Source organism: Emydura macquarii, unplaced genomic scaffold (assembly GCF_026122565.2).
Source record: "Emydura macquarii macquarii isolate MOO-44397 ecotype Brisbane River unplaced genomic scaffold, CSIRO-AGI_Emac_v2 contig_1027, whole genome shotgun sequence".
NCBI lineage: Eukaryota > Metazoa > Chordata > Testudines > Chelidae > Emydura > Emydura macquarii.
In genome coordinates, this window is record NW_027131164.1 from 20,664,991 (window position 1) to 20,737,079 (window position 72,089).

Below are 72,089 nucleotides of genomic sequence, written 5' to 3' on the forward strand. Positions count from 1 at the left end.
AAAATGGGCAATGCTTTAAAGCTACGATATTTATTACTTCTAGGAGAATTCAAAAGTACATCATTATGTACATGTATTTTTCTAGATAGCTATGTCTATTCCCTGGATGAATTCTAAGATGATTCAAGAACCTGAGTGTTCCATATAAACAAACACTAATCACCCAGCTTTATAGCAAATAAGATCAAATATACATCATGAATATGAAACAAAAATTATGGAATGAGGCATTTCAGTTCAAACTGATTCTTTATTCACATGTGAAAATATTATATTTTTGCAAGTGATGCTAATAAATAAAAATACCCCAAAAAACTTTTATTTAGTGTTAAGTGACTAGTTACAGCCATGAAGCATTTTACTCCCATTAAGTTCAAGCCAATAATCATGCAGATTGGCAAGGAAAAAGCAATATAAACAATATTTTATTCATTTTGTGCAATCTTAGTATACAGTCTTGATGCTATCATCTTCTAAACCAATTCACATAGATTGAAATGCAATTTCAAAACAAACATTAAGGGGTATATTCTATACCCATTCCACACATGGAGTAATGTATAGTATAAGACCATAAATGTATAATGTAGTTAAACATAAAAAACAAAAAAAATCATAACCTCTAGATAATTAACAAAAAGTCTATCAACATCACAAAAGAAAATGTCAAACCACTGTATTCTCAAAAGAGAAATGTTACCAAAGCATAACAATAAATTATATTAAATTTAATATTTGTCTTTATAATTAAACAATTATGTCTGAGGAAACCACTTTTTAAAAAAAATATTTTCATAGCTAAGAAAAAGTCAGACTTTACATATCTCAAGTTCCCATTTAGATACAGCTTTCTTTTATAATAAATTTCAGCTTTGAGACTATATCTTTTATTGGAAATTTAAAAAGAAAAAATGAAAATGATCTTTTCAGTTAAGCTATGCATCACAAATACGTCAACAAGATGAAATACAGGCACTTAACAGGATAATGTGCAAGGCATAACTTTTACTGATAACAGTATAAACGAAGCTTCCACAGGAGGAAAAGATGGCATCCTTGACCTTTCTCCCCCAGTAAAACATCGAGGGTTCTTAGTGGATTTGCTTCCATCCCTTTATGTTAGCACTAACTGCCAACATTCCACACTTTTGCTCCTGCTCTATAAATGCTTTCCATAAACTGTAGAACAGAACATCCTTTACACAAAAATAGCAAAGATTTTCTATTCTCGTGCCCAGGACAGAAGTATGTATAAGCCTGTTACTTGCCTAAGGTGAATTTGTATTTTTTCCTAACTGGGCCCAGTAATAATATACAGAATAACACAACTTCAGCCCTTTCTCTTCTACTAATAATTTTTGTTTTAATAAATTTACAAACCAAGAGACGCCGTTTTGCAGCAGCCAAGCACTGATGTTCCTTTATATAATTTTAAAACAGTGTCTCGTAACATACTATTTCTAAAAAAGATATGCTTTGTCAAACTGTTTTCCTACAGGCAGATCTATATAGTAGAGATTTAACTGATTTCAAAGGAATATCCATTTGGATACTGCAAACGATAACGACATACGTATGTGTATGTGTTGTGGGAGGAATGTGGCAGTGGAAGTAGGGGCAATAGGAGAGCTGTTTGAAGAAAATTGCATTCATCCTTTTTGGTTAGCAAAGTCTTCTTGTGAAAAATGTTTATGCAACAAGACATGCTTTGCATATTAACAGTACATTTTAATTTCTTATAAAGATTTTGATTTTGTCTGAAATGGGCATTAGCGCTTCCTTCTCAGGGTGGTTATATTGCTGTAGAATATATAATATAGAAAAAGTTACAAAATGACATATTTTATACTCTAATTTGTAACTATAATACCAGTTTAACATTCAGGAGAGAAAAATCCTAACATCTGTATTTGATGAAACATTATTTCTAAGTGTTAAAGTAGTATTTATGTAACAATCTATAAAACAAAATGGTAACTGATTTAAGATCTGATGTTGCACATTCTGCTCATTAGGTCATCGAAATAATGGTATGTAATAAAGAGGCACTTTTAGTGTTTTATATACATCTCACATCTCTAGTGTAAAGTTTCATGCTTTGCCCCTTTTCACTAAAAATAAAAGTATCAGAAGCTAATAAGATGGGGCCTAATAACAAAAAAAGCATTAAAACTTGTGTGTGCACACATGTACCTGCAATTGCTCAGTTATACTGAAAATGCCAAAGGCATCATCAGCTCATGGCTTATGAAAAATAAATGCAGGATCAAGATTAAACAATTCAAAGGAGAACAAGGACCAGCTTTTGTAAAAACAAGAACATTCATTACTCTGTGAGAAACAATATATCCCTCGATTGAATGATAAGGGTTTTGAAAACTGAATTCCCATTACATCCAACTGTAACATCTGCTTTCCTGATGTTTAATAATTATTTACATATTATTTTTATCATGACAAATCTGTTTTTTAAAACTGCCAACTTTTCGCTATGTTAAGGATCATTCAGCATAAACTTTGGAAGACCCATTTAATGTTCTCACATTTCATGTACTCTATGTAGCACATTGGAAAAATTTAGCAACATGTATGGACAAACCAGGGAAGCATGTGCTCACGCTAAAGATCTGGAAAACAGTGTACCAAGTGGAAGCATCATTGTGGCAAGCTGCAAATCAGCACTGTTATTTAAAGGGACAGCATCAAAAATAATACCTTGAGTGATCCTCAAGTATCAGAAAACCCAGGACCTCAGGCTAGTGGAAGTTCCTACATAAGGCAGGCAAAATGTACAACCTGTGTTTTACATTCACTAAGGAATTACTTCTTTTTTTTGGTAAAACCAACAATCCAACATACTGCAGTGTCTGAATATGAAATATAGGCACAACTAGGTTCTCCATTTTTTCAGTGTGGAAAACCTAACTATCTAACAATGTATTAAGAAAATTTACTATAATGTGAGCAAAAATCTCCAACTATTTCAATAAAACAAAGTACTGTATAAAGGTGCAATATTGAGCAGATTTAATTTTGGTTTAAATACACATGTAAATCATGGAACTTTTCTATTCTTATTTGTAAAGTATTTCACATTATCTATGTCATTCTAGTTCTTCCCAGTTATCAGTAAGGTTACCTTTGCTCTGTCGTCTAATACTAACCAGCTTTCCTGCTGATTTGATACTCCACCTGGAACTGTTTCCTGAGCTGGCCAGGTTTGTGTATTTCGTGGAGCCTTTGGTCTCATCTTCCCAGCCTGACCAGGATGAATAGTCACTTAAGGTATTTCCTGCATCACTGATGGGGTCTCCAGCAGTAATCTGTGGTGGTTCCCACCCTTCAATCTCATCTGGTTTCCTGCTTTGGATATTCTGTTTTATTGCCAAACTGTCCCAAAATCCAGATTTCTTTTCTGACTTCACATCTTCTTTTAATTTTAGATTAGTTCTAGAGAACAACAAAAATTTGTTATTTAGACATTTGATGTTTCTCGCAATTAAAAACATCAAACTCTCTTTAGAGGACCTATTTATTCAAGATAGCAAAAGAAACTTTCCTAAACTGGTTCTGCCAAAGCAGCTCACAAAAACAGAAGATTTGTCTAAGTGTAGGACTACTTTTTAAAGCTGAAAAGCTTTTAAAAAAATCTTCTCTTTGTTAAATACACAGCTATGACAAAATAAATACCTATATATGTAACAAATTCTCAAGCGCATGATTAAATTAAATTATTTATAATTGTTATATGGGATTTCATTCCTCTACTATATTTTCACCTCTCCAGCTACTGAAAAGGATATGTTGGTAACACCTTTTGCTTGAGAGTGTAGAAAATTCAAAACTATCCTTGCAAATTTTTTCTTTTGAACAAGAGAATATTTTTATCAATACACAAAAAAATCAAATGTCTATGTATTTTCAGAAGTATATAAAGTAGTCTGGGGATGATTTTCCCACGCTGAAGAAGAGATTAAGGACTGGCAAAATGCTTCAATAAGTTGTTCTGCACAAGTTGATCCCTCTGCCTGTTCTGAGCTTCTGGAAAGTGAACAGAGCACTGAATGTGCACAGGAGTCCACCAAAAGGAACAACTTGAAGGATCTGTGCCCTGGAAGATCATGAACAAAAAGTGCACATACACAATCACAAAAACTTTTCAGCTGACTGAGGAATACAATAAATCAGATATGGAAAAAGGAGGAAAGAGAAAAGATTTTTTCCTAGTTTCCAGAGAAATACTTTAACAAAGCAAACAAACAAAGCCATCAAGATGAGCATTTGAAATATTTTGTGCCACATTCCATTATTTTTATTCATGTGGAATAGTATTCCTTACTCAATGAATGAACACACTGAAATCAGTAGGAACACTTGTCAAGTAAGGTGCTACTCGACCTGATCAACTCTCTAGCCTTGTTAATGCCTGCCATAATTAAACCAGAGTTTGTATGTTTTGTTTTGTTTTAAAAGAGCTACCAAGTTTTGAGAAGTTAAATTTTGTTTTCAACCAAGTTCTAAACACTTTTTCAAGTGTTTTTATAATCAACAAATTTTGAGGAACACACTGCATCCTAAACAATAATTTGTTCCCGTTTCCTTTGAGCAGCTCAAAGAGAAACATTCAATTATCTATTTTGTTTGACTTAACACATGCATATGAAGTTGTGTAATTTCATTTCTCTAATTAAGTGAAGTGTGCAATGGTCATTCATAATACTAATGTAATCGTTACATTTCCAAGTTACAGTCTTGTCCTACAGAAAAAGCAACAAGGTAGTGTAGTTATTCTTTTATGTTAAAATTATGTTTGCACTTTATCCAGAGCAGAGCACGCAGACACATTCACTAAGGTTAAAGTGTCAGCCTATGATGGCAACCACTCCATGCCAACATATCCAGGCTTTACTTTGTCAGCTTCAGAAACAGCAGCTCCCCAGACTTCTGGTCCCAAGCAGTGATATAATTTAGAACCAGCTAAGTGGGTGGAGGCAAGACAAATTAGGTGTTAAAACCATCAGATTCAGTTAAATTGTATATTTTTAGTACTTGATTTTAGAACTATACTTAATAACTTTATAGCACACATTAAGACAATTAGGTAAATTCAACAAAAATCAGACCCCAATGGTAGAAGGAAATAAATTATAAAAATGTTTGTCATTTGCCAACCAGCTTTAATATTCAGTCACTATATTGCTAAATTTCATACATCATTGTCACCCTGCCAGGTTATGCCCAAAAGTATTTAATATGCACAGCAATACTTCTATAGTTACCGGCTTTTCTGGAAAGATTTGTATTATATTTTGACAGCTCACCTTATGAAATTTCTGCTAACTATATTTCTTTCAAAAGAAAGAGGGACTTTATAAAGGGTACTTGAAATAATAAATAATTTAGACTTTCAGCTGTTTACAGGTTAATAAACTTAATATCTGCAGTGTACAGCATTTAAAAATGCAAAATGTCAAGTGTTTATACAAGTTAGCTTGTATGTAATTAATAGTAAGACTCAAAAGACTGAGTACTACTGCTGCTGATATATACAGAACCTTGGATGTTCATTAAGTTATATAGTGAAGCAGATTCAATGATGTACAGTCAAATGTCCTTATTTCAGTTAAATAGACATTGAATGTTTCGGGGGGGGCAGGAGTCTGGTGGTTTAAAGAGGAAAACACTGTTTTAATATCAGTGTGCAACCTATGAAACAGGGAAATTGTTAACATCCCAATTAAACAGAAGTGACTGAATATCAATACCTTTTAAGTAATCTTTCCTTTGTTATTAAAACCAAAAATCTGTTTTGGCTATTTTAATCTAATTAGATTTTCCAGTGATTGATTTCCTCACTTTTCATGGCTTAGATCACCTGATTTTTTTTTTTAAATGGAAAATGAAACTAAGAGCTGTTTACAGCAAAATTAACCTTAAAGAATAGTTCTACTCTGAAAATTAAAATGACAATGTTTTTCCATGTTTACATAGTCTCAGTTTCCATATCATGTGTGCTTGCTTTACAAAGTCAGAAGATATTATGCAACTGGCAATTCTATAAACTCAACCTGAGAATCTGCACTTGAGCTGGGTTCTTTCCTTCTCACATTAGCGTTAATAAGAAAGGTTCTATAAGCAAACTGAGCTCTCGGTTACTGCGTAACTATTGTCTCAGGTGTAACTTGATTGGCCCTGTAACTGGAACTTAGTAAACAACTATACTAATGAAGCACAAGGTAGAGAGAAAGTTGGATTCTTTCTCAGCTGTGCTTGTTCTGGAGGGTTATTAAGAATAAACGTAGTCAAAACTTTTTGTTGTTGCTAAACTGAATCCGTAAATACAAGGAACAGATATGATGGATTAGAAAGTACCACTTTACAGTCCCTCTTCAGCGTGCAACCATACTTTAAGTGACTTATTTGAGAGATACATTTGTTTTTTTAAAGAAAAAGTAATACTGGCTTAAAGTTTCAAAATGCTGCTATTGGTTATCCTGCACTTCACTTGCACCCCGATCAGTTACTTAATTTTGATTTATACAGAAAAATCAGTCAAAAGCATTAAAAGAAGCTTTGGACTGAATTTTTCACTACAAAAATGAAATTTAGTTGAATCAGAGGAGGAAATAGAGTTCAATATACATTACACAGATAAGCTTTACCACAGTTTAAAGTGCCAAATTATACCTATTGGGGGGGGGGGGGGGAATTATTTTTAAAACTTTCAATCATTTTCTACGGTAGCTTCATTCCAACTAAAAGGCTGTTATTCCGACTAAATTTATCTGTGGTTGTCCTCCAGCATTTATAGGAGATTGCCCATCCTAGTAGAGCAGACCCTACATCAGGCCTGCAGATGGGAACCTGCATGGCACATAATAAATAAGCATAAACTTCTAGCAGAAGCCCACTCCAATTTGTTTAATATCGGTGCTGTAACTGGGGGAAAAAGAAAGTTAACTAGACCAAGCAATGCCACAAATTACGCACAGTAGGTTCTAATGTGTTATCAACAGAATAAAAAGTAGTGTCGTAAACTTCTGCCATCCATTTCTAGGGGGGCCATTGACTGTACTGCAATGGGGCCCGGAATTGCTGTTGATGGGCCTGCCTACAATATTTTAAGTTGAAAGTTTAAACAAGAGATCAAATCTGAAGAATGCAAATTTAATAGTTAAAAAAATATGAACCATTTAACTTGCTGAAACTTTCAACTTATTAATATTTTTTTCTAAATTGGTTCTTTTGGTCCCACCTTTAACTAACTCTAGTGATCTGCAGCCATTATCCTTAGCCTGCTAATTTTCCCCGTAATTTGTCACTGCAAGGTTTTACTTACCCTTTTGATTTTGGAGACTTACATTCTGCTAGCAACTGTTGTTCATCATCTTTATTGAACATAGAAGTCACTTCTTTCCAACCCCGGAAACTTGCGCTCTGAACCTACACAAAGTAGTAAAAATTCCAGTGAAAATGCATTACAAACTTATGTCCAGGGCTTGAAAAGCCCATTCCCCTCTGGCAAATATAAATAAATATTTTCCAGGCAGTTACCATCAGCTTAGGCAGAATCTCTTCCTACTCCTTCCCCCTCCCCTTCATCCTTCTCAGAGAAAGGCATTTCTTAAAGATGTATCTTGGCCAGATTCACTGGTCCATTAAGGCTCCGTTGCACTTTAAAGCCATCTGAGCTGACCAGTGAGAACAAGAGTAGTGGCTCCTCTGACATCTCCATGCCTTTTCTCTCTTTCTGGTACAATGGAGTACCTAGGGTGTCTCTATATCCTGGCAATCACAACTTTCAGACCAGTTTCTTGGGGCCTGAGGCTACTTAATGCCAGAGACGGAGCCCAATAGTTTCATGGCCTCGGACTAGAGGGCTGCAAAAATAGTTTAAAGTCACCTCGGTCGACCTTCCTCCATTCATGCTATGGTTTTCCACAGACACACCAAAGACTGGCTCTTAGCCCTCTGGGTGTGAAGATAATCTTCCAAACATGACACTGTGTAAAATGATGTCTTCCAGACAGACAGCTCCAGTACCTAAGCCATTGTTCAGAGCTTTCCTGAGCCAGAGTATAGTAAAAATTGACCAATCCTCTTAGTTTACACTGCTATTTTTTTAAAACCCTGTGGCCAGGAGTGAAAGTGACATTAATCAGTTTATTTTCATTCTGCTGTGACTGCTTGGGAAAGCCCTTAAACACCAGTGGAGGATGACACTGGATCTATTCACTGGGGAGGGCAGAAAAAGCAGAAGTCATGTAAGTGGCAAGGTAGAGGAGCAGAGAGAATCTTTGCTCAGAAGCCAGGAGACTCTGTGCTTATGGGTTTATGGAAAGAGAAAAAGAGAGAATCTTTTCCTCTTTCAGTAGCCAGAGGGGATTGAGAGGTGGCTTCAAATTTATTCCACACTTAACCAGTCAGACATAGATAAAAAAGACTCTAAACAGGATGTAGGAACACCACCCTAATAGGATTCCCAGCATACTCCTTTTTCTCAGAAGAATGGAAGGGATCGCTCATGGGTATGATCATTGGCACCCTAATTTTTCCATACTGGTCTTTGGGAATAGACTTAGTCCTTTGACTCCCAGGCACCCAGTACATCTTGCAGGTCTATGTGGGAGTGCACAAGGATGCATAGATGAATGTGAAGAGGTGGGTAAGAAAGACTGGAATTAGTGTGGGTGAAGGGGAAAAAAAACACAGGCGACAAAGTAGCGAATACAATGTCAGAAAAGAGAGAGAAAGAAATTCACTATAAACATTGCAGGAAGAGAAACACCATGATAAGCTACGATACAATAAAGACTAAACACAGTTCTAGTGCTTTATATTACAGGGGGTGGGACTTTTTGGCCTTTGTGAGGATGAGGCAGCACAGGTATCTTTCCTCCTGGCTTGTGGACTTAGTTCTCAAGCGTATGTGCCAGGTAAATGTTTCAAGTCCTGCCTAAACCTACAGATGGTAAATTCTAATCCATGAAAGATAAAACATCACGGATTCATACTAATTTACCCAAATTAATTACTAAATTTTGCAAATTATCAAGTAACTGAACAGACAGATAAAAACAAAGCATAGTGTGGTGCATTATTCTTCACTTATGATGACAATTTAGGGGTTTTTTTTATGATGCTTTATAATGTATTATAGATAAGGTCCTACTTGAATTGCAGGATGATTGTCAAAATTGTGGTTGAGTTGCAGAAAAGTAATAATGGAGATTATTATTTGTGGTAATAAAATCCAGTTACTTTTCCACAATTTTCCAATGTTGGCCACCCAGGGCTGAGAGTAGGGGCTCTCGCTGTTGGTCGCCCGGGACTGAGAACAATGTCCCAGGGCTGACAGCAGCCACCCCAGGTTGAGAGTGGGTCTCACTGTCAAAATTGCAGTGGAAGTCCAATATTGTGGAATCCGCAATTTCCATAATATTGCTAGATAAGTGGGGCCATGATTATAGTACCTTTTGTAAAAGTAGTGAAGTCTTATTAATTGGACTTCACAACATCACTCTTATTAATTGTTGCTAATAAATAAAGAGTAAACCATATTTGTGTGCAAATTATGGGGTCTGAACATTTATAAATTCTACCTAACTCCCTGAGCATGCATTTATAAAGAAAAATATCAGTATCTGCTCGTTTCTGAAAAAAAATAAATCCTTAATATACCACAACACCTTTCCATACTAAGTTTCTTCAAATGTTAAAATGAAATGCAAAAAGAGCCCCTATTAATGCAACGGTATTGATTTCTTGACTTTTGTAGGTATAAACCTTTAAAAGGTTTTTTAAAAAGAGAAAAAGAAAATGTGATGTAGCATACAGAGAAAGCATAGTGGACCCAACCCTGATCACATTTAAATCAACCAGAAGACTCTGACTTCATTAGGAGTAGAAGCAGCTCCCACACATTTTTCACTGTAACACTCAAGTAAGCACAGAATATAATAATGAATATTCTCACATAAATATAATCAGAAATTTGTTGAGACATATAGACGAATGTCTACAGACATACTAATCATGTACAGGGACATCACAATTTTATAAAATTAAAAGAACAAGTCAGCTAATACCAACTTTGTAATTCCACAATGTACTGTCCACACCTCAGGCAAATGTACGCTACACCAAAATGTTTTTATTCAATAAAAGAAAATTAGCAAACATTTATCATCTGTGAGCTGTGGCAAGCAAAAACAGAAACAATTAAACAGCAATTTCCCCAAGGAAAACTATCTTACACAAAATTCTTGGTTACAAAGTTAAAAATTCAATCTTCACAACGAAAGAAATACAATCCTTTTATACTATTCACTGCAGCAATGAAATAAGAATTATCTAATCTCCTAGTTTTAACCCGTAAAGGCCCAATTTAACAAGCACTTTTCAGTGTTGCAGGAGTTGACAGAACAGGTTCAACATGAGGATCTTGTTGATCTATTTTAGGTAATTGTAAAATTCCTACATTGGAAATGCCGCCTTCATCCTGAAGTCAAGGAGGTTAGCTCTTGAAGGAGGCTGGATATTCTGTAAAAAGTTATTTAAATAACCACATGACCTTATATATATAATTTATCTACCTTTCCCCATCCTCACGGTCAGCAGCCTCCCCTACCCCAGTGTGGGACAGTAAGAAGAGCAAGAGCCTTATGGGGTAGCCTATAAAAAAGTTCCTGTTCCCCCACAAGATATCCAGAATAGCAGCCAAGAAAGAAAACTGTAAGCGTGCTTTGCCACCACAAGCATGCCTACAGTTAAACAGGGGTTATAGCAAATATTGCATCTGCTGCTTAATTCCTTCAAATCCTGTTGTAATAAGTTAGATAGAATATATGAGCCCATGGTGTTAAACATAACCCAATCATTATCCAACATTAAACCGTGTTTAAAAAGATTTTCATTTTAACAACATTGTTTGTTCCCTTTTCCATTAGCTGTACAGATCCTTTAGAAGGAAAAACTCCCTTGTCTGACAGTCTCTTAGATGGTAATAACTATCCTTTTTGGGAAAATAAGTTATTTAAATTGAGATGGGCAAGACCTGTCGTTCTTGCTGCTACTGTTAAAGTCCGATCCTGTTTCCTAGAAGACAAAACAAAACACAAAAGGGGAGAGAAAAGAACAACAAAGATAGAAAATACAGCTTCTTTATCTGGTGTTGGTTCTCCCTTGCAACCTTACTGCTGGAAAAACCATGGACTTATCAGCCCCTCCAAGATCTGGAAAACTGGTACCAGCATTGGGCTGTTTAGGGCATTGCTTCTTTCTGTCTCTCTGGTCAGAGGTTCACATCACTATTGCAAAATATGCAGCTTTGGCCAGCTAAGCCAAACTCTTATTAGACAGAAAGAAAAAGGAGAGAAATAGGAAAGAGAAGAAAGAAATAAGGTAGGGCAGGAAAAGAACACATTTGGGAAGAGGGGAGGACAAAGTCTCATATCTCAGGTGGTGTTTGTCATTCAGTCCGCAACCAGGAGAGATGGCAATGTCATCTGGATCCCTCTCTCTGACCCAATCTGGTCAGGACTTTTCTCAGGATCAGGATTAAGGAGGTGTGGGGTCCCAGGAAATGGTGAATGTGGCAGCCATGATGGTGAAGATTGCTCCAGTACCCAATTTTTCTTCACAAATCTCTTTCTTTAAAGGACCCCAAAAGGGAGTGATGGGTGGAATAGCCCATCTCCTCATTATTTTGTCTACCAATTAGACCTAATTTCTGACGCATCAATTTTGATTAATTAATTTCTGGCCCTTTACATCTTCCATTTACCAGTCATAATTTTAACAGTCTTTGAGTTATATCAGTAGATCTTTTTGTTTTCACTAATTTCAGTCTGTCTGTCTTACTTTTGTTATTAACATTTGTTTTATAGGTTATTGTGACATTCCATACATTTTCATCACTTATTATAGTTGAGTTCACAATTAGGGTAAATTTGTAGGCTCAGTTATTACAACAGCTCTTTATCTTTTAGAATATGATCTAATTATAACTTATTTTTCCTTAGCCAAATGGCATGCAATCCAGCCTAAGTTCTAGGTGGCTTAAATAGGAAGTGTAGGAGTTAAAACAAGAATTTTGCAGACTTAGCTCCAAACTCACCTTTAATCAGCATTATTCCTTAATTCAGAATTGAGATGTGCAGCTGCACCTTCTGCATCTCTAACCTGCCTTGCACTGTTTTGAGAATTCCTTCAGAAATTCTCTAGCATGATAACCAAGAGAACAAAGAACACAATGTTCCCAAATTGTAATTTTCCTAATGAAACTCTGGTAATCTCTTCTGTGTGTTTTTTTTTTTTAATTTAAAATATTTAAATTAATTTCACTGAATTTGATACCAATTTAAAGGTGTACAATTGTAATAATTCACAGGTCTAGTACTCTAAACGTCAAGCAGATAAAATATAGAAGTCGCAGATAGAAGAAAGAATGAACAGCCATTCTTTAAAGTGTATCTATCACTGTGTAATTCAATAAGAACAGAACATCCTCTTCAGAGAGTTATTCCTTAAATACATAGCAATTTTACATGTTCACAAGAAAAAGATGCTCACAATGTTAGCCTGTGCTCTTGGTAGATACAGCTATGATAATAGTTTGTAGCAGAAGTCTTTCAAAAATTATTTACTATACTTCTTACTATCCCTTAATGGAAATTTCCAAAGTTTATTCAGAATTTCCAAATTAAAAACTCAGTTCAATCTACGGAAGGGTCTTAACACCCAAAATTGCATGAATATAACTTTTACTGAAAGATAAGCATGCTGTGCTTCATCTTACACTAGGACCTCTTTCTAGGTCCTCACATCCAGACTATGTCTAAATCTTACAGATAGAATGGAAAGAAACTCCATGCTTGAATAATAAAACCATAGCTGTAGGAATATACTACCAACCACCTGACCAGGATGGTCATAGTGACTGTGAAATGCTCTGGGAGATTTAGAGAGGCTATAAAAATAGAAAATTGAATAATAATGGGGGATTTCAGCTATCCCAAATTAACTGGATACATGTCACTTTAGGAAGGGATGCAGAAATGAAATTTCTAGACACCATTAATCACTGCTTCTTGGAACAATTAGTCCTGGAACTCAAAAAACATCATAATGGAAGCTCAAATTAAATGTATACCCCAAATTAAAAAAAAAGGTAAGAGGACCAAAAAAGTGTCACTATGGCTAAACAACAAAGTAAGAAAAGTAGTCAGAGGCAAAAAAGCATTCTTTAAAAATTGGAAGTTAAATTCTACTGAGGAAAATAGAAAGGAGCATAAACTCTGGCAAGTGAAATGTAAAAGCATAATTAGGAAGGCCAAAAAAGAATTTAAAGAGCAACAAGCAAAAGACTCAAAAACTAACAGCAAAATAATTTTAAGTACATCAGAAGCAGGAAGCCTGCCAAATAAATAGTGGAGTCACTGAATAACTGAGGTGCTAAAGGAGTTCTCAAGGAAGATAAGGCCATTGCAGAGAAGCTAAATGAATTCTTCATATCAGACTTCCCTGCAAAGGATCTGAGGGAGATTCCCACATTCGAGCCATATTTGTAGGTGACAGATCTGAGTATCTGTCCCACACTGAGGGATTAATAGAGTATGTTTTGGAACAAACTGATAAATTAAACAGTAATAAGTCACCAGAACTAGTTATCAATGGCTCCATGTCTAGCTGGCAGCCGGTCTCAAGTGGAGTGCCCCAGGGGTTGGTCCTGGGGCCAGTTTTGTTCAACATCTTCATTAATGATCTGGAGGATGGGGTAGATTGCACCCTCAGCAAGTTTGCAGATGACTAAGCTGGGGGGAGTGGTAGATACCATGGAATGTAGGGATAGGATACAGAGTGACCTAGACAAATTGGAGGATTAGGCCAAAAGAAATCTGATGAGGTTCAACAAGGAGAAATGCAGAGTCCTGCACCTAGAATGGAAGAATCCCATGCACTGCTACAGACTGGGGACCGACAAGCTAGGCAGCAGTTCTGCAGAAAAGGACCTGGGGGTTACAGTAGATAAGAAGCTGGATATGAGTCAGCTATGTGCCCTGGTTGCCAAGAAGGCTAATAGCATATTAGGCTGTATTAGTAGGAGCATTGCCAGTAGATCGAGGAAAGTGATTATTCCCCTCTATTTGGCATTGGTGAGGCCGCATTTGGAGTATTGTGTCCAGTTTTGGCCCTCCCCACTTCGAAAATGATGTGGACAAGTTGGAGAGAGTCCAGCAGAAGGCAAGAAAAATGATTAGGGGGCTGGAGACAAGACTTATGAGGAGAGTCTGAGGGAACTAGGTTTGTTTAGTCTGCAAAAGAGAAGAATGAGAGGGGATTTGATAGCAGCCTTTAACTACCCGAAAAGGGGTTCCAGGGAGGATGGAGCTAAGCTGTTCTCAGTGGTAGCAGATGACAGAACAAGGAGCAATGGTCTCAGGTTGCAGTGGGGGAGATCTAGGTTGGGTATTAGGAAAACATTTTTCACTAGGAGGGTGGTAAAGCACTGGAATGGGTTACCTAGGGAGGTGGTGGAATTTCCATTTTTAGAGGTTTTTTAAGCTGCGGATTGACAAAGCCCTGGATGGGATGATTTAGCTGAGGTTAGTCCTGCTTTGAGCAGAGTGTTGGACTAGATGACCTCCTGAGGTCCCTTCCAACTCTAATCTTCTATGATTCTATGTGTGAATATGGAGTACCCCTCGATGGGGGAGTGAAAGGTGGTAATGGCAGCTAAATGTACCCTAACTGAGCTATTATGTAGTCTGTTCTGTTTGAGCTGGAGGATATACTCCAGACTGAGAGGTAATGGGGCATGGGCTTGTATACACTTTGGAGTGCACCAGTGTTGGAATCTGTCCCATTTATGAGTGTACGTGCATCTCGTGGTGTCACGCCTACTATGTAGTAAGAAATGTTTTACTTGGTCAGAGCAATGTACTTCTGAACCCCTGAATCAAGAAGGAGACATGCCTTCAGGTGGAGTGTCTATGGGTTGGGGTGATGGACACAGCCATTGTCCTTCGATAGAAGGCAGATTGTCAGAGGAAGGCTGATGGGTAGCACAGTGACATTCGGAGCAGGTAGGTGTACCATACTTGTCAAAGCCAGGTTGGTGCTATCAGTATGATGTGGGATTGATCCTCTTGAATCTTGCATAAGACTTGGAAGAGGAAGGGAAAGGGAGGGGGGGGAGAGGGGAGAAATGCATAGAACAGGATTCCGTTCCAGGTTCTGAGGAAGGCCTCTCCCTCACTGATCCCTGTCTCAGTCCTGCTATGGAGCAAAACTAGGAGCAGCAGGTATTCCACTACATGGCAAAGAGGTCTACTGTAGGATGTCCCCACTGACGTTTTATGGGTTGCAGTACGTTGAAATGCAGTTCACATTCGTGTTCTCATGAGAAGGATTTGCTTAAAGTGTCCACTGTGATGTTCTGGTGCCCAGGGAGGCATGCTGCCAAGATGGAAATGTTGTTTCGGATACAGAAGTTCCACAGTTTGACTACTTCTGAACACAGAGAGTGGGCTCTCGCTGTCCCTGTCTGTTGATATAATACATGCATGCGAGTTTGTCTGTCATCACTCTTACTATGTGATGTTTGAGGATTGATAAGGAGTGTCGACAAGCATTGTGAACTGCTCTTAGTTCTAGCAGATTGATGTGGAGAGTGGACTCAGTGGGTATCCACCTGCCTTGTATCTCGTGTTCTCGCAAATGTGCTCCCCAGCCTATGAGGGAGGCATCAGTGGTTAGGATCATGGTAGATGAGGTTTGGGTGAAAGTGACCCCCGCACAGACGTTGTTGGTGTTTGTCCACCAGAGCAGAGAGTCTTTGACCTCTCTGGGCATGCACAAGGGTTTGTGAACACTGTGTTTGTGTGGTAGGTACACAATGTGGAGCCACCCTTGAAGACATTGCATGTGTAGTTTGGCATGTCTGACAATGAAAGGGGCTGCTGCCATGTTCTCCAAGAGTTGGAAGCAAGTTTGTGCTGAGATTCGGGAGCATGTCCTTGAGCTTGAGATGAGGTCCGTTACTGCTGTGAACCTATGAGGTGGCAGGAATGCTCTTGTATGCTTGTATGGAGTCTAGATGAGCACCAATGAATTCCAGTGTTTGTACTGGCCTCAAAGTAGATTTCTCTATATTTATAAGGAGACTTAAGTTGGTGAAGATGGTCATGATTGCATACAGTGCTTGATGCATGTTGTGTTTGGTCGGGACTTTGAGGAGGAAATCATCCAAATATGGGAAGATCATGATTCCTCTCTTCTGAAGGTGAGCTGCAACGGCCACGAGCACCTTGGAGAAGACCCGTGGTGCTGTCGAGAGGCCAAAGGGGAGTACTTTGTATTGAAGGTGGTTGTTGCCCATGGTGAATCGTAGAAAATGTCTGTGCGCAGACATATGACATCGTGATATAAAAATAGGCATCTTGTAGGTAGAGGGCTGAGAAACAATTCCCCGATTCCAGTGCTGGTATGATAGTGGAGAGGGTGACCATCTTAAATCTTTGTAGTTTGACAGATTTGTTCAGGTTGCACAGATCTAGGATGGGGCACGATCCGCCGGATTTCTTTTGAACTAGGGATTCTATTCTCGCTGTTTCCTGTCCTCTGTGTCTTACAGGGACTGGTTCTATGGCTCCCAATTGCAGAAGATGATTTACTTCCGCTCTGAGGATAGTCTTGTGAGAGGGGTCTCTGAAGACAGACAGGAAGGGGGGTGGCATAGCAAGGAAGGGGATGGACTAGCCTTCCTTGACAATTTCCATGACCAATTTGTCTGAAGTGTTGAGCATCCAAGATGTTAAGAATGGAGCTAGTCAGTTGCCAAACTGATGATCTCTTTGTGATATTGTAGGGGCGGTTGATGAAACAGAGGTGGTGTTCTCAGGCCCTCGACCACACCTTCAAAATTGTTGTTTGTTGGAAGTTCTGAGTGATGTAGGATCCTTGTGTGGTGGGCTGCCTGCAGTTGTGGTTGTTAGGTGGATGTCGACAATGGTTTTGGTTATCACTATTCCGTTAGGTGTAGTAGGGCTGAGGTTAAGGTCGGGGGCGGGGGGTGGAGTTGGAATTTCCCTGATTGCCTCTTGGGCTGGGGGATGTAAATGCCCAAGAATCTTAGGGTTGCCCTAGAATCTTTTAACAAATTGCGCAAGTTGTCAGTGCACGCTGAGTAGAGCTTTTGGCCATCAAATGGTAGGTCTTCCACTGTAATTTGGACTTCTTTGGGAAAACCTGAAAGGTGCAACCGGGGTGCATGTCACCTCACCACTGTGGTAGCGATGGAGCGGGCTGTAGTGTCTGCTGAATCTAAAGAGTTTTGGAGAGCATGTGAGCTATAAGATGACCTTTTGCTATCAGAGGTAGGAACTGCTGCTTTTTAGCCTCCGAGAGGTATTGGCAGAGTTCCTCTAGTTTAGAATAGTTCTTAAAGTTATATTTGGCCATGAGGGCTTGAGGTTTTAAACTGGAGAGAGGCAGATGAATAAGACTTCCTGCTGAACAGGTCCAGGCATTTGCATCACAATCAGGATGTGAAGATCGGGATTTATAGAACTTGTTCTTTTCCTGTATAGCATTCACTACCAGAGAGTTGGGGGCAGGATGAGAAAATAAGAACTCAGCTTTCTTACCTGGCATACAGAATTTCTCATCTGCAAATTTGCAGGTATGCGGCATAGAAGATGGAGTTTGCCAAAGGATGTTAGCTGGCTGAGGTAATGTGCCATTGATTGGTAGTGCTATTTTTGTTGAAGATGCAGGATATTGGTGAGTACGTCCTGTTGGTCTCTAACTTCCTTGAGCTGAATATTTAGATCATCTACTATTCTGCGGAAGAGTTCCTGGAAGCGATGGAAGTCATCGGCAGTGGTAGGGGATGGAGGCATAATGACCTCATCCACTGAGGATGATGAGAAGCGCAGGGTTGGTGTTTACTCTGCCTGTTCTTGCTCATGTCCCTCCTCATACTCAGGCTCTTGTTGTATCTGAGAGAGGTGTTCTTCTGGGGGTCTTGAGATATTAGAGGATGGAATAGATGCAGGGCATCAGGTGGATTGACATGCTGGTGGGTTTCCCAACTGGCCCAAGGGTCCCAGTTGGATGGTAATGGGATGTGGCTGCATCCAAAAGGGGACCTGCCAGGATTGGGTACCCTGAGGTGTTACAGGATAGGGTTGCAGAGTGAAGGGTAATTGGCTTGAGGGTGAGGGAGCAATAGACCAGGTGTACTCGTCCTCCTCTTCCGCTAGATCACTTGGGAAAGAAGTCATGACTCAATGGTGAGTGTGGAGCTTGAGCTGGGTCAGGCCTGAGATGTGGGGACTCAGGAGTGTCTGAAATCATTAGGTCAGAGGTATCAAAACTCTTGAGGTGCCAATGGTGCCATTGTGTGCTTTTCATGGTAGGCAGTTGGTGGCGCTATGGAAGAGGATGAGGCCAGCTTGGGCAGAGCTAGGGACCTGGTCGGAGCTGAAGTTTTCTTTGGTGCCAATTTCTGTACCGTTGGATGTCTCAGCACCATGAAAGGCTTCAGTAATGTTGCTAAATTTGAAAACTAGCTTCAGTCACTGCACACCGAAGATGGTGCCTATAGTTGTTCATGTGCCCTGGAGTGGTCCCTTGAGTTTGAGGTTTTGGGGCTCGATCTTCTTGAGGTTTGCACCCCACTGTTGAGGGGGCTATGAGTGGTGAAAGTGAATGGTGAAAGGGTGGACAGAAAATCATGTGGCCACCCAACAAATGTCTTGCCATGGGACATCGGCAAGAAGGGCAGACGTGGCAACTTGAGCCCGCATGGAATGGGCAGTGATGCAAGGTGATGGAGAGACTCAGGAAAGGGAGTAACACTCTGCGATGCATTGGGAGATCCATTTGGAGAGGAAAGTGCGTGGCCGCAGCAGCATTCCATAATGGAGGCAGAGTTTGGGCAAGGCTTGGAAAGCACAGGTGCTTTGTAGATAGAAGGCCAGCACGTGGCAGACATCGAGGGAATGTAGCATGTGCTCTTTGGGGAAGGCGTGCAGTTTAGGGTAAAAAGTTAGGAGATTAATGGATTGGTTGAGGTGGAACTGAGAGACACATTAAGGAGGAATTTTGGATGGAGTCGTAAGGAGACCTTGTTCTTGTGAAAGACCGTAAAAAGTGGGTCAGCCATCATGGCCACCCATTCGCTAACCTATCAAGCACAGGAGATGGCCACCAAGATCATCTTCATGGAGAGGTGAGGAGGGAGCAAGTGGCCAGGGGGTTCAAAGTGCAGCTTGGTGTGGGTCGAGAGGAGGAGGTTAAGGTCCCAAGGAGGGGTGGGTTTCTGGACCAATCGGAAGGTGCTGAGGAGACCATGGAGGAAAGGAGTCATGTTTGGGTGGCTTAAGGCAGAGAAGCCTTCAGCTGATGGGACGAAGGCACTGAGTACCGCTAGATGGACTCGGATGGAGGAGTGTCCCGACAGTCGAAGGTGAAGAAGTTAGTTGAAGATGAAAACTGAGTCCAGGGGATGGGGTGATGGGATGCCCACACAATGAAGCATCTCCACTTGGCTTGGTAGCATGCCCTAGTGGACAGCATCTGCTATGTGAGACAACGTCACACACTAGTGTGGAGCACACATTGTCTGTGTGCGAGCCCCATCCAAATACCAAGTCGTGTGGTGAAGCAGTTCTGGGTTGGGGGTGTCGGACATGACTGTGTGCCTGTGTGAGGAGATTTGGGAGAGGGGAGGCAGATTGGAGGGCAAGTGGAGAGGTGAAAGATGTCAGTGAACCAGTACTGGCAAGACCAAAAGGGAACAATGAGGATGAAGACTGCCCATTCCCACCACATTTTGTGGAAGATCTGTGGGAGGAGCGGTATATGGGTGGGAAGGCTTATTGGAGTCTGGGTGACCAGGGGAGAAGAAGTGCATCGCCCTGAGAGCCTTGCACAAGAGCGCCCCTGAAACAGAAGAGGGGAAGCTTGTGGTTGATCACAGTGGCAAAGAGGTCCCAGCATGGCATGCCCCACTGACAGAAGATGGAGTGGAGAGTGGGGTCGTGGAGCTTACACTCATGATTGTTGTGAAAGGAGCAACTAAGAGTATCTTCAAGGGTGTTGTTGGTGCCTGAAAGATGGGCTGCGTGAAGTGTGATCCTGGGCCTAAGGCACCAGTTCCAGAGGTGAATGGCTTCCATGCAAAGAGCTGGAGACCAGGTTCCGCCCTGTTTGTTTACATAGACAATGGCCATCATGTTGCTGGAGAGGAGTTGTACATGATGGGAGTGGATGGCTGACAAGCAAAGCAGACGGCTCACATTTTTAGGATGTTGATGTGCATCGTGGCTTCTCTGGAGGACCAGAGTTCCCCATTCCATAAGCAAAGTGTCTGTGGTGAGAGCGGTGCAGGGCATAGGAGGTTTGAAGGGGGTGATGGCCACGACCTTGGATGGGTTGCATTACCATGAGAGGGAAGTGAAGACTGGGGGGGGGGAGGGGGAAGAGGACCCATTTGTTGAGGTGATCCACTTGCAGGTCATAGATAGTCCAAAGCCACAATTGAAGGCATCTCATGTATAGGCAAGCATACATGGGTGATGGAAGTGCAGGATGCCATATGGCTGAGGAGGGAGAGGAACTGGCTGAGGCGTGTGGAGGGACAACAGCGGAGTTATGTAATGAGGAAAATGAGGGCAGCGAAGCAGTCCACTAATAGAAAGGCTCGTCCTGCAAGCCAATCTAATTGAGCTCCTATGAAAATAAGCTCACGGATAGGCATGAGGGTCGACTTGTCCTTGTTGATGCAGATCCCTAAGTCAGCGAGGAGGTCTTACAAAGCACAGGTAGTGAAGAGGAGACATTCTTGGATGACACAACCAGGAGCCAGTCATCTAGGGTATGGGAACAATGAGTGGCCAAGGCAGTCTCATATAGGTCACAATGACCGCAAAGTGAATAGTGAAAATGTCCCCACTACAAAGCAAAGGAATTTCTGATTGGCGGGATGTATGCCCACATGAAAATATGCATCCTTCACATCGAGAGCCACGAACCAGGCTCCAGAGGGAAGGCAGGGGATAATGTGGGGGAGGGAGACCATGCAGAAGTGGAACTTGCGGATAAAACAGTTCAGAGCCCAGAGGTCTAAAATGGGGCAAAGACCACCCCTTTCTTCAATATGAGGAGAAAGGGGGAGTAGAATCCATGGCCATGGTAGTAGCGTGGGACATGTTTTATTGTGCCCTTTTGTAGGAGGGTGTGCACTTCCTCTCCAAGGATAGTGTTTAGATGGATCCCAAGGGCCCCCATGGGGAGGGTGACGAGGAGGGAAGGAGAGGAACTCTAAGAGGTACTCCTGGTGTATGATGTCCAACATCCAACGATCAGTGGTAATCTTGCTCCAATTGCCAGCAAACTGAGCAAGACAGCCTCCAAAAATACCTGGAGAACCTGCAGAAGTGGAGGAAGGATCGCAGGTCTCAAAGGAGGAGTCAAAATGGATGTTTGGAAGGGCTTTGAGGGAACAAGGAGGTGGTAGAGATGGTAACGGTGGGGCATCAAGGTCATTGATATCATTGGCGGAGACAGGACTGATCCTGCTGGCGTGGAGGGTAAGGTTGACAGGCAGGGCAGGTAGCGTTGCAGGGGCGGAAGAAAGCCCAGTGCTGGTGGTGAGTTGGGGCCGGAGTGCAAAGACCTAGGGGCCACAGTGTGGCACAAGCGTCCTTGAGCAAATGAAGACATTCGTTGGTCTTGTCACTGCAAAGCTTCTGGTTATCAAATGGGAGATCCTCAAGAGTAGCCTGGACCTCCTTTGGGAAACCTGAAGTCTGAATCCAGGAGTCCCTATGCAGCACTACTCCCGAGGCCAAGGAGTATCTGTTGCATCCACTGTGGCTTGGAGAGTCACCTTGGCTACCAATTTGCCCTCCTCCATCAGGGACTTAAGCTTGGCCTGCCTATTCTCCAGAAGGCAGCCCTGAAATTCCACTAGTTTATTGAACCACAGGAAGTCGTATTTTGCCAGTATAGCTGGTAACTGGCAATGTGGAACTACAGCCCTATTGAGGTAAAGACTTTGCCCCAATGAGGTCAAGTTTCTTGGACACTCGATCCTGAGGGGTGGTCTTGAAGTGCTGCTGTCGGATGTGCTCAGTTCCTGTTTGAATCGCTAAAGAATTGGGTGGTGGATGCATAAACAGGAAGTATATATCTTTGGAAGGGACAAAATAGTGCTGTTCCACTGCTTAGGTTAGGCACACATTATGCTGGGGCATACCAGAGAGCCTGAAACAGTTGAAGGAGTGCACTATAGATGGGAAGAGCAATGCATGAGGACCTAGCCAGCTGGCAAATATCCAGGAACGCGTCCTGGGGATCCTTCACATCTTCAATCGGGAGATTGAGGGACCCCGCCATCAACAGAGTAGGTCCTCATATTGAGCATGGTCATCCGGAGACAAAAGAAAAGGCCGGATGAGCACCTCATCCAAGAATTAAGAGGCTACCATCAGGATCGCTGGTGGCGAAGGTGTGGTGGTGTTACGGGGTTCCTCATGGACAGAGGGAGGAGCAGTTTAGACGAGCAAAGGCCTACAATGAGATAGTGGTGGTGCCCCGAGGCCACGATAGGAGTCCCAAGGATGCCAGTAGGACCAAGCATACGGATCCACTGGTACTGGTGGCCCTCGAGGGTACCGGAACCAAGCCTTAGCGGAAGTTCCATACGCCAGTGCATAGGGCAGGCGTTGCAGCTCTGGACTATAAGAACATGTCGGTGAAAAGGCAGGGTCCTGCTCCAAGGACCACTCAGAATAGAAAAGTTGGTCCAGGAAGGTGGTGTCATCGGAACAGCTGGAGCTGGCAGTACAGAGTAGCTCTGTGATGATGTCCCAGCCTGCTGGACTGATGATGCAAAGAGGAGCAGAGTAGGATGATGGGCTCATCCACTGGTGATGGAGGCTGCATGGTCCCTGGAGATCTGGGATACAGTGGAGAACCAGCATATGGTAGAAGCCAGGGGCGTAAGAGGCAACAAACGTCTGGGTGTGCATGGAATCGGACATGAGATGCCAGATGGTCCTAGTGGTGTGGACAGAGCTGGGGATGAAGGCCCTGTAACTGAGGCTGAAGATGACGCCGACTGGTCTCGACAACGTTTCAGCCATCTGAGTCTTCTTGGACGGTGAAGCAACCAAATCATCGCATGACTTCTCACCCGACCTGGCTCAGGGAGGCAACGCTGCATTCAGGGGCAGTCTATCTCGGTGAGCTGCCATTGTGCCCATGAGTGTATTTCTTATGAGCAGGGTGGGGCTTCATCAGTGACTCTGATACTGCTGGTGATGCCAAAGCCAGTGATGCTGCTCTGGAAGACACAGAAGCACTCACAGATGGTGAGGCTGGAGGCTCCAGTGAATCCACCGGTGACACAGTCAAGTGCGCACACGGGCAAATCACCTCCTCTATGAGGTGCTTTCAGAGCCAAAGCTCTCTGGCCTCACGGGTCTGCAGCGGAAAACAGCAGCAGATGGTGCAGTGGGCAATGATGTGGACTTCACCCAGACAATAAAGGCAATGTTGGTGCTCATGGCTCACAAAGAAGGATCATGGGCACGAAGCACAGCTTTTAAAGCTGGCTTGCTGGGGCATAGTTCCCCTCAGTGAATGGGACACCCAACATGGGGTGAAGTAGCAAAAAAAAACCTAACTAACTACTATACTAATAAACTTTGAAAAACTACATACAACAATACAGGAAGAAATTACGCAGTATGAATGAGGAGAAAGGGTTTCCGACTCTGCCATGTTGTAGTAAGAGGGAACCGGAGGAGTGTCAACCCACATAGTCTCATAAGACCTCGGACGCACCACATGGCCGATGCATGATGCACACACGGGTTGACGGACACTACTAGGAACAATTCCAGCTCCCAGCACACAGCGCATATGCACGTCCCATGTTGGGAATTCACCTAGGGACTAGCACTTGAAGAACACCTGCATTTTAATTATAGATAATAGTTCTTAAAACTACAAATACGTGTTACAGGGTGTTTTCTCATTGTGTGAATTAAATAAAACCAGTTGTTTTAAAAAGAAAACTTTGTAAACATCTACCACGTAGAACCATAACATCCCTTCATATGGGTCAACAGCAGGATTTGAACCTTCAGATCAGAAATCTACCATTTGACCTACAAGAGTAATTACTAGTCTCTACTTAGTTCAGCCACTGGTACATGATTTTACACACACTTTCCCAGTGTATATGCCTATTTTCTAGACAGTAGTAGTATACTGAAGATCTGAAACTGTTGATTCAGTATCAGGCTCTAGGAGAAGAGTGTGGTTTAACAGTAGAATCAAGATAACATTTATTCAACTGGGGCTCAAAAGCTAGGATTTGAGTCTATCACATTAAAGTCCTGGGTTTTATACCTGCAGTAAACTTGTGTAACCACTCTAAGTTTTTGTAGAATAGGTAGGCAGTTCACCTTCTTGACTGGTGAGGTGCACAGGAATAAAAGCTAGAGCTGGTCAAAAAAAACCTGATGAAACATTTTTCCAATCAAAACCAAAATATTTTGTGGAAACATATTAGTTTCAACTCAAATTTTGTTGTGAAGTTCTCTCAGGTCCAGGAAGGAATGTCTGGTCAGAGACAAATAGACTCTTTCAGAATAGCCAAGGCTCATCTGTCTGATTCAGAGCAGGGACTTGAACTTGTATCTCCCACATCCCAGGTGAGTGCCCTAACTACTGGGGGCTATTGGTTATTGTGCAGTGTGTTGCTCTCATGATTTTCCACAAAAAAATTCCAAATATCTTATTCCTCCAATGAGGAATGAAAACAAATTTCAAAAATCAACATTTTTTGTGAAACAGAAATGTTGTTTTCTGGTCAGCCCCTAATATATACCCCAATAGTACAGATGAGATTTAAACTCATTAGCTCCTCTTTCATAGCTCAGAGAACTTTTCCCCAAACTACTGGGATATTTAGAAGGGGAGTTTCACTGTCTCCCTGACATCCCTACGTGTCTCATGTTATGCTGTTACTGATCAAATTCTGCCAAGCTTTTTTATTTATTTATTACACAATTTTGATGGATAATATCCATGTTTATTTTGTAAGCTTTTTATTCTATTTTTATCTATTTAAATTTTCACAGTGGAGGAAATTATTGGAGCGGTCAGACAATAATGATGTAATGACTGTAGATGATGAGATTCAAAAAGTTAACAATTTTATAAAGCTTTAAAAACACAAACTCTCCATATCACATATCAGAAAATATAAAGTAAATATCCTTAAATCAAATTCTAGTAAGTTCTAAAACAGCATTTTTCTTACTTTGCCTATCTATACATTTCAATCATCATTACTGGAAATATTTTTAGTGGATTTGTGTGTATACAGTGAAATCAATGTTTACTGACATTTACTGATAAAAACCTAATCCTTCCAAGCCTGCTGTTAGGCCTGGTCTACACTGGCAACGGAGGTCGACGTAACATCACTTATGTCGATCTCTGAAAGCCTGCGTCTACACTGGCATGGCAGTCCTGTCGATTTGACACACAGTAAATGTCGACATAATAAAACCACCTCTGCAAGTGGCGTAGCACCTAATTCAATTTTATTGGTTCGATTTTGCGTCATTGTAGACAGAGCGTAACGTAATTTGACATTCACGGCCTTCGGGAGGTATCCCACAATGCCCCATTGTGACTGCTCTGGACATTCGTGCTCTGCTGTTATGTGGTCACGCTCACCGGAAATGGCCCCTCCCCTCATGCCCTGGGAAAATTTCAATTTTCATTTCCTGCCCAGCCAGCGTGGAGAGAGCTTGTAGCTGAACTCATGGCTACCACAAGGCCTAAATGCGCTCCAGCATGGAATCGACCAGAGGTCTTAGATCTCATCCATCTTTGGGGCAAGGAGTCCGTTATGGTTCAGCTCAGAGCCAGCAAAAGAAATTTGGACATTTACGGGAAAGATATCCCAAGGCATGTTGGAGAAGGGGCACAACAGGGACATGCAGCAGTGCTGCATGAAGATCAAGGAGCTACGGCAGGCATATAAAAAGGCCAGGGAAGCTACCAGCCATTCTGGCTCCTCGCCCAAAAAATGCCACTTCTACGAGGAGCTGCATGCCATTCTTGGTGGGGACCCCACCCCGGTGCCCCCACGCAGCATCAATACCTCCGCTCCATCCCCTTTCCAGGGACAATGATGAGGACTCCATGGACAAGGAGGAGGAGGAGAAGAGCAGGTTGCAAGAGAGCGGGGTGTCCCTTCTCCCAGACAGTCAGGACCTATTCCTGACCCCAGAGCAGTCCAGCAGCACGCAGGACAGCACTAACGATCCTGGGGAAGGCACATGTGGTGAGGTTTTTTTTTCTTCTTAGTAGTTATGTTCTTTTTTAAGGGCGGGGGGAGGGGAACAGGATTTCAGGGGTTTAGCATACTGTCTTGGAGGGCTACTCCTGGAACAGATTATTTATGTGCAGAGATATGCTCCGAGAATCACCAGTTGATATCTCAAGGAAACTTTCATATAGGTAATCTGTTATCCTTTGCAAAAGGTTTCTGGGCAGGGCAGTCTTGTTCCTGCCTCCCCGGTAGGATACTTTGCCATGCCACGCTGCAATCAAGGGAGCTGGAATCATGGCGGAACACAGCGCAGCAGCATAAGGGCCAGGCTGGTACCCCACTGCGTGCAGCAAATCTTCCCGTTCCTCATGCGTTACCCTGAGGAGACTGATATTGCTCATGGTCACCTAGGAAAGACAGTGCATGTTTATTCCCCATTGTATTGTCCCAATAAAGTCACTTTAATTATTTGGCTATGGTTACAGAGGACGATATTAACCACCCCCGCACTGTCCCCAGATACCCTGTGGCCACCTTGTGACAAAATGGTCATCTTAATTAAAACGGGGCACCCAGGCACCCCTCTCATACAGGGCATTTGAAACGAGCTTTTTTAATCCTCTCTAAAGCAGATTAAAGTGCCCCTAGCTTACCATCTCTGCAACGGCACAGTAAGTCGACCCTTCTGGAATGTGCGGAATGGAATGAGGGTCTGTCTTACCCTTGTGCACAGCAAGAGGAGTTTTTTATACATTGTTGCATTTCTTTCATTTCCCTGGGTATGCTAACAATGGCAACGTTGTGCATTTCTTTTCGTTCTGTAAACACCTCGGCTTTAGCCCAGCCTGCTCGAACTGCTGCGGAAAGACTATCACAGATTAGGAAGAGGAAAAAAAAAACAAAACCAAGAGACGACACGTTTGACGAGCTCATGAACGCCGCCGCAGAAACAGAGCTCCGAGCATGGCGGATGACTTTGTCCCAGAACACGGACATGGACAAGGACAGTCGAAGAGCGATGCAGGAGTATAATTGCAGTACCACACATGAGATGCTGCGAATCATGCGCGACCAAGCAGACATGCTCCGGCGGCTTGCGGAACTTCAGGAGGAGCAGCAGCCGGACAAAGTCCCGCTGCAGCCGCTCCATAATGCTCCTCAGTCTATGGCTTTGCTGCCCTCCCCCACCCCCAAGCGGTCTTGGAGGAGAATGACCAGACTGCAGTATGTGGTGCACTCCACCCCGATGGAGGCGAGCAGAAAGCAGCGGCGGTCCCGCTAACAGCTGGCCTGCAAGCAACCACACTACCATTTGAGACTGTGAATGAACACTCGTCCCCCACCCCCACCAACTTGAATGTTCATAAATAAAAGTTTCCATCGTTTCAACACGTTTCTTTATTAAATCATATTTTGCTTGGGAGGGATTTGGAGGTTACTGACGTCCATGGAAGGGGGGATTTTAAGCAAAGGCACATAAAACAGAAATCAGTCCTGCATCTCATTGCAGAACCTGGTTTTCAATACTTCCCTAATGCAAAGTGCTACGCGGTTAGCTCTCAGCATATTGCTGGCATCTGGCTCATAACTGGCAGCCAGTATTTCTGCCTCCACAGCCCAACCCTGGGGAAACCTTTCCCCTTTCGCGTCACACACATTATGAAGAACACAGCATGCAGATATCACTGAGGGGATGTTTTTTTCACTCATGTCCAGCCTAGTGAGGAGACTTCTCCAACGCACATTCAACAACTGCTTAGCCTGTTATTAAAATGCTCTTTGTCACTGTCAAGGTGCCCTGTGTACGTCTTCATTAGCCAAGGGAGCAAGCTCCCACTGTAGATTTACCAACTCTGAACTGATTCCCAACTGAGCAGTAACAGTCGGGGGTTGCCAGCTTCCACAGAGCCACTTCTCCACCGTCAGAGCTTGTCCAAGTGAGTATTCACAAGCTTCAAGGACCAGCTCTGAGCAAAGTTCAAGGAAAGTGGCCTTTCACATATGAAAGTTTTGCAGCCAGTGGTCATCATCCCACAGCTGCATAATGATGCGGTCCTACCAGTCTGTGCTTGTTTCCTGGGACCAGAACCGGTGCTTCATGGACTGCAGATGATGCGTTATGGCCTGCAGCAATCAGGAATTGTTCCGCTCGCTGGCTTGTAGCAGGGCAGGCTCGGTGGCATAGCGGTTGCCTGTGCTTCGGGTTCTCACTCTTCTTTGAAAACACCCCATGATAAGCCGAGATGTATTTGTGACGCTCACAATAATAGTGCAGAGTTGAGCTGGCTTCATGTCTCCGCAGCAATGGCGAGCGCACGGCATAAACAAACGGTGCGAAAATCAGTTTCATGTTTGTTTGGGGCAAGAAGGGAGGGGGAGAGGAACGTTGCATTATGGGACGATGAATCTTGTCCCAACAGCCACCACGGCTAGTTGCACTGTGGGATAACTACCCACAATGCACTGCTTTGGCTGCTGAAACAATTGTGGCGAGTGTGGATGCACGAGCCCGGCACAAGGAGCTTGGTGTGGACATGATCCAGTGACTTCTAAAAATTGGCAGGTGAAAATCGACTTTCAGTAAGTCGACTTCACTCTGCAGTGTAGACATACCCTTAAATATGATAGATTTGACTTGGTGCATTTCTTTTCAGTTATGGAAAGAAATGAAAAATCATGACCCAGACTACTTATATATAACTGATATTACACTAATCAGAGCATGAAGAGCAACACATGAAGCAAAGCACAAATCTGAGAGTTTTTAGATGTCCAAAGGATGTCTGAAAAGAGGTAAGACATCTAGTGAAAAACCTAAAAAGGTCATTTTGAAAATCTTACACTTTCCTCTATAGAAACCTAATTTTCAAACTACCATGAAAAAAAGTCATAGTAGTCTAAGTTTACTTTGTTAATTTTTTGTCATTGTAATGATATTTTTACAAGATACAGCTTCAGTTAAGAATGAGTCAGAATTTTTCAGTTTAACTATGAAGTCATGACCAGCAATTTCATAGTTAGTTTGCAAGTCTCCATTGTCAATGTAAAGGTCAGGAGCAGTACTCCGATCTCTAGAAGGATCTTTTCCGTAAAATATTTAGAGAGAAAAATCCACTGTAAGAGTAACTGGATGTTTTCTAGATTCCCAACCTCTTTGACTATTGTTGTTTCACATCTCTGATGAACAGGAAGAACAATCCAGTTTCCACAGCTTATTGATATCATTCGCCCAAACTCGGTTACATATTCAAACATCGACCTTTAAATTGAAGGGGATGTAATTAACAAATCTAAAATTCAACTAAATCTCTTGTCTGAAAAGAAAACAGAATACTATTAACAAAGACTAGTACTGTGATATTAGCCTTTTAGAAAGGTAACTTTAAAGCGGACCCATGAGGGACAAGAATCCATCTTACAGACTGCAGTCAAGCGTTCTCATAGGGTACGTCTTTACTGATGGCGGCAAATTCATCGCTGTCAGATCAATCTATCTGGATCAACTGAGCGATCAGTGAAGACCTGCTCAATCGATCCAGAAGTCGAGCGTTAAAACCACCCCTTCAAGTGGCGCAGCACAGTGAAGACGCCACGTAGAAGAGGAGTTATGAAGTCAATGGGAGTTATGCAAGCTACTCTGCGTAGCTTGTGTAACTCCCGTCGACTGCTGCTGAATTTGAAGGTATGTGTAAACCAGGCCCTAGTGTCTCTATGAAACTAAGCAGAAACTAATGGAGGACTTCCCTTTGAAGTCTAATACTGCACCAGTGGGACTTGACGTATGTGAGGGTCTAACCTATGTTGGCTGGACTAAGCAAGGCTGGTTGGAAGCAAGGAGTGTTCCCTTCAGAGAAAATCCAGCCACAAGAACAGCAAGACCTCCCTTTCTTACCGTGTCTTCCATTTTAGGTAATTAAAGAACAGGCCTACTGTACTGCACTCTTCCACAAAGTCTCCTTCAGGTATCGTTCAAGATCAGTAGGACTAATGATAGTTGATTGACTTTTAATCATCTGGGAAACCATCTTCTCTTTACTCTTAACAGATTTCTATGGATCGGAAGCTCTCAAAGGAAATGTCTCCACTTCAGCTGGCCACTCTGTGCTCTTTTCCTTACATCCTCCTAAGCATAGTACAACCTCCTCATCCAGAAGGACCCTATTCTGTTCTCCTTTAAGTCCCTTTAAAAGATCTCCTGCCATGTTGACTTTAATGGTTCAAGTTGACTTCTATATAAATTGCATATAAATTGCCTACTTTTATTCCTCTTCCTCAGACCTCTCTGTCCATTTGTTTCTGTCTACTGTTTGCTCTTATGAATTCCTCACATCTGGGACTGTCCCTCATGCATTTAGAAAGTCCCTAACACTTAGTAATCGCTAACAGAAAGGAATAACTCTGCACAACAATACTAATATTTACTCAATGTATTTTGACAATACATATTATATTAGATTTCTATATAAGGCAGGCACCTTTGTTATCCAATAAGCAAGAAATTAAACATAATAACATCCTTCTGAGAAGGAATAAGTCATCACTGAAGAGTCCCTTTTAAGTTAATTTTACTGCCAAAGGTACTTTATTCATCATTAAAAGTGTGCCAGAGGACCAGAATGTACATAAAGAACTGGAAGCTATAAGAATAAGAGTCACAGTAAAAAGGAAACAAACCAGGAATTCTGCCAGAGGTTAAGTATTGAAAAGGCAATTGAAAAACGGATTTCTAGAAATCCAACACATAGAATACATGAACCTCCACTAAAAAATATAAAATGAAAGACTATTTGTAAATGGAACTGAAGGTAGGATGGCAGTTAACATATACAGAACACCTTATCTTGAGAAAGCACAACATTCAGTAAGAGTTAGACAATGAAGTTAGACACCTGGAGAAAAGGTGGTAGAGTTGTGCAGCAGATAGAGACAACTAAGGTGTCAGAGTAAAATATGTCGGGGTTGTTGAGTTTACTACAAAACAAATTAATTCCTTTTTAAAGTAAACACTAGTTGTAAATTTCCCTGCATTCCACTCAGGCATTTTCCTCTTCCTCCTGATTCCAGAATCTCACTGCATCACAGTGTTTTTAAAAGTATACATTACCCAAATAATGAACTGAAATGATTCCACAGACACTAACAGCTGAAGAAAACGGCAGTAAAGGGAAAAGGCAGGGTTGCCAAAAGGTTTCCCTAATGTACGTGTTTTAATAAAAGTTTTTACAGTAATGACAGCTCACTTGTTTAGCTGGAGAAATTCTTTCCTTGACACCAAAACAAGGGTTACAAGACTTTACAAGTGATTAAGAAACAGTCTATAAGAAGTCCCAAAATAGAATGAAAGAATTGTTAAAGAATTATTTTTCATTGTTTTGAATTTCTAACATCTGTCCTGAAATCCATTGAAACATATCTTTTGATACAAGGAGTCAATTCTTTCTAGTGCCATATTTTACATGAAGCAAAACAAAAAACACGAAAATTATAGTACACTTTGAACTTATAATTTCAGTAAAAATCATCATATAACAAAGATGAGGCAAAGAAAAGTGACTTTCATACAGTATTAATGGAAAGTATCCTTCTACACTAATTAAACTATAGTTTAATCACTTTGCTCAATTCATTTGGAATTTCAAAACAAGTTCTTACTTGCAATAATTAAGCTGAACCTCTGATCCTTTAACCTTCAATTCACGCATTTTAAAGAGCATATATTCTGGGGGAGGCGGGCGGGGAGTGTAAAGACAAACATTTTATGGGCTGCAGAAATTGTTTTAATTTGCTTTTGAATGAGATGGAAAACTGAATCCCTAACCACATGTAGTTAGGTGGCCAGTCAAATTTGGAAAACTAACTATACTACAGTTAAGATACATTCATTTTACTTCTAATCTTTTTTTATAGCTTGTTATACATACTCTTTGAAAATTTTCTTGGACCTCTACTTCAGTTATCCCTATAGTTCCTTGCTTTATTTTTTTATTTAATTATTTTAATAGTACTCCAACTTTGGAGAAAAATTAGTAAAGACTGAATAGATGTTTAAAAAGGAAAAGAAAAGAAAAATATTTTAAAAGTATTAGTATACTAATACAAATACATTAAAAATGTTGGCAAAGCCATAGATAGTAAAAACTCAATTCAGGGTGCAGAAAAGATATAAGAATTTGCTTAACATAAATTAACTGAAAAATACATGACATGAAACAAGTTTCATTACATAAGGAACAAATATTTACCTTTGTTGCAAGTTGTGACACTGAAGATGTAACTTCATCATGAAGAAACTGGTCCTTATTCTTAAAAAAAAAAAAAAAAAAAAAGATACTATAGTTAGTTACAGATGGAATGTAAGTACTACTTGTTTCAGAATATTCATACTGCCTTTATTTTACTCAATGGTAAATCATGCAACTCAGTATTTTATAAAGCCTAATAATCTAATGAAAAACAACAGATGTAAACAAAACTTCATTCAGATCAATATTGGTCAAGTTGGGTGAAAAGTTATAAATAGCCAAACCAAAATAGCCAAAATATAAAATTAAAGAACTAAATCTTCTACTGGGGATTATCTTTACCTCAACATTATATTAATGTTGTTTTGATCTATATGTGAAGTCTCATTTTGATGACATGTTTTATATACTACTATCTCATGTATAGAGCTATTTTTCCTTGGATGTAATCTTACTAGTTCTCACAAGTTAAGCAGATTCAAAGCCTGCTCATTATATAGACTGAGAATTCCAAGGAAAATCAAGGTGCTGCAGAAAGTGGTAGAGGCGATTTGATAAGTTGCACATTTCTCTCTAACTCAAAACTAAAACTATTATCCTAGTGGGGCACTAGTATACCATACTGCCACAGGTGCGGTCTTCAAAATGAGACAAAGTAAGATCCTGGCCACTTGGGGTAAGGAAGACATGCATAGAATCTCTAATTAACATTCTGACCAAATACTATTCTGTTTGCCTAAATTACCCACTGTGGGCTATAGTCTCCTACTTCAGGTCCTGTCCCTAAAGGTAGTATAGTGTTTCTGGAACCATTACACTGGCTGTTATAACCCAGAGAAAGCTGCATTTTGGAGGTAAGTATAGTGATCTCCAAATTAGCATGCCTACTGGTTAGAGTACAGGACAATATGAGGTCCTCCTGGGACCAGAAAGAATTAGAAAATTACTTCCTAAGGTTTTTGCAAGTCATTTAACTCTGTATTTTGGTTAGCTATCTTTAAAATGGGAGAATACTACTACAAGTGGGAGGTGAAAGGATTAAAGAGTTACGATTTGTACAGTACTTTAATGATAAAAAAGTGTTATACAAATTCTAAGTATTATTAAATGGTTAATTATTTCTTTTAAAAAATGTTAGGCTTGGAAAAGGAGCTATATTTAAAATAAAATTCCCCCATTTTCACCTCATTCCTTTGTCAGCTCTAAATAGTTGGCCCAGCTTACGAGGCCTTACACTCTACTTGATGGCACTTCTCTGTTTTGACATTTCAGAATGTTGCATCCAATCAATTCAAAATTTCAGGGAATGTCAATGAGGAGAAACTCAAGGGATTAATTCAATAAGCACAAACTTTTTTGTACAAAGATTATACTGTTGACCTACTTTTCTTTCCTCAGTTTCTCTTGTGGTTAAGTAATAAACTAGTCTCTTTTGATCATTCACTTTAATAATACAGTCTAAGATGAGAAACCTGGTTAAACACAAAGAACATATCAAAAGGAGGGTGCACAGGACAAGATACATAAATGGAAAATTACTGATTATTTCCAATCAGTGTGTCAGCCTCATACCAAATACATTCTGGATGTTGAAATCAAAAGCATGCAAAAGTAAACAATTTATAGCAGAAAGAAATCATCTGTAAAACAGATTTGGGCAATGATTTTTACTATAAATACTTTAAATGTAAATTATTGCTCTCCTGTTTACCTCTCTTTATTACCCCCACACCCTCCAAATTATCAAGGATTTAGGGTATTGTAATTTTAAAATGTCTAGATTGTGGTGATTGCAAGTCTAGGCTAGGTTGAGAATTTGAGATATTTAGTTTCTCAGGGAAAATAGCAAGGGATATTTATGGAGACAATCTAGTGCAATTCCCAGCCTTCCTCCATGCCTGAAAACATGCTCTGAAAAGGGGATCTGAAAATCACTTGGGAAATGACAAGCCTGAAAATTAGCCTCTACAGTTGGAAAGATTCCTGAGTCACGGATTACAAATCAAACAGTAGAACAACTATATAGGCTGATCAGAGACAGTCAGCACAGATTTAGAAGAGGCAGTCATGCCACCTGATTAACTTCTTCAAAGAGGTGACAATGAGAGCTGACAGTTGTGAAGCAGTAGATAGTTTACTGGATTTCAAGAAGGCTTTGGTACAGTATCAAATAAGACACACAGAGCCAAGTAAATTATTAAGGCAAAATTTCTTCTTGGCAATTCTTAATCCACACTTCAAGACAGAAGACAGTAGTAAATGTGTATCGATTCAGGTACGAAGGAAACAAGAGTGAGTGGAGTGGCATTAGCATTATGCACCATTTTGTTGGTTGTGCATAAATACATCTGCAAAAGAGACTATGCAGGAAGGGATACATATTTACAGTCATGAAACGAAGAGGTCAAGTCAACATTAGAAGACGAGTGATCCTGTTTAAATGAACACAGAAATAATAAAAGCTTTAGTGAAGTATTTAATTTGGTATTATGACAACTTCCTTGAAAACTAAAATTGGGTTGGACACGAGCATTGTCACATGGCTGAGCATGCAGAAGTTAGAAAAATTAAATTTGCATACTTCAGAAGAAAAAATTAAGAAGGATTGTATGTATCAGTATTACCTGGCAATAATTCTTTTACCTGTAAGACATAAGGCTACCTGTTCAAGTGCTACATAATTATTTGGATGTATATCCAATTATGACTATCAAGGCGGCTGCACTGTAAGGTGCCAGCCTTCAGAGGAGTCATAAATCAAAGACCGTTCTGCTAGTCTCCAGTGGATGGGAACTAGAACAGGTGATCGAATTATAAGATTATTTATTTAAACCAGACATTTGGTTCCCACTTGTCAGGATTTTAGACTTAATTTTGTGAGATTAATTTGGCTGTTTTGAGAGGAAAGTAGCTAAAATCTATTTGGACAGACTATACAACTTGAGACTTACCTATGACAAGCTATTTAATATTTTTCACCAGTGATAATTTCAGAGGAAGAGCCTGCATTAGGGTGCAACCACTGTTTTCTTATACCAAAAAAATATTTTTCCACTCCTGTAGCTATTTATCATCAAACCTAGAACCTATCTACACTACCAATATATATTATCTTTAAACATGATTGCAAATAAAACTTGCTTTTTCTGCTCACAAAGGAAAGAAAAATATGTTTGGGAAATGTGTTTTTTCCCAAATTAATATCTAGATTAAAAAAAAATTTCTGTCCATGCATACCATAAAACCAACTACTGTAAAGCAATGGGGTCATAAGGATGTTTTAAAACCATGCTTAAATGTGGTTATTTATGGCGTGAAGATTGGCCTATTGAAAGTCATCACAGTTTAGGTCTCTACCAGCCTGAAAAGCAGTAACCAAAGTCTTACCTTGATCTAGTTATAAAAACCTTGCCTACATATGGAATTTTTGCCTCCCCCACCGAGCCCTCCAAAAGAGTGCGTCAGCAGCGATGGGCAATTTTTGCAGATGTTCCCTGCTGCAGATAAGGCTTGAGTAGAAGAGTTCTAACATAGTTGTTTGTTGCCACTTCTGATCACATTCACATTGTCGTAGGTTACATTGTGTTTGCATATTATTTTTACCTTATGTAAATCCCTCAATCCCTGGAAAAATCATGGAGCAGGTCCTTAAGGAATCCATTTTAAGGCACTTGGAAGAGAGGAAGGTAATCAGAAACAGTCAACACGGATTCACCAAGGGAAAGTCATGCCTGACCAACCTGATTGCTTTCTATGATGAGGTGACTGGCTCTTCGGATGTGGGGAAAGCAGTGGACGTGATATACCTTGACTTTAGCAAAGCTTTTGATACGGTCTCTCACAGTATTCTTATCAGCAAGTTAAAGAAGTATGGGTTGGATGAATGGACTATAAAATGGATAGGGAACTGGCTAGAGCATAGGGCTCAACGAGTAGTGATCAATGGCTCCATGTCTAGCTGGCAGCCGGTCACAAGTGGAGTGCCCCAGGGGTCGGTGCTTGGGCCGGTTTTGTTCAACATCTTCATCAATGATCTGGAGGATGGGGTAGATTGCACCCTCAGCAAGTTTGCGGATGACACTAAGCTAGGGGGAGTGGTAGATACCCTAGCCTAGAAGATAGGGATAGGATACAGAAGGACCTAAATAAACTGGAGGATTAGGCCAAAAGAAATCTGATGAGGTTCAACAAGGACAAGTGCAGAGTCCCGCACTTAGGACGGAAGAATCCCATGCACAGCTACAGACTGGGGATCGACGAGCTGGGCAGCAGTTCTGCAGAAAAGGACTTGGGGGTAACAGTGGATAAGAAGCTGGATCTGAGTCAGCAGTGTGCCCTGGTTGTCAAGAAGGCTAATGGCATATTGGGCTGCATTAGTAGGAGCATTGCCAGCAGATCACGGGAAGTGATCATTCCCCTCTATTTGGCATTGGTGAGGCCGCATTTGGAGTATTGTGTCCAGTTTTGGGCCCCCCCACTACAAAAAGGATGTGGAGAAGTTAGAGAGAGTCCAGCGGAGGGCAACAAAAATGATTTGGGGCTGGAGCACAAGACTTATGAGGAGAGGCTGAAGGAACTAGGCTTGTTCAGTCTACAGAAGAGAAGAATGAGGGGGGATTTGATAGCAGCCTTTAACTACCTGAAAGGGGGTTCCAGAGAGGATGGAGGTAGGCTGTTCTCAGTGGTGGCAGATGACAGAACAAGGAGCAATGGTCTCAAGTTGCGGGGGGGAGGTCTAGGTTTGGACATTAGGAAAAAGTTTTTCACTAGGAGGGTGGTGAAGCACTGGAATGGGTTACCTAGGGAGGTGGTGGAATCTCCATCTTTAGAGGTTTTTAAGCTGTGGCTTGACAAAACCCTCGCTGGGATTATTTAGCTGAGGTTAGGTCTAGTCAGTTGGACTAGATGACTTCCTGAGGTCCCTTCCAACTCTATGATTTTATGTTTCTTCAAGTAACTGATCTTTGAAACGGAGGCAGTATTGTTTGCTTGAAGTTAGAAAAGAGGACTGAGACGAAGGATAGTAGAGCTCACTTCCTGACTCTTCCACTTGTTTACTGTAAGATCTTGGGCAAGACACTCAGCATCTCTGCATTTCAGTTTTCTACACCTATAAAATGGAATTAATACTTGTCTACCTTTTTGAAGTGCTTCAAGATTGTTGGATGAAAGACAATAAATATGTGAAAGTATTATTAAACCAAAAGTTTAAATAATAATTTTCTGCATTTTCAATTTTCTACTCTCCACCTCCAACACTCACGCAGCACACAAGTGTGCATATACACAGGACAACACAGCACAGGACAACACAGCTACAAACATCTTCCAATCCCCAGACAGTCATGTTACAGGAATTGTTTCATTGCTGACAATAAGATTGATGCTTCATCTTTAAAAATCACTTTATAACGTTACTGGGAAAAAAAACAGCAAAGGACTGTTGCAGGGGAAAAGGTCATGGAGCAGAGGCTCACAAACTCTTTCATATTTTAACAGAGTGTGTTTCATGGACAACCACCTCTTCCATTCCAGATTGCATGAACCACCTCCTTTCCCATTCAGAATTCTATGCCTTTACTATTGTTACCACAGGTAAGAATATTAACTGTAATAAGTAGTTAATGTATTTTAAGCTTTTCGAATGCTGTTTAGCAGATGCAAATAAGAGGGAGGACCAGCACCTTGTGACCAGAAAGTGCTTCACAGACCACAATTTGAGAGCCACTGACTTGGCATATACAAGTATAATTCTTTAAGGGTATCTCTTCTGCATTTTCCTACTTGGTTACTGAATCCGTTGGTTCACTCTCTCTTAACAAAAGCATCTAGAAGTCTCGAATTCATTGCAACTATTTGCTTAAATGCCCTTATTTGGCCGCTACTTCCATAGATTTATACTTTATGTAAAATTTGTGAAAGTTCTACCTGAATGCTAAAATTGCTTGTAATTTCAACTGACAGATTTTTTTCGACCAACATGAGGAGTTTCTTTTTATTAAACATTTTAAGTCTTCCGTTATTTTGTGTACCTCTACATTGAGCCACTTCAACTTTCTCCAGTGGAGTTAGGTTCAAAAGATCATCTTATTTAGAACTTTCTCATTATAGAATGTTTTTATAAAGGAACACCACTGAAGCGTACAAACCTAAAAGTATCACTGGTCAGAAAAGGAATTTCCATGCTGAAGGAAATTCTGACATTTTGAATCAGGATGAAAAGTCAAAAATCTCAAAATATTTTTGCAGAATGGAAATTCTGAAACAGTTGGATTTTAACAAAACAACATTTTCTGAGGGAAAACTGTTCTGTCAAAATTCTTTAGCCATGCTCTACCTAAAAGGTGACAACATCTCACCCACACAGAAAATGCATATTTGTTACATGCCTCCTGATCCAGAAAATAAGCCCTCCAAAACTGAGAATGCAGTCATATTATTTTGAAAGAAGAGAATATCTGAAGCATACATTTATAAGCATTTCCAATTAAACACTACATCTGAAAAATCAAAAGCTCTCTCCCATCAGTTATGGCAACAAATGCCAGTTTAGCATCTGAAAAGAAGTTTTCAAATGTTGAGGCTGAACACCCTATTTCAGAGCTTTAGCATTTACTTTATTATCAAATTCACTGTTTTGTTTGGTATATTGCTTTTATGTTAACACCAGTTGTGGTGTTAACATAGGTTTATCTGTTCTGCACTTCTATACTTGGCCTAATATTGTAGTCATTTCTCAGGCAAAACTCCCACTGAAATCTTTGGAAGTTTTATCTCAGTAAGGACCACAAGATTGGACACTCGTTTTATCTGCTGCAGAATTTATTCACTTGTTTTGTTCAGTTAGACTCCATAAAGCAAACTGTAACTTAATGTGCAATTACTGGCAAAAGGCTGCTACCCTATTACTAACTTCATTTTTTATTTTAAACCAAACTTCATCTTCTACTGAATACTCAATTAATTAAAAGTTGGATGGAAAAGCTTAAATAGAAACGGGGTATTTTAAATTTACTTCCTCTAAGTTATTATTTATATGTATTATAATAGCACCAAGAGGCCCCAAACAAGATGAGGGCTACACTGTGCTAGGCACTGTACAAACATGTAGGAAGTAGTGATGTAAATATCGGTTACAAAATGTAACAGTTTAAACTATTGAAATTATATCGATTAACCGTTTAACTGATATAATTTTGTCCCCCCCCCCATGCCCTGCCCCCTCCCCTCAGCCCCCAGGTAGCGCCCCCAGCCGGGACTCCCATCTCGGGTCCGGGGTCTCCAGTGTTCTGCAGCAGGGCACTCCCAGCACCTGCACCAGGACCTCAGCCTCCACAGGCAGCAGAAGCGTGGCCACCTCTGCCGTGGCCCAATGCCATCATCATGGAGATAAAGAGCCCACACCGCCGATTAACCCCTGCGTTTCTGGTTAACCGATAAATATTAGTCTTTCACTTGAATCCTCCTGAGAGATCTTGATGAAGTGGAGGTTCACTGCAAATGTTTCTAGGGATGGCAGCCTTATTTCTTTCTCTGTGGCAGGGCGCTTTCCCACGCCAGTTTGTGATAATTTTAGCAGGCACCATTGCAGTAAACAGGTTAGCAGCATACAGGCCCATGCAACTTCAGAACACCAGCAGCAGCTGTGCCCACTCTGCCTTTGTTACCCTCAAGAGTGAGATATCAGCTAAAACCTACACCACTACCTGTGGAAAATTATGCTAGTATTCAGTGCCAGTGTCCTATACAAATAAGTAATTCCTCCTTTTTTTTACCCCACCCCAGCAGATTATATTCACCATGGTTTGAGGGCACAAGCACTCCAATGCAGAAGTGTCAATAAGCATGTCTTGTTTAACACTTTAAGGGAGCAAGACAAGAGGGGTGGTGGGAGTTCTGAATCTTAATTTTCACTTTCCATTCCTATTATACAGACAATGGTATCTCTGTGTGTTTTATCGTAGCTCTGGCTGTTGGGGCCTTGAGAGGTACCTCCTCTACACCAGCGGAATGACTGTCCCAGATAAGGGGGATGTGGGACGACACGTTCTGTGAGAGTCTACAAGCCGTGCTACACTAGACTTTGAACAGAGGGTCTGGAGTGTGAATATTGCACACTGCATGGAGAAGGAAAGAGAGAAGATAAAAACAGGAGAAAGATGCAGGAGGGAAGAGAAGGAGAAGTACCAGGACATAAAGCTTCTCCAATAGCAAACTCAGATGCTGCAGACTCTTGTGAACCTCCAGGTTCAACAATCCTGGGCTTCACTCCCATTGCAGTCTGTGGAGAACTACAGCATCACGTCTTCCCACACACCCCCTCAGCATTCCACATGGCCTTTGTGCCTGCACACCTACCTTTTACCACTCCATGGCAGGGGAAAACATGGACAACCATAGATACACATATACTGACTTACGAGAACCACGGTTGATGTATCTGTACCTACAGTAGACATCAGTGTTCCTTCTTTTGGTTTATAAAAGTTCAATTTTTTAAAGTTAAAATGTGTTTACTTTTAAGTTTTTCAGATTTTTTGAGCTGTTTTTGTAAGCGAATAAAACTTTTTTGGAAAGTTATTTATCTTTATTAGTTTACATCACATGGTGTATAATGCATGCTTGCACTGAAAGTTGTGGTCTTGAACATTCACAACCCATAGGATCAGTGCCAAACAGGGCAATCATCATAAATGTAGAGCAAGCACCCCAACATTAATAGGTGCACTGTCAGTGATATATGCAAAGATGTGCAGCTAGCACCTCACAATTTCTAACAGGCCCCCAAACTGCATTGCCAGGTTGAGCACAGTACACGGCAACATATTAATGTGGCTCACTGTTAAAGTGCTCCTTCAAAGCCAAACTTAGCAGCATAGCTCTGAGTTCTTTTAATAACCCTTGTGTCTGGCTGTTCAAACGCAGCCGACAGCCACTCCACCTCTGTCCTCGACCCCTGCAGCAATGTTTCTCCCTTTGCTTTATAACTAATATGCAAGACACAACAGGCTGCTATAATCATTGGAATATTTTTTGCACTGAGACCCAATCTGGTGAGTAAACACCACCAGTGTCCTTTCAATCTACCAAAAGCACATTCAATTGTCATTCTGCACCCGCTGAGTGCTGTTGAGGTGACTGGTGTACCTCTTCATGAGCCAGGAAAGTTAGGGGTAGGCTGGATCCTCCTGGTCCACTATTGGCATTCCAATATTGCCAGTGGTAATCCACAGGTTGGGAAAGAAGGGCCCTGCTTGTAGCTTTCTGAATAGTCCTGTGTTCTTAAGGATGTGAGCATCATGTACCATACCTCACTAGCCAACACTAATGTCAGTGAAGTATGCCCAGGATCCAACAGCACTTGCATAACTTTGGAAAAGTAGCCCTTCCTGTTGATGTACTTTGTGACAAGGTGCTTTGGGGCCAAAAAAGGGATGTGCATGCCATCTACTGCTCTTCCACAGTTCAGGAACCCCACAGCTGCAAAGCCATCTATTATGTCCTGCACATTGCAGAGAGTCACAGTCTTGCACAGCAGGAGACGATTAATGGCCATGCACACTTGCATGACAACAGCCCCCAGGGTGGATTTTGATTGTCCACAGACCAGTTGCAATCTGGTATTGCAAGTTTCCATAATGTGACCACCACTCACTTCTCTACTGTCAGTACAGTTCTCAGTTTGATGTCCCTGCACTGGATGGCTGGGGCAAGCTCAGCACACCGATCCAGGAATGTGGCCTTGAGTATTCAAAAGTTCTGAAGCCACTGCTCGTCATCCCAAACCTAAACTCTGATGTGATCCCACCAGTCAGTGCTCGTTTTTCAGGCCCCGAAGCAGCACTCCGCCATGTGCAGCTGCTGCGTGAATGCCAACAACAACCTTGAACTGGTTCTTGCTATGTCCCACAGCAAAACAAATGCCAGGAAATCATGATGTTCCCTGCAGTTCTTGTTGAAGCTCTGCAAATACCAGAGAATCATGTATCCTGTGCTTACAATGCTCATGACAGTAGTGCAGAGCTGTGCAGTTTCCATGTTTCTGTCAGAAATGGCGGACAGTGACAAGCACCGCACAATTTTGTAGGAATTTGAAAATGGACACAAAAATTATGGGACTGATGATATTATGGGATGAAGAACACTGCACTATGGGAAGTTGACCCCTTAATCCCAGTCACCCCTGCGCAACTCAGTTCTGTCCCACCATGCATTCCCAAAACTACCCAAAAGACATTACATTGAATGGTGGCAGGTTGCACACTGGGACCTACCCATGGTGCACCACACTGTGCATCGACACAAGGACTCCCGGTAAATACACGCAGTGCCAATGCAAAGAGCCAAGTATGCATGCATGCAAGCAATATAACAACTTTGGCAGCTGTATGCTGACGTAACTGGTGTCAGCAAAACTTTGTAGCATAGATACGGCCTCAATCTTAGCAGCTGTGATTTGTATGGATTAGACGACAGCAATGTAGGCATTAGGGAGGCCAGAGAGAGGGTGGTTACAGTAATCAGGATGGGCGATAAGGGCCTGCGCAAGAGTTGCAGTTGTCTGGACAGAAAGAAAAAGGCAGAGTTTAGAGATGTTATAGAGTAAGAAACAACAAGATTTGGACCACAGATGGGCTGTGCAGTGTAAAGAAATACAACAGGTAACAGTAAGGAAGGTGATGCTGCCTACTGTGGGAGAAAGCAGGAAATGGAGGTTTGGGGGAGAAAAAGTTCTTTGGCAATGATTCCAGAGAGAAAGAATAATAAGCATGACTGGACAGAAGTACACTGATCTACCTCTCTTCTCCTGACCTATAAATCATCCATATAAAGATGGTAACAGAAACCACGTGAGCAAATAAAGTCACCCAGAAAGAAGGTGTAAAAGGAAGGGAGAAAAGGACAAAGCTCAGTTGAACCTTTATGGAGAGTGGGAGAAAGGAGGACTCACTTAAATAATTACTCAAGGAGGGATCAGAGAAGTAGGAGGAAAACCATGTAGGGCAGTCATGAAAGCCAAGGAAAGACAGTGTTTCAAGAAGATATGAATGACTGACAAAGTCGAAAGCAGTAAAGTTCAAGAATGATAAGGATAGAATAAAACCCAAGGATTTTGGCCAAGAAAAGGTTACTGAAAGCCTTGACGAGAAGTTTTATTGAAGTGAAGCGTGAAGCTAGAATGGAGAAGACCCAGGATGGAATTGCGAAGACAGGAATGAGGCAATGTTGTAAGCAACATATTTGAGAAGTTGGAAAGTGAAGGGGATAAGTTAATTGGAAGAACATGTACTGCTTTCACTTTTTAACAAAAAAAATTTGATTTAATTATAAATAACATTGAAATACTAATACTTAGTCCATTCCTGACTTTTAGTAGAGTATCTCATATCTCGATAGGAAGAACCAGGAACGTAATTAAAGTAGAAATATGTGTGGCTTAAAGCCCAAATCAGATTGTGCCTTTAGCAGAATCTCTTTTCTGAAGAGAAAAGACCAAGCCCTCATTTTCCAATTCAGTCAATTTAACTGAACTGTTCAAGGAGTTTTACTGTTTCTTGATCCTTAATGTCAAATACTGATGTCACTGCCCTTATTTGATTTATTTCATTAATATACCTCTGAAAGCTTTACTGATTTCCCATCCACTCCTTCAGGGCCTGTCTGAGTTTTATTCATTTAACATAAAAGCTTGTGTCAAAACTGTACCAAAGACTTTTAAATACATTAATTAAAAAGATAACTACAACTATGTACAGCCCAGCTTTGAAATGTTCAGTGAACAGGTCCAAACTGTAATTAACATGAAACATGTCTCTGCATTTCTTTCTGTTTGAATATGATAGAAATTAAGGTCAAAAGAGTACAGGTCAAGGAAGAGGCACTCCAGCATTTTAGATTGGTTTTATTTTCTTCCTTTAATTTAAGAATGAAAATTTAATCTAATTCTCTCTCCCCCATAATCAGCTATCTTACTAAAACAGTCAACAACATCTCATGAATTCAAATTGCATATCATACTGACACATCACTGACATCTTAAAAGTTCCATCTGATGTATATTATACTTTTTAAAATATTAAACATACATAAAAACTTTAGTCAATGAGCACTTACTCAATATGAATGCAAAAATATTAAGTCCTACAAGAGAAGAAAATAAACATCTTTTCAAGCACAAACAATTGACTACAGCTTGATACACAATAAGTATCTTACAAAATAAATTTATATTTGTCATGCAAAGTTGAAAAGCTCTTTGAAAACACAGTAGAACAAGTAAGGTAAGGAGATTACATCAGAGTTTTACTAAATACTTGTGCTCCTTAGTTTTATTAAATTCTACTTGTGCATTAATTCTTAATTTAGCTAACAAAGTACATTTTGTGGGCAAAAGGGTTTATATATATATTTAAAGGCATTTTTGTGATGTAAGGAAGAATTGTCCAGTAAAAAGTAGAGGAAGTCAAATGTATTGTCTGACTAATCTTTCAGAGTTTGTCTGTCTTTCCTCTCTCAGGAAACAGATTTTTTTTAAAAGTGTCAACAACCCAACCCACTTTTGTGTTATGCAGACACTTCCAACTTCAGGTGGTCAAGGATGGCAATTCTGTTTCAGGAAACTTTTGAAGTTGCACTGGAATGAAAACCTTTTCAACATTTTCATGAAAATGGTGTCAAATTGTCCATTGTCTGATCAAAACCTGAGCTTTTCGACTGGAGAAGATACGAATAGATTGTGTCTCTTAAGGTATGTCTACACAGCAGCTGGGAGCTGCAACTCCCAATTTGGGCACACACACTACTTCTGTTCAAGATAGTACGCTAAAAATTGCAGTGTTGCTGTGGCAGCATGAAAGATGGCTCAAGCTAGCCAACTAAGTACACCCACCAGACACTCTAGGTACATAATCAGAAGGTTAGCAGAGCTAATCGGTGTATGTCCAAGCAAGCTAGGAATCACACCTCCTAGCGGCTATACAGACATACCCTTTGTCTACGGCATGACGGTTAAGGCACTAACTAGGGATGTAGAGATCCAGGTTCAGGTCCCTGCTCTGGATGATTCAAAGCAGTTTCAGATCCCTCTGAAGCAAGTAGAGAAACAACTCAGAATCTGAGTCTCCCACATCCCAAGCTACTGCTCTAACAACTTGGCTACAGAGTGAGAGCTTGAGCTCTCTCTCCAAAATACTTTGTCAAAACAGATAAGTCTCTTCAAAATGTTTCGGCTTCAACAAAAAGCATATTTTAACAAGATTTAGTTTTGTCTAAAGTATTCCAACCAGCTCTATCTCCGACAACATAGAGGGTACATTTTAAAATAATTTGAAGAAAGAAACCTTAATAGTTATAAATGTTTTAACACTAATTATGTAAATTGTGTGCCAGAAGCCTATGAAAATCCTATTAGACTTGATTTATAAAAATATAGATATCAGATTTTAATGTGTGGGGAAGGCAATATAGCACAAATTCAAAGTGAGTTTGAAATGTTCTCATATCACAACCTGGAAATACTGTTTATCTCTTTCGCCAAAAAGAAACTAGATTAGCAAGAGAAAATGTACATTTGGGGAAAAATAAGCATAATGATCACACTAAGGGGATCTACTTTGTCATCATGAAAGTAAGTCTATGCCAAAATGTAATACTGGGCTCTGTCATTTACTTACAAGCACACAAATAAATATCTGAATATACGGTCCTGTGTCTGGACTACAAGACTGAGAACTGAAGTAGTTCTGGATCCTAGTTCTTGTTGAGCTAACTTTTTGCTCAGCGCCAAATACTCATGCTCTGTACAGCACGATTAGCCAAGCTGTGCAGTGAGGGATGGCTGAGGAGGATTGAATCACTGTCAAATAGAATTCATATCAGAGGCAGAACCGACTCCACAACTGTATGTTAGAAGATTGATTCTCTTGCTAGAGAAGTTAGTGGCAAAATGCACTTATCTCAATGGTGCATAATCAGGCCTTACATGACATCAACTCCAATCAACCCCCAATTCATTGTACAACCATATTTCCTTATGTTATGCATCCTCCTTAAGACTCTTACATAAACAGTGAGTTGTAGAAATATAGCATCTATGTTTTGAGTGATGTTCTATCCAGATAGTTTATTTGCATGAATCTATTTTAATTCTAAACAGTCTTAGTCATATTTTAAACATTAACATATACTCTGACATTTCATTTTCTCTCATAATAAAAGATTTAAATAAAGGAAATCCTTGTTAACTAAACAAATGTTTTACACTAATTTAATATTTTACTACACTCATCAAAGCCATTTTGACCTCAACCAACAGGCAATTATAGCTTATTTTGATTTACAGACTTGTCTATAATTACTGCACTAATATATAACATAGATTTGATAAAGTAATTCTAACCACACACAAATGGTAAACCATCAAGAGTTTTTAAATTAATAACTTGCAATCTTCCAGTCCTGGCACAGCCCACCCACAAAAATGAAACTTTAATCAATGCCATAACTACAAGGCACTTGCAGAAAAAAGAATTTACCAAAACTGATGATAGTGGTAAACCATTAGATTCACAATTACTAATGCAATCAGTAACTATTTTGGAGTCGTTCCATTTGACATTTGACAGACATCTCCCTCTTACCCAGAGCCTTTACTGCAGACTGTAAAGGCACATTTGTATTTATGCAATCTTTTATGTGCTGTGGGATCTCTACCAGAGAAAAGCCTTGAAACTACAATGTCTATTATTATTATTATTAACAACAAGTGCCTCAAGTATAAAAACAGTCCAGCCATAACCTAAGTCCTCCCCCCACTTCTGTTATGTTTAATAAGGATTATGCTTTCGGGGATCAATTTGTTTAGTTTATTATGTTTAATGGACTAGTTGCAATGCCTGTGCCTGGGGGTGGGAGAAAAAGTATCCTCTAGTATGAAGTCATTGAAATGAAGGGCGGCAGGTCCTAGCACTACTGGAGGATCGCTTTTAAGAAGGTGAGGAAAGTTATCAGGCAGAATCAATGCCAGCAAACAGCAGTAATTTACACCCATTCTGCAAATGCCTCGTCGTCCTTCCCGCGTCACGCCAAGTCTCAACACCCATCAAGGGGTAAAGACAAGCGATCAGGAGACGGAGAGGACAACCTTTGGGGTGCAGCGGGCAGCTCAGAGCGCTCGGGGGGCCCGAGACGCTGGGCACTGCTGTTATTAACCGGACCCCCCACTCCAATTACCTGCGGGGCAGCTGCGCCGGCTGTTGGCTGAGGAGGTGGTGGCGGCTCTTGGAGCCGGGTCTCTTCCTCCTCGGGAGAATCATCCAGGAGAACTTTGCCGCTCTTGTTGAGTTTCCACATGATGGGGCGCGGGGATCCCGCCTCACTCAGCCCTGAGACGGGGGGGAAGGGACGGGAGTGACTCCGCTGCCCCGAACGCGTCTGCGAGCGGCGGGCGCCCAATGACACTGGGGCACTGCCGGGGTGCAGGGAGGTGGGGCTAGAAGAGGGAGAATTTACTGCCCCCCCCCCTCCGGCCTGAAACCAGCCCCCTCCCCTGCCCGCATCACCTGCTCCCCCCATCGGGGCGAGGCGACCCCTGCCAGCCCCAAACAGTGCCCAGCTGCGCCCCGCGGGCCAGTGGCGGCGGCTCGGCGGGGAAGGCCCCGCCCTCGACCCGACCCGGCTCGGCCCGGCCCAGCCGGTCGGAGCAGTCCCAGGCTAGCGCGGGTCGGACGGGCCCGGAACTTGGCGATGGCGGGGGGAGGGAAGTGGTGGTGCCGCCGCTGCCTCCCTGTCCGGTCCTCACCTGTGATCTTCCCCCGCCGGAGCCGCGGCCCACCGCCGCCGAGCGGCCGCTGCCATGTTTGTAACTGGCTGCTGGGTGGGGGACACGGGCTTTCTGGTCACCACGGCAACCGGCGCGGCTCCGTCCGGCCTCCGACATCCCGCCGGGGCTTGCGGAGGGGGTGGGGCCCTGCTACGTGCCCGCCGCCGCTGAGCGCTCGCCGCCCCAGCGCATCCCGATAGCACCCCCATGCAGGCAGGCAGCGCCCCGCCCCGCCCCGCCCCTTCACACACCCCCGTGCAGACAGCGCCCCACACAGAGAGCGCCCCCTTCACAGCACCCCCATACAGACTGCTTCCCCCACGTCCCACAGCCTGCATACACAGAGCACCTCCCTTTGCAGCACCCTGCTTCCTCACAGCACCCCATATAGACAGCACCCCGCCCCTTCACAGCACCCCATATAGACAGCACCCTGCCCCTTCATAATACCTCCAAATGGACAGCACCCTGCCCCTTCATAACACCCCCAAATAGAGAGCACACTTTCACTGCATAGCACCCCCACCTTGCCCCTTCACAGCACCCCATAAAGAGAACACACTGCCCCTTCACAGCACTCCACAGAGACAGTCTCCCTTCTCAATGCCCCAACTTCAGAGCACCCCCATTACAGAGAGCACCCTGTCCTTCACAGCACCCCCACACAGAGTTCCCTGCCCCTTCACAGCACCTTACTGCACAGCCCCCCTATCCTGGGGACCATCGCCCCAAAGGGAGCATCCCGCTACTCCAATGGACTGCCGAAGCACACCGCCCTGTCTATTAGCTCTGGCCTCGCAGGTGGTGCCCCATTCTCCTTGATACTCCCTTGAACTTCCCCGCCGGGTGTGACGGGGAGGGCTTATCCTACGACAGCCTTCCACACACACAGCACTCCACCCATCACCCCCAAACACAAAGATGGCACACCATAGAAACCATTCACAGCACCCCACTCACAGAGAAAGCATCCACACACAGTTCTCTACACATAACATAGAATCATAGAAGATTAGGTTTGGAAGGGACCTCATGAGGTCATCTAGTCCAACCCCTTGCTCAAAGCAGGACACATAGTTGCCACCACACAGTCAACATCTCCACAGTCAGCATCCAGTCACCACTCTCCACACAAACATCACCCTCCACAAAAAGTAGCCTCCTCCTTTACCGTTTGCACACAGACACTCCACTCCACGCTATGTTCCCACACACAGAATTACTGCTCACTAAACCCACTAGTTCTTCAACTATCCATAAAGATTTCTAAGATAGAAAAGACTCAAATTTCTAATTAGCTGAGCGAAGTGAGATCTTAATCTCAGCTCAATGGCATTTCTCTGTTTGTTCAATAAGGGAAGACCAGATTTGATATGTTTAATATTTTATAGGTAAAAAATAAGGAGGTAAATATGTTTAACTTTTTACCTCAACAGCATGAGCTAAAGTTTAATGGCAAATTTTGAGAGCATACAATGAAATGGACTGTAATGAACTGGTGTCTATTTATCATCGAAGGTTAGTAACGGAAACAGGAGTTTGCCATTGAGCAAAAGAGAAGTGAATTTTCCTTCAACAGTAATAATAATATTTAACAATAAATACGTTTGTCTTTAAGTATTCATTCAAATGTCACCCAAAATGTCTACTTAAAATTTCAAATCAAAATTAAATTTAATCTAAAGATTTCAGAGTAATTATAAAATTTACAAATATTAATTAAACCTTGGGACAAGTAGGTAGGAAAATCTAGGTCACTCATCAGTCTTCTATGAATTCAGTAGGCTAGAATCATTATTATTTATTCTAATACTGATTTTAGACATAAGGAAACTGAGACACTGAAAGGTTAAATGAGTTGCTCAGATTCACACTCTGCGTCGGGGTCAGAGCTGGAGACTTGTGACTCCCAGTGCTCTATGCTAACTACTACATTACAAAGTGTCTTAATTTTTATTCCAATTGTTTCTTTATCTGTATACTATCAACACTCAAATCTGAAATTAGTTTGTAGTTCTTTTTAAGTTTTAAAGATATAATCACCGAGATTTCCCCTGACTTTGCTGAAGAAATTGTTGTGCTATTCTTTAACATTTTGTTATTCCATGTCCTGCGAATTTGTCTACCCATTTACAGCTAATTTTTAAGTTTATTTGGTGCTTTTTACCAACATCACTGCTAACTCTCATCTCCTCCTTAGTCTTTTCTCCCGAGTACTACCAGCCATAGCCTTTTGCACCACACCTCACTAGGAGAGAACACCTCTGTCCATGGCTGAGAGGCTGGTGTAGGTTCTAGAAGCTCTTTACCCTTCAGTACCTCTCCTTGAAAGTTACAGGGTTTTCTTTTCTCCAGGGACATCTGCATGAAATTAGGTTTGGACCTGCTGCTTTCTCCACATGATGGTCCCCGTGGATACAAAGTCCCTTCATGTAAATTAATATTCATCTCTCAAAGGCTGAACAATCAAGCTTGGAAACCACAACTCACAAACTAGTCTGCATGTCTGTCCAAGCCAGTTTCTATATTGTCTAGTCAAATAGACAGACTGGTATTTTATTCAATAGAAATTCTCATTTTCCATTGTCATGAACTATGAATTAGTGATAGATGTCCAAAGATCTGTCACAGTGCTCTTGAAAGCCAGGCTGACTGAGAGCATTTGAGACTTTATGAAATACTTACCCTTACTTGTAACCACACATATCCTCCACCTTCATTCACAATAGAGAGTGACAACATTGCATTCCCTATTGTGCACCATGCAAGGACTTACAGCATCAAGGCCTAGGTATATCTGTAACCTACTTCCTCTGTTCTTCTGAACAAATAAGTACATTATAGCAGGGGAATAGTTCACATACAGCAATGTTTTGCTTAGAGCCTTTTGGGCTGCAATGCGCTCCTACCTGCCTGTCAGGAAAAGTGAGCATATTTAAGGTGGAATGCTCAGTGCCTAAGGCCTGTTACTCAACATACTGTATATACAAAAGGGGAGTTACTTTATCTCAAGACCAGTGGAATCTGATCCCACCAGAATGCAGGTCCAATGTAGCAGTATCATATTTTATGTCCTAAAAAAAGTCTCAATAGCATGAACTGACCCTGAAACCTTAGATGTATCATCATTCTAATCATATCACTGGTCTGTTCTGACTGAAGGTAGCGTTTCTGACTTTTCTAGCTAACTATAATGTATAATTTAAACATACAGACTTGCCTTGAACTGCAGTCCTAGAATCTGCAGCAGTAAAGTTTTAGTCCTCAACCTGGAAAATGCACCTGAAGCATTCCACTGAGTTCAACGGTATTCATGTATTAAATGTGTATAAGTGTTTTGTGGAACTGGGACCTTAAATTTCATAATGGGTTTTCCATCACAGTCTGCTTTATTTTCTTTTTTTATCCCCATCTCCCATACAAGTAAAATCTATTAACAGTGAATGGTAAAATTCCTTTCCGCATCCTCCATTAGTATTATGAGAAGCTAAAAGACAAAGCACATTTTCAATTATTAAAGACAGATCAGATATAGCATGAAAGTTCCATCTAAAAGAGCAGTTGGCTTGTAAGTAGTTTTTTAGTCACCTAATCCTCATTCAGATCTAAAACTCAAAGGTTAACCACTAAGTGCAAGAGACAAGCTCTAAAATTTCTAATTTACATTGAATTCTATTTTCTCATATTAAAATAATAGATAATGATTCTTAAGTTATTTAATTTTCATTTGATCACTTTAGTTGCTATATGAATTAGAAGTTATGAATACATGATCCTACAATTTTAACCTTATGCCTTTCTTCACCCCTTCCCCTCACCTTTGTTTGTTACTCTACCTTGAAACATTGTATCGAATATTGGGCCCCAATCCTGCAAATATTTATGCATGTGCTTAACTTTGCTCTCAGAGTATATCCACTGAACTATTCACATGACTAAAGTTAATCACGTGTTCAGGATTAGGGCTTTAGACTGTGAACTCTTCAGGGGCAGGGACCTTAAGTGAAATCTTGGCCTTATTGAAGTTAATGGAAAGACTCATATTGACTTCAGTGGGGTCAGGATTTCACCCCTGGCCTTTCTGTTTGTTCTAAGATGCCTAGCACACTCTTGGGCACTATTAATATTTAATAACCCTGTTTATTTAAACATTTCTGATGTTCTTTTTGCAGTTTGTCTACAGACTTCTCAAGTTTAGAAACTTTTGGGTTTTTCATCCTCTTTTAAAAACTAATTATATAAAACTATCAACATTATTCCTCTGTCCTCCAAATTAGAAATTGCACCTCATAAACTGTGCTTGTCTGGTGTGAAAGGGAGGCCAAATCACTACCGGATGCAACTCAGTTCCAATGTTTATTCTTTTATCCTGCTACAGTGAGGCCCAGTTAGGCTCCTGTAATATGAATAATAATTAACTAAAGTAATATATGCCATTTACACATGTCAAGCTAGAACTTAGTTTGGCCAACACCAAATTTAAACTGTGCATAAATTGTTAAATCCCACAATAAGACCCAAGTACTAACCCATTAATAGTAAAACACACAATTTAAGATGCATTTCCTTCCACCACCATGGATTATTATTTTAATCTGATGGTCTAAAACTGATACAGTGTTGTTTATCAGCAACGTTTTTCTTGTGACTTATTTCCTAGAACGAATTGGCTTTATAATATAGGAAGATTGTTTCTGGAGAAATCCCACCAAGACATAACCAATTATACTTCAAATATTAACTCAAGAAAAAAATATTAAAAATATATCTCTTCCATAATGAATGTCTCTACCAATAATATATAAAAATCCAACCTCCCAAATTTCCCCACCTCAGAAAAGGAGAAGTTCTTATCTAATTATTAAAAGCAAATCACCCACTCCTCTCTCCAACATCAATAAAGTTTTCCTTGAAGTAAAAACCTAGGTCCACAGCTGATGAGAAGTGGCAATAGCTACTATAAACAGGCTTGGAAAGGTTAGATTTTGATCAGCAAATATTAATAAACATCAATTTTACTATATATAAACTAATGCAAAATATTTTCATCTATGGTAATCAAAATTTACAGATAGCATTTTTCTTACTTTGCCTGTTTGAAAACTTATTAGAGTTTCATTTAAGGCTGTGTACTTTGTATATTTTGACATTTGATGTTGACAATTTGTGTTTTAATGTTTACAAAGTTTTAAGTTTTTGAATTGCAACATCTACTGTCATTAAATAACTGTCTAATGCCCCATAGTTTCTCACGATTGTGAAAATTTAAATCCATGAAATTCAGAAGAAAATTGCTTAAAATCCATAATTGTACACATCTATAAAAATTTAAATAAAAAAAAAATAAAGATAAACATTAATATTATCTGCTGAAAATATAAAAAAAATAAAAATCAGATTTTGCCAAGCAATACTATAAAATACCTAATTCTCTGATCCCCCGCCCCGCGCCCTCCACATTAGTAATATGTCCCCATCTAGGCCAAAGCTTTTGTCCACAGGTGGAAAACAAAGTAGTGAGTACAACCATTATAGAAAGGAAATACTACTTATCTCTTAAATCAATAAGGTCCTGATCAAAAGTAAAACCTATGCCTTTAAGAAATTAACAAATCAGTGGCAATAGCCTATTGTATTGAATAGACTGTGTCTCAGGCCCCACAAGGGATAAGATATTTAAAAACCTTCATTTACTGCTAAGTAAGATTCAGGGTTTCTTGCCAAGTTATTGCTGGCTTATGTCCATTGTAACAACCACCAGTAAAAATCTTTTTAACCCCTTATTAAACATACAGGGGGAAAAAAACAAAATGGTTCAAGCATTTGAAGACTAAGAATTAAGGAAAAGTTTCGTTTTAACAATTTTTTTTGTTCCCTTTAGATGTGTAAAGTCTCCATACGGAAAAACTTTTGTTTGGCAGTCTTTTTAGATGGCATTATAGACTATATTAATAGGCCTTTGTGGAAGAAAAGAGACAAAGTTCTTTTAGATGGTCTTGAGCTGTTATTTTTGAAATCCAATCCTGTTTCCTTTTAGAAAAACATGCCAAATGGGACAAAAAAATGCAGAAAATGCAGTTTCTGTCTCTGGTGCTTACTTTCACTTGTATACTAGCTGCTGGGAAAGTGAATGCAGCACACAGGGTCATATCTACCGCAACGTTTTACCAGAATTGGGCTGTTTAAGGCATTGGTTTGACCTTGGCTTTTTGAACACAGGCTCTCAGCAGTGTTGCAAAAGGTGAAGTTGTTTTGGCTGACTAATCCAGATTCTATTAGATAGAAGGCAAAATGAGAAGGATAAGAAAGAAGACAGATAAGGTAGAGGAAGGAAAATGTCAAACTAGGAAGATGATGACAATCAGAAGCTAAGACTCACATCCCAGGTATTTTTCAGGATTTAGCTGAAGCCAATAGAGGTGGTGGTTTTTTTCTCTGTTTTTCTCTCTGGCTCACTGTGGTCAGGACCTCTGTCTGAATTAGATGTTATGGTAGATCCCAGGATGCCAAGAGGTTTCTGATGGGGAGAGGAATGGGGGTTAGGGGGTAGAGCCATTATGGCAAAGCTCTTTTCTTCCAGTCCACCAATCCCACTGTTCCCATCCAGGGACCTCCAAATAAACAAGGTCCAAGAAGGGGTGGCAACTTTTTTTTATTAAAATTAACCAATCAAAATGTGTTTTGATGATTTCAGCTATAAACATTTCCTCCCATTTTTAGAATATTTCAGCTTGTCATATCAACTCATGAGTCTGTGAGGAGCTTTCTTTTAACTTAATCAGTCCAGTTTGTACCAGTCTTTCTTTCTTTCTCCAACTTTCTTACCCTTCCATACAGTTTAGTATAATGAGCTTAGTTGGACTTTTTTTGCCTGGGACAACATAGAGTACAGGCCTCTGCACAATAAACTGCTATAATAAATGAAAATTTCTTCCCAATCCCATGGCAGTGATCACAGAAATCATAGAAATGTAAGACTGGAAGGGACCTAAGTAGGTCATCTAGTCCAGTCACTTGCGCTAGGGCAGGGGACTGGACATTTTCCCATGATGTCCACCTCATGGGAAAATCTAGGACCATGTGTGATAAGCAGGACAATAACAGGTGTTCATGGCAACAGTATGCAAGTTATGGAAGTCTCCCAAATTCTAATCTCATGCTAATAAAAACTTTATATTACACCACACCATCATATTCTGTCTGTCAAATTTGCTTCAGAAAAACTGTTTTAGAAATGATGGAGAGTTTTACAATTTTTATTTATAACGCTTTTCTTGTAAATCCTGGTGCATAGTTACCAGCAGTCCAAATGTACAGGGCTTATAGAGAGCCAGAAAACCCCTAAAATAGTCTAAAGTAGGTTGTTCTATATCCCCAACTGTCACTATTTTTAAGACCTTCCAGTATTAGAAGCAAGTAACAAGGTCCACCAGGGAGCTGGGAATCTCCCCTTTGTAAGGAATAAAGTGCTTCTTTGTAATGAGACAAGGCAGTGAGATAAGATTTTAAGTCATAACATTTTTATGTATAGAAAAGCTTTTTCTGCTTCAGGAGTAAATCTTGCTCAACCTCGGCCTTAAGCCAATGTAGTTTTTTACATTGAAGGGAAATGTACATTACAGGGAAATGCAAAAACATTTTCCTAGTAAGCTGATATTTTAGAATTGAAGCTGTTTGAAAGGCCACTTCAATATCATGTTCATGAAAGACTTCTGCAGGCATAGCTATGTCAGTCAGGGGGTGTGAAGAGGTGCGTTCTTCTTCGAGCAGTGTCCCTATGGGTGCTCCACTTTAGGTGCGCTTGCATCCCTTTGTCTAGGATCGGAGATCTTCCACAGAAGTGTCCATTGGGCTGCACATGTGCTCCTCCCCATTTCACACTGCGAGCAGCAGCTATATAGTGCTGTGCAATCCAACTTGTTCCTTCTCAACTGCCCTTGGTTCAGGACAGAATCTCTAGCAGGGCCCTTCATAGTAAAGTCTTTAGTGCCTTTAGTAGTGTTAGTGTTTCCGTTAAAAGCATATAGCTGTTTGTTTCTTTATTTTCTTCCTTTCCCTCCTGGAAAAAAAATCATTCTTCTCCATTACTCCTTTGATTAGAATAGTATCCTTCCCTACAGGGATGTTCTACTTGCAAGGGGTTATTCCTGGGTCGCTTGAATTTAAGAGGTGCCGCTCCTACCGTCAGCATAGTTAGTGTCTGCACTGAAGCACGACAGCATCACCGCTGCATCATTTAAGTGTAGACAGCCCCAAAACCAACTTTAATGGAGGATCCCACTGTGCTGGAGTGATTCTCCTGGGGCCAATTATACTGTCTTTAAGGCCAGAATCTTTCATCAATGCAGCACAAAGACCCTCTCTAGACTAGGAAAACAGTTGCTAAAAGGTTTTAATTAAGTGCCGTTTCAAACGTAGTCCCTAATATAGACAGGGTTTGACCCCTTTACAAACATGTTAGTGTTCACTAAAGAGTATTTAATTAAATACATCCTTTTTTTGCTAGACAGGGCCAAAGTGCACCAAAACATCTTTCCCTTTATATTTAGTATCTTTTTAATATGGACTTTTATTTTTGCATATTTGTATCTTCTGTTTTTTCCATGATATCTTTTTTTAGCAGTTTTTCACTATTTGCTGTGTGAGTAATTAACTTCTACTCAAATAATAAGACTTTTCACTTTCATAGCACATTTCCATCTAAGCACTCAAAGCACTTTACAAACATTACTGAATTAAGCCTCACAACATCTATGTAAAGTAAACTCTTCAAAGCAGCTTATTTTTGAAAATGTCTTAGGAAATTGTGGACACCACTTTACTCAAATAATACATGACATGTGAGAAAAGACTATATTTATGAGGAAACCAAGGCACAAATTGGTAAAGTGACATGACCAAGGTCACAAAAAAGATCTGTTGTCAAGCAGGGAATTTAGCAAAGGTCTCGTGACTCCCAGTTCTGTGGTTTAGCCACAAAACTATTTTCCCTTCTAAGGGTCCAGTCTTGCAAGATGCTAAGCATTTTCAGCTCCTGCTAATTTCACTGGTAGTTGTGGAATTCAGCATCTTTCAGCGCTAGTCTCTCAGTCATCGTCTACACTAGAAAATTTTAGTTGTATAATTACATTACTCAGGGGTGTGAAAAATCCATGTAACAGCACTACGTCGACCTCTCCCATCAGCATAATAAAACCGCTTCTGCCGTTCACAGAAGTAATGTCAGTGAGAGAAGTTCTCCCACCAGTATAGCTCTGTCCAAACTGGCGCTAATGTCCGTGTAAATTATGTCACTCAGGGAGGTGGTTTATTCAAACTCCTGGGCGACATAAGTTCTGCCAATATAAGTTGTAGTGTAGACATAGCCTAAGCATAGAGCTGCCCTTAGATAAATAAAAAGGCACTATCAAGTGCATTGAGAAATTGGAATCCTATGGAGAATTGGAAAACATTATACCCTGTCATCTAGGTGGTGAAATTAAGCAAAAATTTAATTTTCAATGTAATTTCCATCTGACATTGACTGGAAGGAAGATCCAGGGAACTATAGTCCGGTCAGCCTCACCTCAGTTCCCAGAAAAATCATGGAGCAGGTCCTCAAGGAATCCATTTTGAGGCACTTGGAAGAGAGGAAGATGATCAGGAACAGTCAGCATGGACTCACCAAGGGCAAGTCATGCTTGACCAACCTGACTGCCTTCTATGATGAGATGACTGGCTTTGTGGATGTGGGGAAAGCAGTGGGCATGATATTCCTTGACTTTAGCAAAGCTTTTGATACGGTTGCCCACAGTATTCTTATCAGCAAGTTAAAGACGTATGGGTTGGATGAATGGACTATAAGGTGGATAGATCATTGGGCTAAATGGGTAGTGATCAATGGCTCGATGTCTAGTTGGCAGTCGGTAACAAGCTGACCCTTTTTTTACAGTTATATCTATACTGGTATACTGAACTAGTTTTGGGGCCTGGAGGGCCAGTGTGTTCAAAGAGAACTAAATAAATGCAACCTTTTGTGGGGTCTGTTTGAAGTACCTGTGGACTGTGGTTCTTAAAGGGCCAGGAAGAGAGGGAATAGAGAGACAGACTGCCACAGAGTGACCTTTGGTCAGAGGGGTGCTTGCCAGTGTTACAAACCATCTATAACACCTTTGACTGTGCTTATAGCTGTCCATAAGACATATTTGCATCTGTAAATGCTTAAAACATCTATTAATTTATTAGCCCTTTATAAAGTATTTATGTAACCTTACCAAATAAAGTATTTATCATGTTGAATGTTTTGACAAGGTTATGTAATGTCTCCCAGCAAAAGGGAAGGACTGTTTCTTTTGCAAAGAAAATTAGTTACAACTTCTAAAAATACCCAACAGCACTGCAGTCACTCACAGCCTGCAAATAACATCCATCTAATAATACAAATGTAAGACAATGGTCAGCATTTATGAAAGAAACTGCTTTCTTGGTGACATTTTCACTTTACATCTGACCAACAATGCTTCTTTGTTGAAATTTATAATGCAGAGCAAGGGAACATTTCAAGGTATCTTTTCAGTTTTTTTCCCAACTAAGAAGATTAAGTAACAGCATACTTGCAGAGTAATCAAAAATAGCGATATTCTTGGTAAGTACTAAATCTAAGCAAAAAAAAATCCTCTTCTTTCAGTTGCTTTTCAACTAATCAATTTTTGCTTGGAGAAAATTATATTATAAAACATGGCCCTGTAATAAAATAAAAGTTTATTTCTTTTGCAAATGACACCATTCACTTTATTTTAAGATACTGTACATAATTCTAAAGTAATTGATACTTAAGCATTGCAATTTGAAATCCCAGTGGTCATTGGGATGTTACCAGGAATCGGCAACATAACATTTTAAAGTATTTAAGGGAGGCTTGCAAATTATGTCTTGAGTCTCATAATCTCTGAATGAAAACTACTTTGGAGGCTAGTGCTTTTCTGATGGAACTTGAATTGCTGAAGAGATGTCAGTTTATCATAGTTTACACCATTACTATATTAACACATAATCATATATTAGCATATGAAACACATTTAAATGATATTAAGATTGTGACAAACTGCCAATATATGTGTTAATATGGTAATGGTCGTAAACTATGATAAACTGGCATCTCTTCAGCAATTCAAGTTGCATCAGAAAAGCATTAGCCTCCAAAGCAGTTAACATTTTAACTGAGCTGAAATTTTGTCCAAATACAGCATAATGAAGTGGGGCAGGAGATAGGCTTGTCAGGTTTCTGTGATTTAATATCATTATCTTGTTGTTACTTACCCATCTCCACAAAGGTACATTTAAGAGATGGCTTGGAATTTTAGAAGGAGAGATGTTCTTATGGGTTTCTGCTGAATTAACTGATTTTGTTATGCATTTTCATTTTTCTTGGGATTGCTCGAGTAATACAGATAAATTAATTTTAGGGTTTGATCCAGCAAATACTGTATGTTGCTTTCTAATCTACATAAGCATTAGACTAGAGAGCCTTGCTCATCTACAAACCATTCTAAGAACCAAGCTGGACTGAAGAAGTAGCTAGGGAAAGCAGCAAAGGAGCTGCAAATGGGGAGAAAGACATTCCATGGTGAAGTGATGAGAAATACCTCTGGGCTGCCACAAAAGAGAGCTGGCTCCAGCTCATTCTCCACTATCCAGGTCAACTTGGGCTGGAACCATGGCAAATGCAGCAAGTTCAGATCATAGAGGTACCTAATATCGTTCTCAGGCAACCCCTCCCTGCCAAACCAGGACTGGCAGAAGAAGCTGTAGCCAACTCTCATGTGTGGAAGGACAGGATTTTCTGAGATTGGGCCTTTAAGGGGGAGAAGGAAGGTTAAAATTATGTGGCAGGGGAGAGGGATCTAGTATGCTGCCCACTAAAAGAATGCATACAAAAAGTATCTCCTCTCTATTTTTAAAGATATTTATCAGCCATCCAAATTTTGTTTCCATTCTAGCGTCACTAGTTGTGCCTTGGTTCAGTCATTTGTAAAGTTGATATAATACTTATATGTATGATCTGCAGGTTTCAAACCCAGGTTGGCAAGATTCATGGGAGCAGCCACACTCCTGTCTTCCATCTAGCACCCTAGTGGAATAATTTACTTGAGACTTACGAAGCACAGCCCTAGTGTAATGCTTTGTCTCTGAGGTCCAATTGGCAGATTAATTGGTTTGCTGGCCTACTTAAGCCAGCTGCAGGCACAGGAAGCTCTCTGAACAACTGGGCTTCACTCTGCTCTGGACTATGTGATGTGTGCTTCCTGCTTCCCTGGCTTGACCTCTTGGCATTCCAGCCTGCCTTGAGTCCTGGCATCTGATTTGTTTCCTGCTTCTGATCTCCTGGTATTCTGACCTAGCATACACTGGATCCTGACTCGTTTTCTGATCTCCAATATGTTGCCTGCTTCTGACCTGCCGGTGTCCTGACCCAGCTGACTCTTGACACCTGTCTTGTGACTGTGGGCTCTAGGCTATGACTGTGATATTATGTACCTGACAGAGGTGTTTTGAATATATATGAATGGGTCAAATCCATGCCTGGACTGAATTTCACCCAAAGATTGAAGACTTTTGAGATCCTTGAATGAAGGCACTGTAAAAATCCAAAGTATTAGTAAGTATTATTATTGTACTACTGTTAATCGAAGTTACAATTATATTTATACTGTCAATCTGTTGCTGTGAAAAAGAATTGATGACCTATTTTAATAAAATTTTGTAGATCACAGACAAAAGGCGTTTAGTGTAAGATTTAGTGTAAGGTTCATATACTAAAAAAAGAGTGACTAGGAAAGAAGGCCAATATTTTCTGATCTAGCTACTTAAACTTAAGTCTCCTAAATCGGTACTTAGGTTCATTCCATTTAGCTGTCTATCTTTCAATAGTTCCAGCTGCTATTTGCCTTTAGTGGAAGCTGGGAATACTCAAGATCTCTGAAAATTAGGCCTGTTCTACTTAGATGCCAAAAAATGGCCTTAGAAACCTAAGTTTGAAAAGTAGTCTGAAACCTTAAACATATTCTCTTATTGGATAATTTCAAAATAGTCTTATTAGTGATATCAGACTCTTTCCAAATTTTATGGAACAGCCATCAACAGATATTGGTGAAAATGTGGGAAAGCAGGTTCATCCTGCTATATTTAGTGGAGATATTTCTGAAACCAATTATTTTGGATGAATGGTTTTCCTGACATCTCAGCAGTATATGCATTAGTTCTCCCTGGGATCCAGTTGTCTTTCTGCTAGGACTATTGGTTGAGAGAATTTTAACTGTCAAAGAATGATTTCTCAACTTGTGGTGACTCCAGGATGTATTGTATCAACCATATGGAAGAAGACATCACTTCCCAATGTTAAGGCCTAGCTGAGCAGGCTATGGGACTCGTTAGTCATGGGAAAACGACAAGAGAGAGTATTTTGGAACTTGTCTCTCTTATTTGGAACATAAATTAGCATTATGTCACCCAATTATACCCTGGAATCTCTGACTGCTTTGTTTTTTCCAGAAAAGGGGCTAAGGATCTAGGTGTCTCACTATGGCTCCTTTATGCTAGTACTCCCAGCTGGTAAATCCAACCTCTAGGGAATTTACCCAATGTAGGAGGTATTTTTATGAAGCATAAAGTTGATGTAATGGTGCTATTCTAGCTCCCCATCTGCAGCTATCACTACAAGGGATGAGTAGAGGATATTGCCAGATAAAAAGTATTGGCCAAGACTGTTCACATCCATTGCAATGGTCCTTTGTGGCCCACATTCCACATGGCCTCTTCCATTCTACACTGCACTTGAGCAGTGTTTGAATAGAGATGCTATCCAGGAGATCCTTGTTTCAGTGGGCTTCCACCTGGTCAGAGGATCACACCAAATTCTGATGGATGTTTGATGTGAGGTCAATATATCCCATGATAGGGGAGAGGTACCCAAAATCAACACTTCTACAAAAACATCTTCAGGAGGCAGCCAGAGGAGGGGATTAACTGGATAATAGTTCAGCACAGGGGAAGAATCAAAAGCCTGAAGGGAGCATATGACTCGGCAAAAGATTCCAATGGTAATTCTGGCAATTCACTAATAATGTGCCTCTACTACAAGGAGTTTGACTGGGTGCTTGGTAGTGCCCTGCGTATGGAACCTGCTGGCATTCTACACAGGCTTTTGAGAGCAGAGGGCTTAATTATTCAAACAGAGGCAGAAAGACTGGAGAAGACTGAACAGAAATTGGAGGCAGAGGGGCTGGAGGACCTGGGACAGATGCCAGCTACTTCAGGGGACAGCCAGTACAACCCCTGCCTGGTTTCACAGGACCTAGTCAGGGGTTGCGAAGATCAGGGAATGGAACTAGGATGAAGCAGCATCACAGCAGTTTGATAATACACTGCTGCTGTCTATTATTGTTATGGGTTTATTAAGATGGGGGGAGGGCTTTGGTAACTTTATGACTAACTTCTCACATATGTTGTGCAATACACAGTATGCCTCAATTATATGAATGGCATTATATATACTGGCATCTAAATACGTTTTGTAGGCAATCCCATCTTGCATTCTGTCAGCCAAATACACATTGCACAATTATCCTGCAACTGTTCAATGTATAACTAAACCTTCTACTAGCTCTTCTCATATTAGGGTTGGCTTCATGAGGCTGGGCAATAGATGATATGCTGGGTCCCCTAAAATAAGAGTGGGCACAGACATCACATTGATAACCATACTATTGAGAGGGAATAAAGTCTGTTCTTGTCTAAATATGTAAACACATTTTGGGGACATTAGCAATCTTATTCCCTTGTGAGTAAGCCACAGTAATAACTGTCTCTGGAACCTCCATCACGTCAACACAGACACTTGATTTGCCAATCAAAGTGAATAGCCACCAACCTGTAGCAATCTGGGGTAGACAGCTTCCAGATGGTAATAGTAGAAACTTGCTTTTGGACTGATATGGCCTCTCTCATGTGCATGTCCTGTCTGAAGAGCTCAAGCCCCTCACAAACTCTATGAAGATGACCTTCCTCTTGCAGAAGTTCTAGAGCCTCTGCTGGTCATCCCAGGTCCAGATGCTGTAGTTCCGGCACTTCGTGCTTGAGGTCCTGCTCCATAACAGCCAGTCAGTGTATGGGTTCTATTAGCCTATTAAAAGCTGCATCAGCTGTCTTCACTCCATCATGTCTGCACAGAGCCTGAATGATCACTTCACCAAGACATGCCAATGCCGCCTTAGAGCAACAAACAGCTGCTGAAATCCCCCACACACACACACACACACACACACACACACACACACACTGCATTTCATGCCCTACATTGGCCTGCGGCTCCCAAAAAGCCACATTAACATTGATAACAGCTAGACAAGGTTATCATCTTGAGCTGGATCCATGTCTTACTCGTTAGTGGAACAGAGGTTTCAGACAACAGTGTGGAGTGTGTCAAGCTGGAATTGCAGTGCATTGGTGGGCTAAGAATGCTTCTGCAAAGGGGCCTGGAAAGGATAGACAAGTTCTCCCACACTACATTGTGAAATGATTCATAGAAAGGAACATCTTAGTGCAGTGCTAAGAACCATGGGATGTGCTCCCAGAAATCCTTGTGCCTAACCCAGATTAGTGCAGCACAGCACCAATGTAAATGCAGCTGTGTGAATATGCCTCAAGTGTGGGCTAGCAGGGAGGATGCTCACACCCAGGCTTGGCTAACCTGAGTTCCTAGACTCAGGTATTCGCACCCAGGTAAACTCTTCAGTGAAGACATACCCTAGTGAGTAACGCAGTCAGTGCTTTCTAAGCAACATCTTGTTTCCTCATTCCCTTAAGGCCTGGGGCTGATTCTGTTGAAGTCAATAACATCAGTGGGAATAAGAGGGAGAACTTAAAGAGTAACCACAGCATTGCCTTACAGGAAAAGACTCATTTTGCTCAAGCAAACTATTATTTAACCCAGCTATTTATCAGAAAGATGCATTATAACTGACATGTCTACTGTGGCTGAGGGACATCTAAGAATCATGCAGGGCTGGAGGGAACCTCAAGTAATCATCTAGTCCATCCCCCAATACCAAGGCAGGATTAACTATAGCTAGACCATCCCTGACAGATGGTTGTCTAACTTGTTCTTAAAAATCACAAATGACAAGGAGTCCACAACCTCCCAAGATAAGCACTGGAACAGATTAACTATCCTTATAGATAGGTTTAATATTATGAAAACTTTGTAAGTCTCTTGTTGTAGTAATAGGCTTAGTTTACATCTCCTACCTTAGTGGGCATGGAGAACAATAGATCACAGTCCTCTTTATAACAGCCCTTAACACATCTGAAGACTTATCAGGTTCCCTCGCTCTCTTCTCTAGACTAAACATGCCTCGTTCTTTCAACTTTCCTCGTAGGTCATGTTTTCTAAACATCGTACAATTTTTTGTTCTCCTCTGGACTCTCTCTGGTTTGTTCACATCTTTCTTAACTCGGGGTACCCAAGACTGGACAAGATACTCCATCAGAGGCCTCACCACTACTGAGCAGAATAATTACTTCAGATGGCTTATTTGTGACACTCCTATCACTACATGTCAGAATGGCACATGCCTTTTTCTTGGCACATCACATTGTTGACTCATTCGGTTTGTACCCCAAACACAAGTCTCTGCTCTCAACAGACTATGATGTTGTCACCTGCTGCTGTCCACAAGTGTTTTTTTCATTGGGTAGGGTGTGAGTGTATAGTCAGTTTCAAGCCTTTTTAACATGTATGCAGAATTTATTATGAGAAAAGCCTTGGAAGGGTTTGACAAAGTGGAAGGAGCTGGGATTTCTATGGGCATATACCTGTTAACCAACCTTAATACGCTGATGACATGACAATCTTTGCTACAATCACCGATGCAATGCAACAAATGATGGACTGTGTTAATCCATATTCCTGACTAATAGTTTTATCTGTGAATGGGGCAAAAACAAAATGTGTGCACATTGACATGTTTGACAAAAACGATACAAGCAGACCATCACGATTAATAGCCAGGTTGTAAAGGCAGTAGATTTGGAAACATACAAATCCAGCCAAGGAAGCTCTTCCAAACAAGACCAACAGTGGCTCGCTTAGCCATGGCGTCCTTTATGAAAGTTTGGAAAAAGCATGGCATCTCAAAATGTACAAAGGTTTGACTGGGGAAGAGCTTAATTAGTTCCTAGTGACTTATAGGTGTGACTTTGGGAAACTAATGCTGCAGACAAGAAGAAAGTGGTTCTGGCAAAGATTCCTGCATGTCTCCTGGATGGAGAAGAAGAATGTTCATGTTAGAAATGAAGAGGCACAAACTTATGTAATTTGGTCACATCAGGAGTAGGAATGGAAAATGACCTTGAGAAAGTTATCATTAAAGGAACGGTGGTGGGCCCTCATAGTAAGATAACTAGTGAGGGGACAAATAGATGGTGTGGGGGGCAGATCACTTGGAGGGGTCAGCTGCTGAGAGCGCAAAACTAGTGGTGGATTGAGAAGACTTCTGAATTTTCTGCCACAATGTCACAAATATTCAAATATTCAAAATGGGTTTGATTTATTTACAGACACACAGAGAACCTTTTCTTCAATACCACTGCCTCACCAGTTATTCCTCATTTTGGTTTTGGGCATTTGATTTTTTTTCCTGTTTAGTGTAATGCTTTGTATTTCTCATTATTGAATTTCACTTTATTTGGCCCTGTTATACTGGACTCCCACACTGACATGATGTCACATTTCAGCAAGATAGCATTTCTTATCAGGCTGACAATAATATGAAAACTTTTTGGACCCGACTCAGCACTACCTAGCACATTGTGAACGTTTAGACCTGTGGAAAGTGAGTGCCATGTGGGAGTAATATTCTGAGCATTTTATATTCCTTTGCATGCCCACTTTGCACAGGTGTGAATGATTGCATGCAGTGCAAGCAGTGGGGAATCAGGCCCTTTGGAGTAATGCTTGACATCGGTGGAGAGGGAGCAGCTGGCTCCAACTACCTTTCCATTCCTCTGATCCTGGGTCTGTTGAGGACCAATTTAGAGCAGCTTAAAGGGTATTCTGTTACACTATCTGTAGTGGACACATAAGGACCCTCTTCTAACTGAGGATTGGCTGGAATATTATGCACGCTAGCCCTGTCCTTGACATAGCTTCTCTAGCTGAATGGGGTGAGTTAGTGGCTAATGCCAGCCAAGGATTTCCCTGCACTGGGAGACTCCTCAGCTGCCTTTTTGAAACAGGAGGATGTCAGAAGAGATGTAGGCAAGGCTAAGGATCTGGCCCTTTATTTCCAAAATTTTTTCACAGTATTTTGAGAATGGAGGGCTGAATAAAATGAACACCATTTTCTTTTAAATATTTGATAGTTTGTGAAAGAGGCAGGTAATATAGTTAGGTGAGCTTAGTGTATATATGACTCACATAATTAAGAAGTACCAATTACATCACATGGATTCAGTTTCCACTTAATCTACTATAAAAATTAAATAAAATGATAAATTCAGTGCTGTGCCAGAATTACTATTGTATTTGAAGAAGTAGATATTTTACAATGGTATTTCTATACACTAAAGATTAGCAAAGGAAGAGAACTGGACAGCTACCAACTAAATGATCTGTAATGCCAACAACTTAAGTATAGATATTATGAGAAAAGTCATACCTGATGCCTTTATTTTTAAAATCTTCTGCCTAAAGCCTAATCTACACTAGAAATAGTTTGCTAGTGTGGCTATAGCTGTATACCTGTACTGGCAAGCTCTCCCAGTGTAGATGCAGCTTCTCTGGACAAAATGTGATTTTTGCCAGTATGATTTATACCAGTTCTCCAAATTAACTAGACTCCACTGGTGAAAACACATTTTTGCCAGTATAATTGCATCAACACTAGGGCTTTTGCCAATATTAAAAATCACACCACTAACCAACATTGTAGTACATGTTTGTACTGGCAAAAGTTTCTAGTGTAGATGTGACCTTAAATGCTATAGCACCATGTGGACAGCGGCCATTTTAATCATATATTATTATTTTGTTTACTAAACAGAAGAGTCATTAGTTCAGTGATATCAGCCTGTAATTTCTGATTGTTAATTTTTTATACATGAAAGAAGGACACTTCTTTTGATTAATCATTTTTTGGCTCCTTCAAGCTAACAGAGATGAAAATTACTAAATGAGCATACATTTGGGAACACAAAAAATCCATCTTCATTGCCAGTGTATTAGCATAAACCTAATAGAGAATTCTAACTAAATTCAGTGGAGGTATGCAACTATTACACAGAGGAAGTATATAAAATATGAAAATTTCATCCAGCAATATAAGAGGACATACTAGGAAAATACAGAAAACAGACAACAGTAAAGTGTAAGTCATTTGTGGGAAAGATAAAATTCAGACATATCAGAAGACTTGCAGAGAAATGAGCATTATTTTTAATTCCTACTGTAAAACTATGTATTGCTCACTACAGAGAACAGGTTGAAAGCTAAAGCTACTGAAAAGTTGAAAAACATATTGCATTTGTCCCTTTTTTTTTTTGTTTTTGATCAAAATTAACTTTAAAAAATATTTCAACTAGCTGTAGTGAAAACAATCTCCCAGCTTGTAGTTTGGTAATCACTATCCTACCAAGAATTTTTACTTTGGGAAGACATGCAGGAGTTTCTCTTATACAACAGTCTCAAAAAAACCACAACCCCAAAAACAATTGCATATATTGACAAAGTAGATATAGCTTTTATTCTTCTGGAGTGGAAACTTATAAAGCAAATAGCTGTCAGTTCCTCAATTTCTTCTCCTTCAAGAGAGATTGCATGATGTGATATGGGCTCTGTTTTCCATTTCAGACAGTACTGGTTTGTTACAGGGCCTCCCTGACTCCTCTACATACTGAATAATTTAGAGTTACATTAGCAAGGTTCTTATTTGTGTCACCATACATCTGTATTTCAGTAACTTCAATTGAATGAAAGTAAACTACCATCCCCCTGATTATGCTACTCTCTTAATTTTTGCAAGAGTTCAGCAATAGATATATTAGAAAAAGACTGTTTGCATTGTGTCAAATCCTCTGATTTGTGGGTGCTGGCAGGAACTGCATAGGATGAGGGAGAATAAGAGCAGTGGCCAGAGCTTGGCAAAATAATAAGATTATTGTAATAATTCCTTCTTACAGTCCAAAACTGAGCTAACATCATTTCATGGGTGCTTCCCTTCAGATTGCTTAAGTCACTGATATATTTGTCTTTCTATTTTTAATCTCAGTAGTTCTCAGGAACAGATGGGGTGGACTGAGAATGTAAGCATAACCTCTGAAGGAAAACACCAATGTCTTTTTGTTTCAATATGAAAATCATCTTGGTTTGTATATCTTGGTTTGCCTTTCTTTTTAAAAGTAACATTGTAACTAATGTAATAATAAAGGTAAAGCCACTGATGTGCTGGAGCTGTCTCATAGGGGCGACTTTGTTAAAGTTGTAGCATCCTTTTGACAGAAAAACTGGTCTGATTTACCTGCTTCTGATAAAATTCAGCCTTTCTGTACATACTCTTAGTTCACTCTTACTGGAAATGACTTACTATTCACACTCATAAGTACTCTGAAGCACATATTTATCTTTGAATGGGACTAGATTGCAACAAGAGCTGAATTTAAAAAAAAAATCCCCAGCAAAGATTCCCCCATATTTCTCTTAAATACCTTCATCCCTTCTCTTGACTTCAGATATCTCAAGCTGAGCTCAATGAAACACTATTTTTAGTATGTTTGTCAGGAACAAACTATAACAATTTCCAGCAAAAGGGCCCTTACGTTGTTTTTTGTTTAAATGGGAAACTGTTAGGTTCTCCAATCTCTCAGTCTTCCCCTCTGAAAGTACATGCTACAGGCTGCCAAACCTGCACCCTCAGGTCATACAAGCTTTACCTCACTGAGGAGAGGCTGAAATGCTTTCTTTACTGATCATATTCCAATGCTATGTTGTGTGGAGCTGCGTGCTATTTTGTGCTGACAGAGCTCACCTAAGCCACCTTTGACAATTATGATGTCTGCTTTGCTCTGGCTGGGACTCATGGGATTCTCTCTTTCTTCCTCTTAACAAAAAAAAAGTTTCCATTCAATGTTCCCTGAACTCTCTTTAGAAACACATCATTTATGGGTACATTTGCTGTTGCCTTCCCCTTCCACACCCAGAAATTAGGGTAAAGAAACTTGGGGCAAGCAATGATGAAAAGCTCACACCCAGAATTTTAGGCCCTATAATGAGGGACCCAGAAAAATACGGGCCCTTTAGAGGGATGAGGGTGGTCTGGCTTTGAATTACTCCTAATATGCCCCCTGTACATAGAGTTTTATTGCAGGCTACAGAGGAAATATTTTGTTAAAATATTTGCAATGCATTACTGGGAGATGTGGACACTGGCTTACATACAACTTATTAGTCTAGATATGCACCACTCCAAAAATGAGGAAATACATGTTTAAGAACTGGACTGCTGCAATTAAGTTTTCAAAGCCGTTCAGTTTGAAAGATGCTATGGCCCAAATAGAGACTTTAGACTCAGCTTTGTGTAAGGGTCATTGCACAGGTGCACCTCCCACAAGGAGCCCTGTGAAGGAACTATGACACTGGGTACATCTAAATGGAAACTGGGAGGTGTAACACCCAGCTCAGGTAAATGCACATGCTCTAGCTCTGCGTGAGAACAATCCTGTATGAGATTCGAGTGGCTAGCCTGACGCATCACCCATGTCACTGTGGCTACACTGCTATTTTTAGCTCAAGCAGATCTAGTGTATGTACATCTACCCGCACAGACGATCACACCTCCTAGTTGTAATGTAGACATGTCCTCTGAATCATAACTCCTCCCCTGCTTCTTCTCACCCCTTGGGGAAATTATTTACTGCAGTGTGTAGCTTTCTTACTCCCTTGTGCTGTCTTAATATTGCGGGCTCGAGGCATTGGGAGGCAGAACCATGGCTCCGCCCATTCCATGCCCACCTGCCGTAGCTGTGATGTGGGGAGTTTTACCATAACTGTGTATGATGGGGAGGAGGAGAGTGTATCTTAGTCTCCAGTGCCAGTCACCTTATATTGGCTTATCATCTGGTCCTATAAAGATATTAACAAATTCAAGAATCAACTTTGTTTCCTTTTATATCGAGCTCTATTGCTCTTATATTTATTTGGAGTCTGCCACTGCAATAGACAAAAATATTCTCTTATGTGTGTATCTCTGATTCAGCCTTTGGCATGATGATTCGCAGTGCAGAGCAGCTTCCTAGCAGTGAACTGACAGCACCACAATGCAATACTTGGCATCTCCTGCCCTAGTGGAAGAAGTTCTTGGATCACCTTCTCTATGTGCTTGTCTGACTTGGAAACTTATTGAAATAGCTATTCCAGAATAATTTTTCCAGAAGATTATTTCAGTGTAAACCCCTGTGTGGACACCCTTATTCCAGAATAAGTGAGTTTCTTTCCAGTTTAGTTTAATTTACTTTCCAAGCAAAATCAGAAAAAGAGTGTCCACATGGGGGCTTATAATGAAATAACTATTCCAGAATAATATCTAGAATAACTATTTTGGTAAATTGCCAAGTGTAGACAATCCTGCAGCATTTGCAATGGGTACTTTTCTGGGAATGGAAAATCCGTTTGCCAAAAAGTCTTACAAAGAAAAATGAAAAGCCTTTAAAAATGTTATCCTGAACTGCAGCTGTTGTGACAAGTGATCAATCAATAGATATAGCACTTTATTATTGGAGCTTGAGGACATTAAAGCAGAATTTTAGCTTGTATTGCATTACTGTATTACTCATGGCATTACTTTAATCTTAAATAGGGAAAGATGATTCACTTGTCTCTAATGGCAAGAAAAGGAAACACTGTTTAAAATACTGAAATGATACATTGGTTTATTTCTTGCATTGTTACAGAGATTTGTCATTACAGATATAGAGATAGATACTGGGCCTTGTCACACAAAGGGAATACAATCTTGTTTAACTGACTTTCAAGGGAATCCTTTGGTGGTACAAAGTGGTATAATTGGCTCTCTGTCCCCTTCCTCTCTAAGCATAAAGAACATGGCCAATGGAGAATTTATTGCTGGAGTTCTCTTGCTTTATTCCAGTGATTCCCAGTTGCCAGAATGACCGCTTGTGGCTTCTGCACCCAAATACAGATTAGAGAAGAATCTAATCTGAATCTGGAATTCTATCAGACCAAAGGACAGGACATATCAAATACCAGTATATGTATTTCAAGTATTGTTCATATCCCAGTAGGCACTATGTATTTGGTATGTTTTCCTATAGACTGTAATACTTTTCATACAATATAAAGATGAAAAACCAAGGTGTTTGCAAGAAGTAAGCTAAGAGGTGTTTTATAAAGGTCTGAGTCCCAGGAATACTGGAACGGCTGAATTTTATTTCTTGGTCCCAGACACATCATCTGGGTCAGACTTAAGAAGGGTTAATACTCATGCCACATGGAAGAGGTCAGTGTCCACTGACTCTAGTGGTTACTGTTACAAGGCCAAAAGATAAAAAATAACCATCATATGATTATACAAATCCTCTGCTCAGTTTGGCTAATAAAAAGCCTCTGTTA

General features: G+C 40.7%; 1 protein-coding gene across 3 annotated transcripts; it reads right to left on the reverse strand.

The window, feature by feature from the left end:
* Nucleotides 1-303: 303 nt before the first annotated feature.
* TDRP (testis development related protein) lies at nucleotides 304-48,547 on the reverse strand. Of its 3 annotated transcripts, none has more exons than XM_067544845.1 (5): nucleotides 48,410-48,542; nucleotides 47,842-47,993; nucleotides 32,611-32,670; nucleotides 7,340-7,443; nucleotides 304-3,450 (listed from the first exon to the last, which is right to left on the reverse strand). In XM_067544845.1, the coding sequence occupies exons 2-5, from the start codon at nucleotides 47,959-47,961 to the stop codon at nucleotides 3,105-3,107; spliced, it is 630 nt and encodes a 209-aa protein (XP_067400946.1). In that variant the 5' UTR covers nucleotides 47,962-47,993; nucleotides 48,410-48,542; the 3' UTR covers nucleotides 304-3,104. The 3 variants fall into 3 exon arrangements, with proteins under 3 accessions (XP_067400946.1, XP_067400945.1, XP_067400947.1); XM_067544844.1 differs by lacking the exon at nucleotides 48,410-48,542 and adding an exon at nucleotides 48,171-48,192; XM_067544846.1 differs by lacking the exon at nucleotides 47,842-47,993 and having other exon boundaries at nucleotides 48,410-48,547.
* Between the last annotated feature and the right edge of the window lie 23,542 nt (nucleotides 48,548-72,089).

Excerpts from the sequence above, each read along its gene's own strand:
- TDRP (XM_067544844.1), bottom strand. Across the intron at positions 32,671-47,841 it reads CCGGCGCAGCTGCCCCGCAG|AATAAGGACCAGTTTCTTCA; the intron begins GTAATTGGAGTG and ends TTTTTTTTTAAG. Across the intron at positions 7,444-32,610 it reads TGTCACAACTTGCAACAAAG|GTTCAGAGCGCAAGTTTCCG; the intron begins GTAAATATTTGT and ends TACTTTGTGTAG.